The following is a 70,377-nucleotide window of genomic DNA, read 5'->3' on the forward strand; positions in this document are numbered from 1 at the left end:
TCCCCGTCTACCCTCTCCTGCGATCGATGGTACGCCGACGTCAACCGCTCATTCGGCCTCGACTCCACCCCCTTCTTCGCCGTCACCGCTGACAACCTCCTCCGCCTCTACGATTGCGAGGATTCCTCCATCTGCCGCGCCGGATGTGAGCGGATCGGCTCCTCACGGGGCTGCGATGCCAACCTTACCGACTTCGGCTGTTGCTACCCGCTGTCGGACGGGAGTGTGTGGAAGGTCGGGAGCGGTTTTTCGGTGTTCGGCGAGTTCGGGTGTCGGGGGTTCTCAAGTTGGGCGGTGGTGAGGTCCGCCTCCGGCAATGGAACGGCTATTGCTCAGAGGGGAATCGAAGTCGAGTGGGCGGTGCCGAAGGGGCACGCCAATGGGACTGAGTGCGCGGCTGGTGCGGTGGTGGTGAACGCCACTGCGGTGCGAGGTGGTTTTAGGTGCGCTTGCGCACCGGGATTCACTGGAGATGGTTTTGCTGGGGGCACTGGATGTCTTAAATGTGAGATTGCTGGACTTGAGGCATTATTCATAATCACTGCCCGTTTTTGTTTCTCTGAATAGGTTGTATTACGATGGTTTACTTGTTCGAATCGTTAGCTAACTAAGTATTCTATTACTATGTTTTGAGAACACACTGAAGGTTAAAGGTTGAGAATTGTTAGTTTGGTTGTTATTGTCTGAATGCCTTTAACATCATCCTTAGCGCATCACTTCCGACTATTCCTTTCCCTTCACCTCTTATTCATCACTGTTTATAGCTGTCAGATTTGTTCTAGCATGTCATGTTTTGCTGCAATAATTGGCAATATAGTTTGCTTTCTTTCATCTTCTGCTAACTACTTGGTAGAGTTAGTTTTTTCAGTGACTCGATTAAGTATGTGAAAGTCAAGATTTTGTAAACAAATTTTAATTTTATTTGCAGCCTGTAGCAGTGATCCTCAAGATGAGAATGACGTAGGGTGCTGCAAGGGGAGGTTTTGCAGAAAAGGAGTGGTTATTCTTGCTGGTACGTGCCCATCATCTATCTTGTTTCTATTGTATATTTGTGCATCTCCAGATCTTAATATTGATTTGTTAGTGCATTTCTGCTTTCTACCCAACTTTTAAACAACTTTTAAACATTCATATATATATATATATATATATATATATATATATATATATATATATATATATATAAATAAATGAACTAGTCTCAGATGCAAAGACTGAACACTTGTTAACTCTTGAAGCTCTGATTCTTAAAGGTAGAACACTATTTCCTAAAATGCAAGTGTAATGATATCTACATTATACATATCATCAATATTATTAATTTTCTGTTCATAACATGTGTAATTTAATTCTGTTTGTCTTCTTTTTTTATCTATTTTTTTACTTTGAATTGTCATGTTTCATGGTTATTTTTCCAACAGGTGTTCTTTCTGTACTTATTCTACTTGCCATCATCGTATTATGTTTTTTCTTAAGAAAACTTTTGAAGGAGAACATGCCCGATCTCGATCCATCCTTTCTTCCCAATATTATTGGAAAGGCATGTAACACCCGTCAGTTTACATACAAAGAGCTGAATGAAGCTACACGAGGGTTTGAAAACGATAAAAAGCTTGTTGATGTTATCGATGGCACAGTTCACTTGGGGAGACTGAGCGATGGCACAAATGTGGCTGTTCAAAAATTTAAATGCCAGGACCAAAAAAGCCTCAGAAAAGTTTTGCACAGAGCAGAGATTCTTTCTCATTGTTCACATAGAAACATTGCCCGGATCATTGGGTTTTGCTTTGATTCAGCTGAGACTCTACTTGTAGTACATGAGCATTTCTCTAATGGTACACTCGAAGAACACTTAAGACATGAAAGAGGCATTGGCCTCAGTTGGTACCTCAGAATGAATATTGCTTCCGAAATTGCAAGTGCCCTCTCATACCTGCAATACGAAATATCAATACCGAGCTATATTGAAGATCTCAAGACCAGTGACATACTTATAGACACTTATTATTCTGCCAAAGTTACTGGTTTCAAGTTCCTAAAATCTGGACTTGTCAATGGATCCTGCTCATACGTGGTCTCTCATGATACTTATGCCATCTACAGCCTTGGTCTTATATTACTTGAACTAATCATGGGCTCCAAACCTGGAAATCTTTCAGATACAATCTTGCCTAAGATTGAAAGTAACACATTACATGAGATTGTGGATCCATATCTCAGATTTCATGAGCAGCCGCCGCTTCACCGTGAGCAGATTGAAAAGGCAGTAGACCTTGCCGTTCAGTGCTTGTCCAGTAAGGAAAATGGCGGACTGTGCATGGTTGATGTGGTGAAGGACCTGATATTTATCATTCAAGACAACATGTGCAGCAGTAGCAGAATAGAGCCTAAACTGGAGGTGACATTTTCAAACTCTAGCCTTCTGCAGATGGTGTCGATGTCTCCCGATAACATGCATGTTTCCTTTGTCCAGAATGCAAATTAGAACATATCAGAGATGACCGTTCATCTGAAATGTGTATTCCTTTTGAGGTACTGTAAGCATGTATGGATGAACATCACCTTTCTAATGTGTATTAATTTTCTACTGTCATTGTTATTTAGATCGATCTTAGATCTTATGGTTTATGAACAATACTCGAGAACTTTAGGAAGTGCATGGCTTGCAGAGCACCAAAATATTTTTAGTTTTTTATTAAAAAAAAAGGTAATCAATTGTTTGCCTTGTCGCCACTAAACTAGCATGATCGGTAATCATAACTACAAAGCAATATGTCCCCTAATGTTTATGTTCTTGGTCAAATGCATAATCTTTAATGCTCCATTTTTAATGATCATTCTCAATCTTCCAATGCGGTTTGGCAGTTGAAATTTATTTCTTTTTCTGCCGAAAGTGTTAACCATTAGGCACTCGTTTACTGTATTTAATTGATGCGGTAGTTGCTTTGCTGTCTCTGGATTGAGTACATTATTCTTCTAATTAGGTAGTAAACCAAAGAATGGACGTGGAATGAACATTAAAAACATTAATAAGCAAGATTTCATATTCTCTCCTCATCTTCTGTTTCTTGCAACATACTTTTTGTTTTCTTTTTTCTTTCTAAGAGAAAGGTTTCCTATGGTGGGGACGCATCCCCGTGATTCAAGCAATTAATGTCTTCTGCTTCTAGTAATCCATGTCCCATTTCCCTTTAAATCTGCAAGTTAATGCCCCTTGCGAGCAATGGGAAGAGCTCTGGGCACTCTGCTCTCGAAATATTTTATCCCGGCAACCACCGCCGGAGTCGCAGCCGGAGCACTTATTACTACAACACCAGTAACAGAAGCCGCAGTATCATCTACTACTACATTGAAGACAGAATTGTAGGATTAAGTCTATATAAGTAGACTAGATCCAATTGAATCCATATGGATGAACTTAATCTCTATAAGATTGGGCTTATACTTTATTGACACACACCACTAAACTCAATTAAGTGATCTAATGCTTTAATGCATATAAAGAGAGTTTGTATTAAATGGATGTGGATTTAATGTGTATATCTTATAACCCAGTTCATTAACATTGATGGACTGTTAATAAGACATGGACTTTTATGGTGGATAATCCCCATAGGTTGGGCCAAGTATAAAAGGGAAGAGGTAAGGTTCATTAGGGCATGCTGAACCTAACTCTCCTCTTTTAGCTTCTTCTCCCCCATTGAGAAGGAACGTGTTCACCAACTCAATCTTGTGGAAGATATCTGTTACATTCGCGGGATACTTCAGTGGTCAGTAAGAGGCTAAACATTGCAATGGAATCATGTCAGCCATTCATGAGTTATTGTCTTATTTTTATTGTACTTTAGAGATTGATAGAAGCTATAATCCTATTGTAGATAAATCTTTTAGTCTATATATGATGTATTGCAAATCTTACAGTTGGTATCAGAGTATAGTATTGACTTATTATCAGTTTTTTAAGACATAAAGATTATTTTTCAACATTTTGATATAAATACATCAATTTTGCATTTGATTCCATATGGATGAGCGAAATTGATATATATTCGTTGAATGTAACTTGGATACATTAGAATTTAACTCATGAATCGAGTTTTTCACATTATCTGCGAAGAACGAGATTGGCGGTGCGATTTTAGGGTTAAAATCGCGTTCAAAAATGGACGTTTTCTAATATGAATCGATTGGAAAGCTTCCCAATCGATTGGGAGTTGCGTATTTATGAACATAAGCTTCCCAAATCGATCGGTTGATCGATTGGTGCTTACCAATCGATTGGCATAAAGTTTGATCGATTGGGATGCTCAAGTTCGTAAATAGAAGGGTCCATAATAGATTAGCTAATCAATTGGTGCTTACCAATTGATCAGCATGAGGAATCAATCGATTCAGGTTGTTCGATCGCGACAAGAATCCAACAGGAAGCTTAGCTTTTGGATCGATCAACTGATTGATTGGGGTCACCAATCAATCAGTCAATTGATTGAAGGTTGCGGGAATCAAACAGAATGCTTCTGGATCAATCGGTTGATCGATTGGGGTCACCAATCGATCAATCAATCGATTGAAAGTTGCAGGAATCAAACAGAATGCTTCTGGATCGATCGACTAATCGATCGGGATTCACCAATCGATCAGCCAATCGATCGGAGTTCCATAGGTTGTCTACAGAAGATTTCTGAATAGATTGGCAAATCAATTGGCATTAGTCAATCAATCAGTTGATCGATTGGAGTGGATGAACGAGAGAATAGAAGCTTTCTGGATCGATCAATGGATTGATTCATGTGTGTTCAATCGATTGATCAATCGATTGACACATGTGTGAATTGATTCACATCCATTCTTGATCGATTAAAAGGATGTCAATCGATTGATATCCAATGCCAATCAATTGATAATTAAATTTAGCTCAGTTTTCAGTAATTGCTTCCTGGATTCTTTTTCACTCTTGCTATTTAGTCAAACTTATACTATCGCCAAAGCGAGAACTATTGGGGAGAGTAAGAGTATTAGTGTAAAGGGATGTATGTCCATGCTAAGGGTGATTGGCCCAAAAAAATCATTCTTATGTCAGATATATGTTTAAGAAAGCTCACAAATTAAGTTAAACTTCTTGATCATGCACATGGTGTGTCGGTCCAAAGGAAGGGGCACTGTGTGGTCAATTAGAAGCATTGTGAGTGATGTTAGAAAACATAAGCTAACTAAGGAAGCACATTAATAAAGTATCATGCACATAATGCATCGACCCAAAGGAAGACGAGTTATATGGCAGATGAAGGTGATAATGAGTTATTTAGAGTGAACCAATATCAAGTTATAATTTAGTTCAAAGACGTAATGTAATGTTGCACTAGATATCTTTATTAATTCCCATGTAGTAACATGTTTTGTTTGTTGCATTTTGTTACTGCACAACTATAAAAATACATGACTTGTTTGTTAAATTGAGCTGTGTTCTTTGCTTTCGTTTATCTAATACTATCAATGTCTGCTAATTTGAACAACATTCCCATGCTTACTGACACAAACTTTAGACAATAGAAAGAGCATATTACAGTTTTATTATGCTGCATGGATCTGGACTATGCCTTTAGGTATGACCGTCCTGCACCTTTGACTGATGATTCGACTGCGGATCAAAAGGTGAACTTTAACAAGTGGGAGCGATCTAATCGCATGAGTCTGATGATCATGAGAATGTCAATTCCGGAATCACTACGGAGTTCTATAACTGAAAAGGAGGAAACTAAAACATTCCTTAAGAAATTAGCGGACTGATCCGCTTCAAACGAAAAGGTCGAGACTACTACACTTCTCACGAAGTTAGTGTCTATACGGTAGATAAGGAAGAATAACATTAGGGAGTACATCATGGAGATGTCTAACCTGGTTGCAAGGCTTAAGACACTAAAATTAGACATGTCAGAAAGTGTCATTGTGAACTTTATCTTAATCTCTCGGCCTACATAGTTCACTTCTTTTAAAATTAGCTATAATACTCAAAAGGAGAAATGGATACTGTTCCTGTCGGGAAGCTGAGAAGACGAACCTGCCGGTATGACGTGTCTAGAGGGTTGATCGCATCCTCTTGGCCCGGTGGTGAGCTGTCCTCTACGTTGACCAGATCGTCAGAAGTTCTCCTCCGGTCAACTGTACCTGTATCCAGCGACCGGGTTCCCCCGGTCTCTGGTACCTCGGTGCTCGAGGCGAATCCCACAGACATATAAGTAACCGTATAATAGTATAGCAATAAAATGAACAGATACCGAGTACGAGAACTTACCCTGGCCCAGGGGGGCGCCCTCGGAAGGATGGATGAGCTGGTCGTGTCGCTAATCGAGTCGTAGCGGCCCGAAACAATACAGCGGCTCACAGGCCGACAACGACACGATGGCCGGATCCACATCGGCTCACAAGCCGAACATAATCTTGGCGCGAAGGCCTGAATAAGCAAACCTGAGCCCGTCAGATGACGGCTGCTTGGAGGGTGATGGCGGCTGCCCGGAGGTGTCGGTGGCTGCGGCAAGGGCTGCCGGAGGTGACGGCGCTGGACGCCGGAGGCGCTGGCCGCCGGAGGTGCTGTGGCGCTGCTGGAAGAAGCGGCACCTGCCGCCGGAGACGCCGCCGGGATAGGAGGTGGCGCTGGACGGCGGGAGAAGCTGCGGTGGTTGCTACACATGACGGCGGTGGTCGCCGGACTCGGCGGCTGGACGCTGTGGCTGTGGGTGGCGCTGCGAAGAGGTGTAGCAGCGGAGATGTTGCTGCCAGCAGCAGGGTAGGCTGCATCTGGAGCCCTTCGCCGGTAGTAGTGGCGCCGGCACCCGCAACACCTCGGCGTAGGGAGGGACGAAGGCTAGGATCGGAGTGGCGACACCCGTGATGTGGGCAGTGGCAAGGAAAGGCCGCGTGTGGGGAGCTCCGACCGGTGGCAGCAGCGGCGGCGGCATCTGGAAGGAAATGATGGCGGCGGCGCGGTGCCTACGTCGCGAGGAGGAGGAGAGCAACGGAGGCAGTTGCCGGCGAAGGCCGGCGAAGGGCGGCGATGGCCCCGGCAAACAGCGCAATATGGGGAGGAAGAAGACCTCCTTTCCTTCATGCTGGCGGCGGCCTCCCGAAACGAGAAAAATTCCCCCCAACATAATCTGTGAACAGTGCTTAAAAGCACTCCAAACCCTCAATGCGCCCAAAAGACAAAAATGCCCTTATCCCTCCCTTGCCCCCACTATCTCCGGATCAGATACTAAATGAGCTCATAGCTCAGTGTGTACAAGAAGAATAGAGATTAAGAGGTGACACATCTCAGAGTGCTCACTATGCATCTTCATCTAGTATTCGAACAAGAAAAAGAAAAAGGGTAATGGTAAAAACAAGGGTAAACAATTTACAGAAACTAGAGCTTCAGGGCATAAGGTGCAAAAACAACAAGATCTAGACTCATCTTGTTTCTTTTGTAAAAAGAAAGGTCATCTGAAGAAGGATTGACCTAGATACGCCAACTGGCATGCCAAGAAAGGTATACTTCTCAACTTTGTTAGTTCAAAAGTCAACCTAGCTACTGTACCTAATAACACTTGGTGAATAGATACTGGTGCAACTACTCACATAAGTGTAACTATGCAGGGTTACCTCACGAGCCGAATGTCAATTGATGCCAAAATATTCATCTATATCGGAAGGAGCAAGAAGGCAAAAATAGAGGCAATAGGTGTCTTTAGAGTTTGTTTGGGGACAATGTACTTTTGAATTTGGAAAATACATTTGTAGTGTCATCTTTTAAACGGAACTTAATTTATATTTCATGTTTGGACAAATCCGGATATACTTGTTCATTTAGAAATGGAAAGTTTAGTATTTTTTAAAATTCTATCTTGTATGGTACTGGTTCCTTGATTGACAAATTATATCGATTGGATACTGAAACTCATAAGGATAATTTTGTGATGTATAGTATAGGTGTGAAGCGTGGTGTGACAAATGAGAATTCATCCATATTGTGGCATACGGGTTTAGGGCATATCTCTAAACAACGCCTAGAAAGGTTAATGTCACTAGAAATTCTCAATTCCCTTGATATATCAAATTTTGGAATATGCATTGAGTGTATCAAAGGGAAAACAACTAACAAAAGTAATATGGGTTCAAGGTGGAGTAATGAAGTCTTAGATTTTATTCATACGGATATATATGGACCATTCCCTAAGGCTTCTTGGAATAACCAGTCATACTTTATAAGCTTTATAGATGATTATTCTCGATATGGATACTTGTACCTTATTCATGAGAAGTCGTAATCCCTAGACATGTTCAAAACCTTCAAAGCCGAAGTTGAAAATCAACTTGGTAAGAAGGTTAAGGCCGTAAGATCAGACCGTGGTGGTGAATACTATGGTAGATCTGACGGATCAGGTGAACAACGTCCTGGGCCATTTGTGGATTACCTTGCTGAGTGCGGTATCGTGGGGCAATACACCATACCTGGGACACCTAAGCAAAATGGTGTAGTAGAGCGACGAAACAAAACCCTTAAGGATATGGTGAGAAATATGATTATATGTTCTTCTCTACTGGAGTCCTTGTGGAGTGAAGCACTCAAAACTACAGTTTATCTACTCAACAGAGTTCCTAATAAGGCAGTAACAAAAATCCCATACAAGTTGTGGACAAGTAGAGCACTTATTCTTAGGCATCTACATGCCTAGGGTTGTCTAGTTAGGTTCTATAGGCCTAACGAAAAAAAATTGGACTCAAGAATTGTTAGTTGTCATTTTATAGGATACTCTGAACACTCAAGAGGTTTCAAGTTCTATAACCCTTTGAGTAGATCCTTTTTCGAGACGAGTAATGCCAAATTCATTGAGGATAGTGAGAGTAATAAAGCTAGGGAAATATCATTTGAAGAGAACATTAGTAATCCTGATATGGTGACTACTAATGTAGCTGATAGTGAAATGGTTACCGTTCCACATATGGTTGAAGCTACACAATCGGAAGGAATAGTTGGCCATGATATTCCCATGTCACCTCCAATTCATTTGGAAGGTGCATCATCTCAAATAAGGATATTCCCTCCTATTTTTTAGAATGACTTCCAATTGTTAGGACCTTCGGATAGCGGCTAGAGATGGGGGGTGTGAATAGTCGACCCCAAATTCGCGTTTCTTCCTACAATTTTAGTTAGCGCAGCGGAAATACAATGTAGAAATGAAACAAAGAATAACAAACCTTAAACTCGACGATGTAACGAGGTTCGGAGATGAAACTCCTACTCCTCGGCGTGTCCGTAAGGTGGACGAAGTCTATCAATCCGTCGGTGGATGAGACCCCGGAAAAACCGGCTAATAGAAACTCCTTCTGGGTGGAGAAACCTCGCCACAAACTTCTTGCAACAGCAAGATAGGAGTACAAAGATACAGCACAATACAAAGGCAGTAAGAATGTAAAAACACAGCTTGCCTTCTCGTCGACTAGATGAAGCAGCAACTTCACGAAACACCTACAACAGCAGGAACCAGCCGACGGAAGCTTCCACGAAGCTTCAGGAAGATGAGAGCTCAGCAAAGCTCTGATTGCAATAAGATCAGAAAGAAAAGAGTAGTGAGAGCGCAGCTCCTGTAGCCCTCGACCTGTTATATAACCTGCGAAGAAGAAGACACATAAACTAGCCGTTGTGTCGCAACGGCTAGGGCCTGGACCGATCAGGCTCCACCCTGATCGGTCCAGACCTTCTCTGATCGGTCTTGGGACCGATCAGGACCTATGCTGATCGGTCCCCAGACCGATCAGCACGCTTCACAGAGAGTTGCCCAACTCTCTGATCGGTCTGTGGACCGATCAGGACTCAGGTGGATCGGTCCACAGACCGATCCCCCTCTTTCTTCTCCTGATCTTCTTCGCTTCTGTATGATTACTGATCGGTCACCAGACCGATCAGGTAATTCACAGAAACACACTGTTTGGTTATTGATCGGTCACCAGACCGATCAGTCAACCAGCGCATCACTGGATCGGTCATCAGACCGATCCAGGTTTAGAGCTCCCAGCCCTAAACCCTACCTGGTCCTGAGAACGAGCTACCGAGCCCTCTCTGACCTAGTCCGGAGAATGATCTGCCGAGCCCTATCCGACTTCGTCCGGTCCAGAGAACGAGCTACCGAGCCCTCTCTGACCTAGTCCGGAGAACGAGCTGCCGAGCCCTCTCTGACTTCGTCCGGTCCAGAGAACGAGCTACCGAGCCCTCTCCGACTTCATCCGGTCCAGAGAACGAGCTCCCGAGCCCTCTCTGACCTAGTCCGGAGAACGAGCTACCGAGCCCTCTCCGACTTCCACGTCTGGTCCAGAGAACGAGCTCCCGAGCCCTCTCTGACCTAGTCCGGAGAACGAGCTACCAAGCCCTCTCCGACTTCCCATGCCAAGTTTCCATACTTGGACTTTTCTGTGCCAAGCTCCCTGCTTGGACTTTTCACCAGATGTCTGGTCAACCTTGACCTATCTGGATTTCCCTTGCCTGGCTTCACTCACTAGAACTTTCCAACTGCCTGGCTTCACTCACCAGGACTTTCCCTTGCCTAGCTTCACTCACCAGAACTTTCCAACTGCCTGGCTTCACTCACCAAGACTTTCCCTTGCCTGACTTTACTCACCAGGACTTTCACATGACTTCACTCACCAGGATTTCCCGAATCAGGTCGACTCACCTTGGGTCAACTAGGTCAACCTTGACCAAAGATTGCACCCACAATCTCCCAAGTTTATATTTTGTCAAACATCAGAATACAACTTTTCTACTCTCGTCAAACATCAGAATAGAACTTTTCTATTCTCGTCAAACATCAAAATCCAACTCGAGTCAGGTCAACTCGAGTCAGGTCAACCAGGTCAACCTTGACCTAAGGTTGCACCAACACCAATCACCTCAAGATCAAGTGCCACTAAGAAGATCCATTAGAAAGAGGAGATTATGATGTCTTGTGATTATATTTATCTCCAAGAATATGAATTTGACATTGGGTTGGAAGATAATCCCACATCATTTCAAGAAGTCAAACAATGCCCTCATCCGAAAAAATAGATCAATACCATGAAGGAAGAGATGAAATCTATGATGGACAACGACGTTTAGGAACTTGTAGAATTACCTGAAGGTATGAAACTTGTTGGTTGTAAACGGATATTTAAAATCAAACAGAATTCACATGGAAATATTGAAAAGTATAAGATATGCCTAGTCACCAAGGTATTCACTCAAAATGAGGACATCGATTGCAATGAGACTTTTTTGCCAGTTTCGACAAAAAACTCTCTTAAGGTAATCATGACACTTGTAGCTCGTTTTGACCTAGAGCTACATCAAATGGATGTTAAGACTGTGTTTCTCAATGGAAACATTGAAGAAACTATATACATGGTGCAACCGAAAAACTTTGAGTCAGATGACTCAAAACATCTAGTATGTAAATTAAGGAAGTCCATTTATATTTTAATGCAGATATCTCATCAATGGTATCGAAAATTTGATCAAGTAGTTTCTTCGTATAGTTTCAAGGAGATTCCAATTGATCAGTGTTTGTATATCAAGTTCAGTGGAACATTACAAGAGAATTGGGATTTCATAACACTTAAAAAACAACGCTTTTTTAAAAATATTGTCTATTATTTTTACAACATTTTTCACTAAATACGTTATCTATATTTTATATTTTTTTATTAAAGATAATACTTTTTTTTCAAATAAGTATTGTCTATTAGTATTTTTTTTAATGAAAGATAACACTTTCTAAAAAAGCATTGTCTATGGATATATTTTTTAATATCTACAATAATGTTTTAACAAGTGTTGTCTATGTTACTTAATTTTCTCTGCCAAAACCTCCCTTCGCGAAAACTCAACAAAATTAAAATCTAGCCTCCCAAACTAATGTCTGCCTAAACTCCACAAAAACCATCTCCATCGAAACTCCACAGAAACCCATCTCCGCCGAAACCCTCCTCCCGCCGCCCGCACCTAGCCTCCTCCGCCACCCCTCCGCGGCACCAACGGCCTAGCTTCCTCCTCCATTCTGTCGTCGCTCTTCTTCTTCACCATTTTCTTTAACTCTTTTTCTTTGTCGTCGTCGTTCACTATTTTCCCCTGTTCTAGACGTCGATGAGGGCAGAGGAATCGAGAGGGATATTTTTCAAAGTTAGGTGACATTGACAACACTTGCTAAAGACCAACCACTTGAGGGCAGCGACATGGACAAATCGGAAGACGTTCTGAAGGCTGCAGATATAGGCAAGGAGGCGGAAGAGGTGGACAACCATATAGACGAGGAGGTAAAGCAGTTTATTAAAAGGTTCTACGAGCAGCTTCGCCTCTAGTAGAGGATTACTCAATGACTCCGGAGTATAAACGATTCGCTTGGTCTTCCTTTAGCATCTTCGGTCCTGAAACCCTTGTCTTTTCTTCTTCAAGTCTAATTGGTATTTTTGATGGAATTTTTTTAGTGGAAAATTATGCAAAGTAATAGATTTTTCCTTTTGGAATGCTCGCATGGCTTCTTCTTGAGCCTTTTCATCTTTTCTCATCCATTTTATTCTTCTTTTTGAATAGACATGGAATTTATTTATTTGATTGCTCTTTTGAATAAATAAATATGCTGAAACAAAACAACTCATATCTAGACAAACGGTTTGCTTTCTTCATTTGCAACTTTTGCTGTGGGTTTGCCTTGCGATAGTGATGGTTTGTTGTGTTATTTTTGGTATTGCAGCTACCACAGCAATGCTTTTATTGCTAGCCATGCAATTCACATTGCCAATAGGCTCAACTCATCAACATACCCATTGTTAGGAGCTTTTCTTTAAGTTTTAGGTCGTCTTTGTTACTGTATACAATTTATTTTCTTTTAAAAGACCTTTTTTCTCAACTACAAATTCAATCATCTAAACATTGCTTCACCTTTTCTCAGTTGGTGCATATATTTTTAATCTTCTAGCTATTTGTAAAGATAAATATTTGTGGCACATTGAGTTATAAAAAACCTCCATACCCAAGATAAGATGATCTTGCAGTGTGTATGCTTGTAGTTGCCTAAAATCGTGAAACATTTAGGACTTGATGGACCACTTAGATTGTTTTATATTAATTATGTGCAAGTTGCTTCTTGAATTTATGCACAAATGGTTACTTGTTTAGATAATATAATCATCTTCTTATTGGGTTTATGAAGTTATTACTCAAAAGCTCAATCATTTGATTCCCTAACATTATTATTTGTTTTCTCAATTGCTTTTGGTTTGCATGTGTAGGCTTATAGTAAGCTTTCACACTATTGAGCATATCTTGGGTGAAGCTATTGAATGCTGTTAATTGCTCACATTTTCATGCATGCAACTTTTTGTTTTACTGAATTTTTTTATGCATATGTATTTTCTATTAATATTAGATAGAAGTTGTGTCTTATTGATTATTTGAATGACATATTGTTTTTTATGATTGAATTGTTTGTTCACGTATTTCATGAATTCTACTTGTTATTATCTATACAAGTTTCAGTATTTGAACTTTTTTCACGATCTTATCTATTGGTTGTCAAATTGTTGGAAAAAATTTCTTGTAAACATTATGATTTACTATTACTAATGCCTCACTTTCACTCTGCAGTTTGTAGAAGTTATCCCTGGAATAAATTAACTAATCAGGTATATGAAACTAAGAGCATTTATGTTACAATTTTTACAAAGTTTCTTTTTAATTTGTGTGAATTATGAGATGTCTCAACTAGAGAATTCAATTTTTATCTTTTGATACTTCTATCTTTTTATTAGTAACATTAAATTTTTCATTATTAAAATCTGGTAAATCCATAGTGTATTGAACCTTAGAAGTTTGCAATATAATTTTCTTCTTGAGAGTGCATTCAACTCTAATCTAAAATTTTTTTCTACTAAAGAAATTTCATGAACGGTAGAATGATGAAGACATCATTCATGTTTAGCAAATGGTTTAGATCACTGGACACTCCTATCTTATAAATATATATTGATGTTTATTGATTTGACCAAGTATTCCATGATAAAAGCACATGATTCACAAGGTTTGTTACACAATTTATTTCTTTTATTATTTTAATATTGGTTTTTAAGAGAGACTAGTATACCTCTACCATATTAGTTTGTCAATACATATCATAGGTGTGTATTGAATCATCTCGTTGTTTTTAACATCTTGTAATCACTTCTCTCTTTCTTTTTTTTTAATTATTTTGATGCAGTATCCAAGCGTGCCACCTCAAATAAACATTATAGATGAGAAGGGACTTGATGAAAGTCGACAAACATATTTAATCATTGGCGTGCATAATAAAACAATAGAACTCCATTCTTGCTTAATGCTTGTGAGGTAAATGAGTTGTAACTTGATTGAAATGTATCTTATATTTTAAAATATCTAAAGCCTTTTCTGTTTGTAAATATTCATTGTTGTTCTTAATTTTATAATACATCAAGGTCTTAGTTCTTCATAAAATCATTAGCAAAATTTGACTTATAAAATCTACCCTGTGTGACTAGGAGTTTATGGTAAGTGATAATTCCTCATTACTTAAGCATTGATGCAAATCTATGCATGTAGTCATATATATATTTAAATTCCCTTGAGGGTATTTATTGTTCCAAGTAGACTCGTTGCAACACAAGCTGTAGCAACTTGTAATTAATCTACCAAGTCAATTTGCAGTCAAATTCTGACCTTAAAAAAAATCTAGAAATGCAGCAAATAACTATTAATGCGGCAAGGCCTCTTGCAACAGGCAAACAATATTAGTGTAAAAAGTAAAATTTAAAATGACTTGAAAATAGTTTCTTTAAAATATTCTTCAGTAAAGGTGATATTAGTATGTTGTATTACTCTTAGGTTAAAAATGCATAATTATAGCATCATAAAAAAAATCAAATTGATATAGTTGTCCTTTCAGTCATCCAAATGATAACTAATTGATTAGTAACATCAATCACACATACGAACATTCACAAAATTACATCTAGAAGTGTTGTTTATTGTGTTGGAATTTGAGAAAATAACATTTGGTCATAGTTATATTGTTGTAAACCAAATGATTCTTATTGTGAAACCAGTCGGTATAGGTCTATACGGTGCTTGCACATTTCTTTTGTTCAACTTTCAACTATTAAAGTTTTATCTTTAGTTGTGTTAATATGAATAAAATTTTAGTTTAAATTCCAAATATTTCCATGCAATATCTATTTATACTATTATAAGATAGTATCACACATTAACATATATTTTTGAGCTAATTGATTTCTTATTTCTAAGAAACAGTGGATCTTCTTTCTAACATGAATCATCCTGAAGGAAACTGTCCATTGTGCTTGTATCCTTTGGTTGCTGAAGATCAGTCAGATTCTACTATGCCATTTATGAAGTTGATGTCCAGCTATCACTGCTTCCATAAGTAACTATCCTCTTCTATTCATGCTGTTTATCTATTAAATTTTTTCGTATCAACTAAATGTTCTATAACTTTTGCTACGTCCTGAATGTATTGTCAGGTGGTAGAAATGGTAACAGATGGAAGATTTAGAAGCAATTGCAGAAATTTCATCTTCAAAAGAAAAAGAGATACTTTTCGTGAGCGTCTGTTGTAAAACAATAGCATAGAGGATCAGTGGAGATGTTTAGCTGTTAAAGGATGTTCAATATTTTAAGCATAGTTTGTAGAATCGCGATCCTACGCAGGATCGATTTAGGGTCAGGATCGGATCGGTCAGGATCAGATCGTAGAATCGTACGATCCTACCAAAAACCCTTAAAATTTTATCATACATGATTAATAATTAGAAGAAATACCTAAAAAACTCATTTACATATAAATAAATAACTAATTTTGTATATATATGCAATTATTTACACTCAACACATCAAATTACATTACTACATGTACAAATTTAAATTAACTTGTAATTCAACTATTATTCTCGCATAGTAATAATATTTATATTTTTATATCATAAAATGAAAGAATATAAAATATCTATTAACACAATAATAATAACACATATAATGTCAAAAATATTTCCTTGATTTATAAGATAATTTAATTTAAATGCCAACAAAGCATCTAACGTATATAACAGAAGCTATTGAATCCTTTGATTCAAATATGAATGTCGGAAATAATCTTCTAAACACTGGTTGATGCCACACAATACTAGACAATAGATATCCAAAAATTTATTATTTTGAGAAAAATAAATGACAGAATATTATTGATAAAAAACTAACTCAAAAATAATTAAACATATATTTAAATAATTTAAAACTCTAATAAGATGGAAAAAAGATAATGGTTAAGGATAAACTTTGAAATTTATTAAAGATCTCTGAACGAGCTTTAATTTGATATATTATAGGCCCCGTGGTTCAATCCGAGTCAAAAGTTATGACCTCTCAAAGCTTCCACCGATCCTACTCCGATTCTGCTCCGATCCTGCTCCGATTCTACCGATTCTGCTCCGATCCTACCGATCCTGCTACGATCCTACTGCAAAAATGATTCTGCACGATCCTGGATCGATTTTGGGTTTCCGGATCGTAGGATCGTACGATCCGGATCGCGATTTTGCAAACTATGATTTCAAGTACTTCCATTCTTATATAGATCATATTAGAGAGTTTAAGGATGACTAGCATCATCTCTTTCACCGTCAAGGAGGCATTATTACTAGAAGGATTCAATCTAAGGATGACAAGCATCATATGGAAGGGTAGTCATATATTTCCGAGAAGATGCAATATTACCATAAAAGATTCAATCCAAAAAACAAGATATATTAGAACTAATATGCATGTCTAGTATATAGGATTTTGCTTTTATATAGATTTAACATTGATCCAAAGTTTGTGGATCATGTCTATATATTTTTTGTTTGAATTGTATGACACATTTCTGATTCAATAGTAAGAAAATTGATCAGTTGTACTTTCATAGTATTTAATTGATGTTATTTATAAAGGTTTAATTACATAATTTGTGGTATAAATATAATAGACAGTAATTTTGTAAATAGAAAAAATAATGCTTTTTGTGTGTTGCAAAAGTGTTGTCATTGCAAAAAACGACAACTCTTTTTAAGTGTTGCAAAAATGTTGTTTTACGATAATATTTTTTAAGCGTTGTCTTTAAGCGGACTTTTAAAAATAGTATTTTTAACAATAGTATTTTTAATAATGTTTTTTTTTCAGCCATATAGACAACGCATAAAAAGCATTGTCTTTCAAATTTTTTCTTATAATGTGAGCAAGTTTATTATACTTGTTCTTTATGCGGATGATATATTACTTGCAAGCAATGATATAATCTACTGTTAAAAACTAAGTCATTTTTATCCAGTGAATTTAAAATGAAGGATCTTGGTGAAGTATCTTTTGTCTTAGGCAATACAGGTTGTTCGTGATCGTTCAAGGTATACACTTGGACTATCACAAAAGACCTATATAGAAAATGTGCTCATTCGGTATGACATGAAGAATTGTGCTCCCGACAACACTTTGATGATAAAGCGTGATAAACTTAGCTTGCAACAATGTCCATGTCATGAACTTGAGATTAAGGAAATACAACAATTCCCTTATGCATCAACAGTAGGGAGTTTGATGTATGCTTAGATATTTGAGTAACCCTGGACTAGCGCATTAGAAAGTCATGAAAAGGGTTATGCGATATCTACAAAGAACGAAGGATTACATGCTCACATATCGAAGATCAGGTCATCTAGAGATCGTTGGATACTCAGACTCTGATTTTCCTAGATGCTTAGATAGCAGGAGGTCCATTTCAAGTTATGTATTCATGTTGGAAGAAGGGACTATATTATGGAAAGCATCAACCAAACGCTAATAGTCACTTTTACCATGAATGCAGAGTTCATAGTCTATTATGAAGCTTCCATCCAGAGGATATGGATGCGGAACCTTATCACAGGTGATACGGATATATGAGGAGGGCTCGAAGTGTGATAATAGGGAAGACGAAGGACATTTTGGTCTTTGAGGAGGGGGGGTTTAGGTTTTAAGAGGGGAGAAAAGAGGAAGCCAGGGGACAGGTTTTTTTTCTTTCCGCCGCCAGCCATGGAAAGGCTGGCTCCTCACGCACTTCGCCAGCTAAATCGCCGGCACTACTGCCCTCCTCTTCTCTACCTCCCTTTCACTCCCACGCTGCCGCCAGAAGAGGGGAGAGAGCCGCCGCTAGCATGAAAACGGGGGAGAGGTTTTCTTCCTCCCTATATCGCACTGCTTGCCGGGACCATCGTCGGCCGTCGCCGCCTCGTTGTTTCCCGTTTCGCTTCTTCGCTGAGCACCCGGTAGCTACCGTGAGAGAAAAGGGGGCGGATTCGTGAGGAAAGGAAGGACGGCGGCCAACAACAGTAGAGAGGCCTTGCTTTCTACTCCCCTCATCGCAGTTTGCTCCACCGCGGCCACAGCTGCCGCCGGCAGCCACTGCTGCCTTTTCCCGCGGCCACAGCCGTCGCCAGCAGTCACCGTTGCCCTTCCCCAGCGGCCAGCGGCATCTTCCATCACCACTGCCGCCTTCGGCGAGTGTGAGTGACGCCGCTGCTTCTAGTAGCAGCCCGTCCCCCACGGGACAGCCGCCATTCGGCGGACTCAGGTTGCATCGGATTCCGTGCCGCCACCATTACATTCGGCTTCTTAGCGGGTTCACACCCATCCACTTGTCAGGGTCGTGACGACTCGGTCAGTATCCCGACCAGCTCATCCATCCATCCGAGGGTGCCCCCCCTGGGCCAGGGTAAGTTCTCGTACTCGGTATCTGTTAATTTTATTGCTATACTATTATGTGGTTACTTATATGTCTGTGGGATTCGCCTCGAGCACCGAGGTACCAGCGACCAGGGGAATCCGGTCGCTGGATACAGGTACAGTTGACCGGAGGAGGACTTCTGACGACTTGGTCAACGCAGCGGACAGATCATCAACCGGGTCATGGGGATGCGGTCAACCTTCCAAACACGTCATCCCGGCAGGTTCGTCTTCTCAGCTTCCAGACAGGATCAACAGGGTTACAGATCATTGGAGGCATTGATAGGTCATTGATGATCAACTGTGATAACAAAGCTGTAGAATTATATTCCAAGAACAACCGCAATTCGTCTATGTCTAAGCACATCGACATAAAATTTTTGACAGTTAAAGAAAAGTTTAAAATGGTCAAATAATGATAGAGCATATAAGGACAGATTCTATGTTAACGGATCCACTCACCAAGGATTTACCACCCAAAGTGTTTCATCAGCATGTGCCGAATATGAGGGTTATTTCTTTTGATGAAGTACCCATTGTATATGAATCTATATTTTGTGTGATACTCAATGTTCATAAATACATATTTTTGGCTCATTATATATATTGCAGTTTGTCTTATATGTATGCATAATTTTAACTTTCTTTGACATATGGATGCTATATTTACGGTTGCGGTTTTGCATTTCATTGTTGTAAATATGATGTGAATTTTATTTGGAGTCATAAAATTGAATCATGATTTACCACTTCAGTTTAATATAAGTTTTTGGTAGACATTTGGACTTATTAAGAATAGACATTTGTAGATCACTTTGTGTTATTCTTACATTATGTACACATTCATATTTGATCTATGTGGTTAATGATATTAGTACTGTAATTATTATTGAGTCTTGTTACAATTATAATAGTTATGATTTCTTTAAACTTGTACAATTATAGGAACTATAATTTTTTTAATTCTGTTATAGATATATCTTTTTAGTTTATATATATATGATGTATTGTAAATCTTACAAAGAATAACAATCGACCGGAAGATGTCCAGGGAAAATCTCCTCTCCAGGTCGGTTTTAGAGAAAAATTGTTGATTGCGCGCTATACAACTTTAGTTCTAATTATAATCTAATTGCCGGTGCGTGTCAAAAGACAGTGGAGCTTAAGGTGAGGATGTGCTGCACAGGTTGCGAGAGGGTCGTCAGACATGCTCTCGTGAAGCATAATTGTACAGCTTAGAGGTACTGTCACTCAACTCAAGTATTACAATATTAATTCACAATTTGTATCTCAAAGAAAGAAAACTGCTAATGGCAAGGGTTGACGCGGTGGAGGTGGAGATGGAGATGGAGATGGAGATGGAAAAGGTGACGGTGACGGGGTACGTGGAGCGGGGAAAGGTGCTGAAGCAGGTTCGCCGGAGTGGGAAGAAGGCAGAGTTCTGGCCGAACACGGACTTGCCGCTCTACTTCACGACGGCGAAGAACTACTTCGAAGATGAGTACTCGTATAGGGGCAGCTACAACTACCGGAAGCACAGATACAATGGGGACCGACACGGCCTGGTGCCGGAGATCCACCGCGGCGACGACCGCGTCAGCAACTTGTTCAACGATGACGACGTGAACGCGTGCAGCATCATGTGATTGTGTTTCAGATGTTTAATGGTTAGTTAATCAGTGTTTAATGGTCAGTTAATTAATTAATGTCGCTTTAACCCAAACTTTCTAACCCACGGCCGCACCATTCTGGAAAGTGAATAGGATTCCGTTAAGTGGGTTATCGTCAATTGGTAGAATTTATACGGAATAAATTAAAGAAAAAGTGAATTTTGTACATTATAATTTATTTTCTATAAAAAAAAATATGAAAAAGTGAATTTAACATGTGACTCACAAAGTGGTGGAGTCGATGCAGAATCCATTAAGTTCTTTAAAAAAATAATATTTTAATATGTTGTAAAAATATATATATATTGTTAGATACATGGAAAATTTTGTTTATAGGTAAATTCATTTTAAACTTTGTACGGTTGAAAGTAATTAATATTGAATAGGAAGTATAGTCAGAAATGATTATTAGTAGATGGACATCACTTAAATGCATGCGTGGCCATTCAATTATATTATTATTATCATATAATAATAATACTAACTGGGGTTGATCCGCGTAGTAAAGGCCGTGCCGTAGTACGCATAGACCATATAAAAGTGCACTTGTGACGTCAGATTTCCGCAGGTTCTGACTAAGTGCTATGTTTGTTCCATGATTTACCCCCGTTGTTATTTGAAGAACGGAACGGTCCCACATTCGAAGTCCCGATTACCGAGATAATACGTGGGTGTGTCAACGAGTAGGTGGATTAGGTATCATAACGGCATCGAGTACCGTTACGGAGGGGCACACAACACGTTGCTCCCGTCGCTTCATTTCCCTCTTTAAAGAAGTCGGCAGCGGTAGCAGAAGGCGGCTTCCCACCCCGTCGCGATTGTCGGCTCGCTGTGGAATTCCGGGCGGCGGTTCGAGAACTCTACTATCATCTGCCGCGGCGGCGGGCGAGCGGAACACCTGCGGTCCCGTTTTCAGCGGTCCGTTGATCTTTCAAGGGCGGATTAGGGTGTGGGTTCGCCGTGATCGAAGGGATTTCGAAAGGGGATCTTTTTGATTCAGTTTGTTGCTTTTTCTCATAGAAGATCAGTCTCTTCGCTTTAGGCGGTTGGTTGTTGATTGGATTGGGGAAATCTGCAAATTTTCTACAATGGTGTTCGCCGGTTGAGTTCTTACTTCCTGAGAATTCCCTGGCTTTAGATTGTTCCTGAATCTGCAGCCTTGGTTGTTGCTGGTGGTGTTGGGCTTCTTCTTTGGTTGTGGAAAATTTGTCGATTTGGAGCTTGAGGAGATCTTGATTGAATTAAATTCATTCTTTCGATTTGGATCTGTTACGTTGCTTTTGATTTGGATCTTCAAAGTGTGAAGATGGTGAACGGGAGCCTATTCCACTACAGGAAAAGTTCATGGCCTGCGGAGGAGTATGTCAGTAGAGCCACGTTGCAGTTGGTAAGCCTTCTTCTTCGCTTTTATGAATTGCGAAAGCCCACTTTGAATTAGTATTTCGGGATCAGATCAATTTGAGTTGTTGCTTTCATGTATGATCGACTTCTTCTCTGCTCTACAACATCCGGTTTCCTTTCAAAACATAGATTATGATTGCGCATGAGACAATCTTGTTTCTCTTTCTACCGCGATCACTATCACAGGCTTGCTTGTATTGCAAAGAGGAAAAAAAAGAAGGAAAAAATTTGGAGGCTTTCAAGTGACTTTTTCATCTACTTATTTCATGGTTAATCCCAAATTTTGATTTGATATTCCCCTTTACTTCATGCTCATCTGGTTCTTGATCACGAACTATAGTAATCAGTTATTTATTTGACGAACTTCATAATGGATGCCTTTGCTGAATTTCTAATGTCCATTTCTGGATGTACTTATAGCTGGATTTTGATGGAGGCGCTCCACCAAAACATGCATGGAGGAGAAGGCTAAATAGCCATGCTAATAGACTGAAGGAATTCAGCGTGACATTCATTGAGGCAGTTCAAATGGTATTTGGCTTATAACTGTCACTGTTTACATAGTGAGTGATTTGATCTTGATTGCATATTCTATCAAATTCAATTCAGCTAAGACTTGGTGTTCGCCTTTGGTCATATGTCAGAGAAGAAGCTTCTCAAGGAAGGGTAAGTGATTGACTTGTTCATATTTTCTTTCATGTTCACATTTTCATGGATCACATCCTGATTCCTCATCTTTGTAATACAGAAAGCACCGATTGATCCTTTCACAAGAGAGCAATGTAAACCTTCAGCTTCTCAAGGTGTGCCACTTGGAGGAATGGGGTATGCAGTATATTAATTATTGAATGTTCTTTATCAATCTGCCCTTCTGATTCTTGTTTCTGTTTGCAGAAGCGGCAGCATTTCAAGAGGTTTTAGAGGGGAGTTCAAGCATTGGCAAATTGTTCCTGGTTCATGTGAAACATCTCCGGTTATGGCAAATCAGTTCTCAGTAATTCATTTCTCTTCTTCGTGTTGTTTCACACCATCTTGCTCTTTAACTTTCCTAATCTAAAAGCATTATGCACTTCGTTAATTTTTTTGGTTGATTTTGGTTTTGCCTTGTCTTTCCCCACTTATTTTTCTCAGTACTATTTTGTTTTAGCAAATTCAAGTTTGTGTTCATAGAAGCACCTACAAGAACTGTCAAAAGATATAGGGATCACAAAAACCAAGTTGAGATGGTCGCTTGTCATTGCTTTCCTTTTCTTCTTTTTATTTAAAATTTTAATAATTATATAATTGAGAATCTTTTAATTGCCAATTTCCCATTAGAATATTTGTCACAATGGTGCTAGAGCCTTTCGATTGCTTTAAGATAAGGCAACTGCATGACCTTCCATTACTCAAACATGTAGATTTTTGTATCACGAGAAGGCGGAAACAAGAAGTACTCGTCAGTTTTAGCCCCTGGACATCATGAAGGATTAAAGTAAGAAATTTTTGTTACTTTACTTTTTGTGTAATCTTGACCTGGAGAATTTGCTAACCTAGATAATCACCCTTCAACCTATAAAAAAGATAAGCATGATATCATTATTCTAGACCATTTTTTGCAACTTGACAATTATTACCAATGGAAATCAATTGGCAATCTTTTTGGCTGTCGATTGCAATTTCTACCTTTTACATGTTTTTTAGTTAATCATATTCTTTTGACAGTTGCAAAATTTTACTGTGGTCTGTCAACTTCTTGTACGATTTCTCAGGAAAAATGGTGATCTTGGTATATCCTCATGGGACTGGAACTTGACTGGTCAACACTCAACATATCATGCTTTGTTCCCTAGGGCATGGACTGTTTATGATGGTACTCTTTTATTCATCTTCAATGCAATCGGTGACATATTAGGCATTATAGATGAAAGCAACAATGTATTTCCATAAGATGTGATATGCTAGAATGTGTTTTCTTAGTTCATGGAGATTGCTTTAATAAAATTTCTCATTTTTTTGCAGGTGAACCAGATCCTGACCTCAAAATCTCATGTCGCCAAATATCCCCATTTATACCACATAATTATCGCGAAAGCAGCCTTCCCACAGCTGTTTTTGTTTATACAGTGAGTGCTTTCTATATTAATTGTCATTGTATTTCATAATGCAGAAAGTACCAACTTTGCATGCTTTCTTTGAAAATGTTCATGTGATTTGTTCAATTTTTTATTTACAATGGAAAAACATAATTAGAGCTTGTACTTCTTAATTATTTTTGTTCTGTTTTTCCTCTTCTTGTGTAGCTAGTTAACACTGGACGAGAAAGAGCAAAAGTTAGCCTTCTGATGACCTGGGCGGTAATTGAATATTCTGAGTGCAGTTATTTTTCATTTGGGATCTACAAACAACTGAACAATACTTCAACCATGCAATTGTTATATGGTGCAGAATTCCATTGGAGGAGTATCTCATCATAGTGGCGGCCACATCAATGAGCCATTCATGCAAGTCTTATACACATTTTTTTATCTCTGTTTCACAAGTTTATATATATTTTGTTCCTTAACACGTTCTGTTATATATGCAGAGGAGAGGATGGAGTGTCTGGGGTTCTTCTACATCACAAGCAAGTTTCTAACCTTATTTTTATTTTTTATGCATATTCTGTTCTGACCTTAATCTCTTTGTTATTCCTATTATTCTGATGTATGCACTAAGTTCTCTATCTCGGGCACCATCCAGGTCTGCAAAAGACAACCCTCCTGTGACATTTGCTATAGCTGCTTGCCAGACTCAGAATGTCACTGTGACGGTTTTGCCGAATTTTGGACTTGCCGGAGAAAATTATGGCACAGCCAAGGACATGTGGGACACAATGGTGCAAGTAAGCATTCATTTGCCCCCTTTTTGGTGCACTAATTGGCTGAGGAATGTGAATGCATATGAGTTGTTAATGAATGATCTGATCAGTTATGTATTGGTTTTTGTTAAAGGATGGAGAATTCAAAATGGAGAATTTTAATGCTGGTCCAAGTATTCCATCTTCTATGGGTGATACACTTTGCGCGGCGGTTTCAGCTTCTACATGGGTCGAACCACAGGGCAGGCGCACCGTCGTATTCGCTTTAGCTTGGTCATCGCCTAAAGTGAAGTTTCAGAAAGGAAGCACATATCATAGGTAGTCTTTGTGCTGCTCTTCTTCTTCTTTTTCGTCTCTTGTGTTTCCATATTGAAGTTCTAAATATCATGTCTACAATCTTCTCCTTCTTGCACTATGGTTAAACACCATATGTGGATATTACATCTTTTAAGATCCTTGCATCATTTTAATTTATGCATTACTCATTACTATTCTCTCACAGGAGATACACGAAATTTTATGGTACCTCTGAGAGGTCAGCTGTTAATTTGGTACATGATGCATTGAAGAGTATGTACACATTAAAACCTATTAGATATGCGATTATGTTACATCAGTGTTCATCGATTATCTTACAATTCTGGTATTTAATTGCAATTCAATCGTTATCAGACTATGAGTGGTGGGAAGAAGAGATTGAAAAATGGCAAAATCCAATACTGCAGGATGAAAAGCTTCCTGAATGGTAAGTTTCATACACTATGGTTTTAAAACTTCTTCGTCCTAGTTTTCTTCAGTATGCACGTATCAAATCAACCAGGTTGTTTGTTGCAGGTATAAGTTCACCCTTTTTAATGAGCTCTATTTTCTTGTTGCGGGTGGCACTGTCTGGACAGGTACATTTTAATCATAATTGTTGGTTTCTTCATACTTTCTCGCTTCATTGTCACATTTGTTTTACAACTAAACCTCTTTTCCTTTGTACTCCTCTGTGATGATCATGTCTGGTCATCATAGTTGCTTACTGAGAAGAATCCCAAATTCTGTTTTGTTTTATAACTGTAACTTGGAATCTGAACATAATTGATCATCGACTTAATGCAGACGGTGAACCCCCAAGGATCGAGGAGAGAGCAAATTCCGGCTCCCGTCACAACAAATCTGTGAAAAGCAGAGATCAGAAATATGTGAAGCAGACTTTTACGGAAAACGAGTCGATGAATGAGAGAATTCCATCTCCAACTTCAGTATTACCAAATACGGCATCTGGAGACAATAGTGAGGCTGCTGAATCCTACTATGTCCTGCAAGAACAGCAAAACCCAGAAAATGTTGGGAGATTTCTCTACTTGGAAGGAGTAGAGTACATCATGTGGTGCACGTACGACGTGCACTTTTATGCATCATTCGCTCTTCTTGATCTCTTCCCGAAGATAGAGTTGGCAATTCAACGTGATTTTGCTAGGGCTGTGTTGCATGAGGACAGAGGGAAAGTCAAGTTTCTGGCTGATGGTACCTGGGGACTTCGCAAGGTCAGAGGCGCCGTTCCTCATGATCTAGGAACGCACGATCCGTGGAATGAGATGAATGCCTACAATATCCACGACACCAGTAAATGGAAGGATCTCAATTCAAAGTTTGTGCTCCAGGTGTACAGGGATTTTGCTGCGACAGGCGACATGTCTTTTGGAAGGGACGTGTGGCCGGCAGTTTGTGCCGCCATCGATTACATGGAACAGTTTGATCGCGACGGCGACGGCCTGATCGAGAACGATGGGTTCCCAGATCAGACGTATGATGCGTGGACTGTACTCGGTGTCAGTGCTTATTGCGGTTGTCTCTGGCTCGCTGCTCTTCAAGCTGGAGCAGCAATGGCGCAACGGCTAGGAGACCATGCTTTTGCTGAAAAATGTAAGATCAAATTTCTGAAAGCCAAATTGGTGTTCGAAGCAAAGTTGTGGAATGGTTCCTACTTCAACTATGACAGTGGAAGCAGCGGCAACAGCCGTTCGATACAGGCCGATCAACTGGCCGGTCAGTGGTATGCTGCTTCTTCAGGGCTGCCCTCGCTATTCGACGAAGTTAATGTCAGGCGCACTCTGCAGAAGATATTCGAGTTTAACGTGATGAAGGTGGGGGGCGGTCGCATGGGAGCAGTCAATGGAATGAAACCGAACGGAAAGGTCGACGACTCCTGCATGCAATCGCGTGAAATATGGACCGGCGTGACGTATAGCTTGGCAGCCACCATGCTTCTTCACGGAATGGAGCATCAAGCTTTTGCAACTGCTGAAGGAATTTTCACGGCGGGCTGGTCGGAAGAAGGATTTGGGTAAGGCCTTGTAGCATTCATTCATCTTCTGACAAAATTTTGATTCAGGTGATCATGCAGGTACTGGTTTCAAACTCCTGAAGGATGGACGACAGACGGTCACTACCGTTCGCTGATCTACATGCGGCCACTTGCTATTTGGTCAATGCAGTGGGCCTTGTCGCCGCCCAAGGCAATCCTTGAAGCTCCTCGAATAAATATGATGGATAGGGTGCTCATAGCGTCCCTCAACACGAGGTCAATTCACGACACCGGTGTACGAAAAACTGAGCCTAAAACTGGATGTTTCAGCAATTCCGTTTCTCACTGCAACTGTTGATTGCTTAGAGTTGTGGCTCAAGTATAACTTATTCTTTAAACCCTTGTAGAAAGCAAAACATCATGGGTCGGGAGTTCTTAGATGGAAATAATATCTGTAATAGAGAAATGCAATGCGATCAGTAGCCGTAAAGAAATGTGTTATTTCAAATTTATCAAATGTACACTAACGAGTTTAATAAATTTACACCAAATCATATTCATGTCTAGCAAAAGCTTGTTCTTTTTTTCTTTTGGCTCAAGAACTCTGGTGGGTCTCCGCACAGTGCCCGAGACCCATCTTCACCTGTTTGAGGACTTCTTTCATGGTCGGGTGAATCTCAAATTCCTTCAACACATCTTAATTACCTAACAATAACTTATAATGCTTCTTTGTACACTCACTGACTGCTAGAAAGAGTGAACACCCCCCTTTGATCCCTCGAAATCGTCACTTAGTCTAATAAACATCCGCGCGCATCCACACAAACTGGACTAGTGGCATCACGCAGTCTGATTGATACGTCGAATGGTTACAAAAACCAAATGCCCACAGAAAATAGAAATACCCAAAAGAAATCAGGAAATTGAAATTAGAAAAACTGTATCATACTGGCTATACTTGCTAGTAGTTAGGAACAGATAGTAAGATAAATAGGCAATTATAGTTAAGTTCTAAAGTAGTGAATCAAGCATATTAAATCTCTTAACAGATACCAGCTGAGACATGAAAGAGTGGCAATCAAATTACATGGCTGCTTCCAAAGAATGGTATGAGTTAATTGTAATTAAACCTTATCCTTGCTGAACTGAGGCATTTAAACGCCCATGTCGTTCCATAACCCTTTTGGTTGCAAGGGCAGCAGCCTCACTTGCACGAAGTGTACCGGTTGCCATAATTGCAGCAAATTCCTTGGTGATCTCATCCTGGGCTCTGCTGCGAGCCTCACCAAGAGGATCACCCACCTCGGGCTGTTTGACAGATTTTGCCGCAGCTGATTCTGCACTACCTTTCTCAGATGTCTTGGTTGATGTTTTTGAATCGACGCTCATGATGGTCGTTTGTTCATTCACGGCCACCTTGGTCAGGGTTGAAGTAGCAACACTCGTGACATGTCTGGCGGGAGCAGAGGCAGGATGGAAATGAGGATTTTGAGGTGCAGCACCGGACTGGGCAGCAGAGAGAGGATAGAACTGAGGAGTTTGAGGCACAGCACCGGACTTAAGAGTAGTCTCCAGTCGCTGGAGCATTGGAACTGAAACATGATGATCATTGTATGAGCTTTCTATTGAAGATATGAATGAAAATAAAAAAGAAAACAGGTCCAGAATCAGTATGACTAGTCAACTGATGTTGATCTATCTATTTGTTCATAGTCAACCAAATTTTTTGGATGCAATTTTCCAGAGTAAAACTTTGGTCTAAAACTTCCATCCTAGGTATTTGTCAACATGACTAGTAAAAGTTGGCTTCAGACACATTCATCAGCAAATTATAGGACATAGGTAATAATACAATAGGAGGGACCTCCATTCTAATGTTTCTATGGTAAGCCTTAAAGGACAAATCTTGGGTATTATATTATAACACAGCGAATCTAAAAGGAAAAATAAAATAAGATTAAGAGCTTACATAATAGTGCACCCATTGGGCTGTTCATCACCTCATTAGGTAATTGAAGAATGTAGTCTGGAATAGTGGCACCAACAAGAAACTGTGCTACCTCATTGCTGAAATTGTTGCAGTTGTGGGTCAGAAGGTTATAAGTTTCAGCTGTGAAACGTGGACTAATCTCCTGCAAGTACAACACAAATACGTCCTCAGGAACATGTGTCACGCCTAACTCCACAACCCTCATCGGAGTTCCATAAGGAGTCCTTCCAGCTGTATCTTGTTGAATGCCTCCTGAGAAGTAATACTCTTTTCCATATACTACAAGACCAGTATGCCTGTTAAGCACACCCCAAAAAATGTGACCAAGGTGGTAAAAAAACAATACCTTATACTAGCATGGTAGCTTACACACTTTTCCCACCACTATAAAAGATTGAGTTCAAACAGACTTTCAGATTCCAGAAGTTTAGTGTGTATTAGGAGTATCTGTTTCCTTAAGTTCACTTGAGCAATTACCAATTAGTGAATTCATTCAAGAAATTGTTTCTGTATTTTATATTGGCCAACTCAACTTCATAAACAGGTTGACGTGCACAATTAAGAAGATGTTGGCACATCCTAAAATCTGCAGTCTCAAAACTCATTAGGATGTTTCTGTAGATTGCAAGATCCCAAGACATTCAAAAAACATCAAGAATTGAACTGACTATAGCTAACAGATTCATTGAGATTGTCCAGATCTTTTGCAATATAAATCATGGTTAGTTTGATTTTGGCATCCAAAACTAAATATTTTCTGTTTGTTCAATAAGTAGCACAAAGCATTTATTGTCTTCCAGCCTACCATTTTACCAATTTCACCTTTGTGGAGAAAAACAAAGAAAGGAAAAAAGCAAGGAAATAATGAAGATATGCTGTCCTCTTCATCTATTTCAAAAAATGTGCAATCGCCTCAAGCATGATAAATCTATTTGCTTCTGCCAGTCCCTCATCCTTTTCTCCCATTCTTCCTCCAGACCTCCATCTTTTTTACTGGATAATCTTAAGTCCTAATTTCTTATAGGGAACTATGGAAAGAAAAGATGCAGGGAAATATCTCAAGCTTGAATATCGATATGTTATATGCGAATAGAATATCGAGTTTGAGTATCAGCAGGCACACACGATATCTCATGAAGTTTATGTATGCCAAAACTTTAACCCCGTGACGCAACATGCAAACCTGCTTCGCCACAAGTGTAAACAAAATGATCAAAGGCAAGATGAATCAATGAGAGCGAATTGCTTACGGAAATTATTTCTAATTTTCTTTTTCCCCCTAAAGCCCCAAATTGAATTTCCAAGACGAGTAAACTATGAAAATGGGAGCGAAATGCTTACCAAACAGCCTCGATGGCCTTTCCCAGAAATGTCGTTGAAAGTTGCCTAGCAAGTCCTTGGCTTAGATCATAGATGTGTAACTTGACCTTGAACCCATCCTGCAGTACAAAAACAAAAAATTAAATGAAACACAAAAACAAAATGGTTACTGAAAAACCTAGACTAGCCTCGATTAAATTTCTACCTCTGCCATAATACTAGACGACTGGCAAATTTGCTTGATTTTTCAGGACGAGAAAACCTGAGGACAAAAAATAATTAAGTCGGCATTGTTACGGATTCACATAGAGAGAAAAACATGACCAAATACTATGATTCTAAACAGCACGGAAAAAAATCCGATTTCTAACATCGTCTAATCCACGAAGTTGATCAAAATAAGAATACTTCTACGAATATCAACAACAAACCCTAAGATTTCGAACAGATTCAGCAAGAAAAAGTCACATCAGTAGCCCATATCTTCCAGGCAAAAAAAAAAAAAAAAAAACAAATCCACGAAAAAACTTGACTACTAATAACTGAAATACTCCTCTTTCTTGGGCGTTCATGAAGCAACCCTAGAAAAATGGGCAGATTGAAGGAGAAAAAATTGAATAAAGCTAGTTAGCAAAAACTTGTGCAAAACGATCAAATTCAAACTAGAAACAAAAATTAAAAAGAAATAAATGCATATACGTACGAAGATCTACCCTACCCTCTCGGAATCAAATTAGCCTCGAACAAGATCACGCAAAAAAAATAAAGATCGCCGATCCAAAAGAAGAAAAAACACCTCGACAAATAAGAAAAGGAAAATGAAACAGAGGAAGCAAAGAGGAAGGAATGCCTGTGGGAAAGGCCAGCCAGCCAACAGCGGCGTTACACAAACAACAACCAAGACAACGACGAGGGCGAGGGATGATTAGATTTAGGGGTTCCGCACCTCGCAAATAGGTTGCAAAGAAAAATATATATATAGAAGGCCGCTGAACGACTGCCACGTCAGCGAAAGAAATTGCGGGATCAAAACAATGGACGACGTGGCGGGCTCTCCTCCGTTTAGAACGGGAACGCTGTTCCAGATCCTGCAACGATATCGGTAAAGACCGCGGGAATTCGAGAAGCCCATCGACCCGAAGCGGAAATGTCGCAGCCAGCGACGGGAAGCTTCTGGAGACGCATTGGATCGGTGGACCGGGCCGCTAATCACGAGAAATTTCAACTATCGCACTAAATAAAAATAGAGAAATAATATTCTTAAGAAAAATTTAAAAAAATATTGAATGATAGATACATAAATAATAGGATTAAAAAATAAAATGATGAATTCATCATTTATATGTTTATCTTTAATAATTTTCCTTGAAAATTTTCCTTAAAAAACAATATGATCCACGTTTGCTAAATTTATTTTATTCTCAATAAAGAACAATACCAGAACCCTTTCCCACCGTTGCAAAAAGTTTGTATGGATATCGTTCGGAGTTTCAACAAGATTTCACGTCATAAACCTTGCCCGATTAATGGATCTTCCACCAATCGCCGAACGTCAAGTCCTGCTAATGACCATTAATTTGCGGCTAATTTTGCTGTTCTGTCAATCGCAAAGCGAACCTAGACATGGCTTTTGGTTCCATATCCATATCCATCCATGACAGCGCAGCGCATTAAACCATCTCAATCACTTGCCTTTTCTGGTTCATCTCGTTGTTTAATGTGCCTTTTCTGGTTCTTCAGCTCCTTCTCTGTTGCAGAAACGCTTTGTCGTCGTCGTCGAGGTTGGTGATAAAATCAGATCGATATCCAAAATTTACTCATCCAAAACCAGAGAAGAGACCAGGCTCGGCGAGGGAAAGGGGACTTACTGGGTTAGTCTAATCGCATTGGTTTTGTCATGTTTGTAGAGATCTTTTTCGATCATTCGTTGTCGGCTCTATCGATTCTGTAGCTTCTTGATAGTTGTCAAATGAGTTTTTTTTTTCTCCCGGGCATTGAAGGTTTGGCGGCCGCCGTCGTTATTCTTTTCGGAGAAAACATCCTTTTCGCCATTATGCTGTGCTCTGTCTAGGGTTAGGTCAACCCACTTTTCACAAAAAAAAGGACTTTTAGTTTTTACCTGTGTATTAGTTTGTGGTCTATCAAGCACTACGGATACAAGTAATAAAGGGTTTTTCGTTTGTCTTCTTAAGTAGTCTCATTAGTACATGATGGATGTCTTCATCAAAGTTGAGTTTCTAGGTCATAATGAATGCAGGACATTTCAATATGACTCCTGAATTTTAAAAGGCCATAATTTTTAACTCAGAATTCAGATCCAAAAAGCACCATTTATGTCTTTTTCGGAGCCTTAAGATATTTTTGCGATTTTTAATCATTTTTATCTTTATGGCATTTAAAATATTTTTAATATTTCTGGTATTTATGGGTTAGAGTTTGTTTATATGGTCTGATTTCTTTCCTTCCTTTGAGTTGAGAGTCTAAAATTTATATAAATACATGTTAGTTGTTTAAGGATTAATCCTCTATTGTTAACAAAGTTTCTCTTTTGGGCAAACAGCAGAATTTTTCTTTGTTTCCTCAGTTTCTTTTTTACCTTCTCCTCAATTCTCCTCATCTTTAGCATGCAGGATAATCGCTATATTGTCCGTCGTTACCTTAACATGTGGAAAATTTCTTTTATTTTTTTTGTAGATCGTACCATCTTAAATTGTATGATTTTTGATGGGTAGTTAGACTTACTTGGTCAATAACTATTAATTAGCAATATATTTTTTATTTCTGAAAAATTAATACTACATTTGTTTCGTGGAATGCATTTTGACCAAGAGTAGATTGATTATTTTAGAAATTTAATACAATTACGTGAATATGATTACTTAGTTTGATTCAAGGAAGGGAATTATATACTCCATTTTCATTTGTATGCTTGATTCGAAAAATTAAGTAATAAATAAGAGAAAAGAGTTCTTCTGAAAAATAAAAAATCTGATAGGTCATAATAACCATAACTGGGTTTGATGAGAAAAATGGATACTAAAGTAATAGGAATTATGAATTTTAATTCTGATCCTATTCTTTGAACCATGTATAAGCACAACCATTCCGTCACCATGAATGGAATAATAGTTATTTCTATGAAGAAAACATTCCATAAGTGTCAGATTGATTCTGACATACTTTGTTTTCAAGGTGTAAGATAACCACAGCCACTATTTTTACTTGGGCTAGGTTTGTATCGACTGTCTAGTTCTACGTTCTGGACAATATTGTTCTTTTCCCTTTTCTGACATGCTTCATGCCATGCTTTTGTTTTTTCTCATGCAGTTTAATATTTTTTTCAGATGCAATGGAGGGTGGAATTCACAAAGCGGAGAAAACTGAGTTTAAGGAATGCTTAAATTTGACATGGAAGCAACCATATATACTTCGCCTTGCATTTTCCGCTGGCATGGGTGGCTTGCTTTTTGGCTATGATACAGGTAACATATTGCGAGTCTGTTCATTTCCAGTCAAATTGTTTCTGATAAACCTGACATAACCCTCCACACTTGTTTCCTTAATTTCCTTATGTTTTAATTTCTTCATACCATAAGCAATGGCAAATTTGTTATGAATCTTTTAGTTAACGACCCGGTTATAATTGCTAATTGTAGGTGTTATATCTGGAGCTCTTCTTTACATTAGGGATGACTTTAACTCTGTTGATAGAAGCACTGTATTGCAGGTAAACTTCCCTATATTGTCAGCAACTAATATTGGTTTCTTACATACAATTTCACATAACTATGATATGTTCCTTTGTCGTGTAGGAAACCATTGTGAGCATGGCCGTGGCTGGAGCTATTATCGGTGCTGGATTTGGTGGATGGTTGAATGATCGAATCGGAAGAAGACCTTCAATTATATTTGCTGATTTGTTATTCTTCATCGGTGCTCTAGTAATGGCTGTTGCACCTACTCCTGGAATCATAATACTGGGGAGGATCTTTGTGGGATTTGGGGTTGGGATGGCTTCTATGACATCTCCACTTTACATTTCTGAAGCTTCGCCGGCAAAAATCAGAGGCGCGCTCGTGAGCATGAATGGACTACTTATAACAGGAGGACAATTTGTATCTTACCTTATAAATTTAGCATTCACCAAGGTTCTATAGGATTCTGAATTTCTGATATGACTGAGATTAACTCTTACACGTAAAGATCTCTTACAGCATGAGGTAAAATTTCACTTCTGTTTTTCAGGCACCAGGTACTTGGCGCTGGATGCTTGGGGTTGCAGGAATTCCAGCCGTACTTCAATTTTTCTTAATGTGGTCACTTCCTGAATCGCCTAGATGGTTATATAGAAAGGTTGTGTATTACTTTTTTACTACAATTTTCCTTTTTTGCTGTTAATGTTCTTCGATTCGCAAGCTTTACCTTCTTGTTATCTAACAGGATAGGAAAGAGGAAGCTGCTGTTATCTTGAGAAAGATATACCCTGCCAATGAAGTTGACAGAGAAATTGAGGCTCTGCGTCAATCCGTCGAAGCTGAAATCGCCGAGGAAGGTTCAATCGGGGGAAATAGCTTCTTCGGTAGGTTAAGGAAAGCTTTGAGTAGCGTAGTTGTCAGAAGAGGGCTTGTTGCAGGCATCATTTGCCAGGTCGCTCAGCAGTTTGTGGGAATCAATACTGTCATGTATTACAGTCCCACCATCGTTCAGTTGGCTGGGTTTGCTTCCAACAGTACTGCTCTGGCACTTTCTTTGATTACCTCCGGACTCAACGCCATTGGATCCATCGTCAGCATGTACTTCGTCGACAGAGCTGGGAGGAGAAGGCTACTACTTGTGAGCTTGATCGGAATCATGGTCTGTCTCGCCTGCCTTAGCGGTGTGTTCTTCGCAGCAGCCACACACTCCCCAGCTGTCGGCGAAGAAGAAGCTCGGCCTTTTGGCAATTTCACATGTCCTGATCTTAAGCCAGATTCAGGCGTGAGATGGAAGTGTATGGATTGCGTGAAAGCGACTGCCGAGTGTGGTTTCTGTGCTCATGCAGGGAACAAAGTAAGCATTCAGAACTCTCTCTCATCCTGCTAGAAATCATTCTGATGTAATACCTACGTTGAATTAATCTCTTTGCAGCTTCTTCCCGGAGCATGCCTCGTCTCCGATCCCACAGTTCGAGATGCCTGTCATGCGGACGGTCGCGAATGGTACACTCGAGGCTGCCCGAGCAACTTCGGATGGCTAGCTCTCATTGCCCTCGGAGCATACATCATCTCTTACTCCCCCGGCATGGGCACTGTGCCATGGATCATCAACTCGGAAATTTACCCTCTACGATTCCGAGGCATCTGCGGCGGGTTGGCAGCGGTTGCCAATTGGGTCTCTAACCTGATCGTCTCGCAGACATTTCTAAGCTTGACGGAGGCATTGGGCACGGCTCCAACATTCCTTTTGTACTGTGGAGTGTCTGTCGTCGCCTTCGTCTTCATCTTCTTGCTTGTTCCCGAAACCAAAGGCTTGCAATTTGAACAGGTGGAGAAGATGCTGGAGAGTAAGAATTACAGGGCATGGAAGAAGAGCTCTGCAAAACCTCAGACACTATGAATCTTCCATTCTTGTGTTAGAGTGCTTCTGTTGAAGCTGGTGGCGGAGTCAAGTCTATATTGATTTTGTATTACGTAAATTAGTATCATAATACATACAAAATCAAGATTTTGAAACTCGATGCGACAAATTGACTAAAGAATTTTTGCAATTTGGGTTTAAATCACAATATGTTCAAATCGAATTTGAACTTATCTATGTTTGCATGTGAATCATATAATTTTTTAAATGAGCTATAAACTAGTTACACAATTTATTTAATAGACTTAAATAAAATTTACAAAATTAAAATTTATAAAATAATGGTTGAACAGTGTCATATATGATATACCTGTCAATTTTTACCGATTTAAAATTTTTTTCCTCATAAATTTCCCATTAGATATCGATTTTAAAACGAATATTATATTGGACGGCTACGATGCGAGGTTCCTTAAGAATCATTTGCGATCGAGGGCTGCACTTGGTATTTAAGTCGGAGACCGTTTTCTAGGGTTTTTTTATCGTCTCTTTTCTTTCTCGCCATCGCCGCAACGCTGCGAGAAGGGCCATGGTCAGTGGCTTTCTCGAATTTATCAGTTCTTAATACATATCGGCTAGCTTTTCATTTCCTTTGAAGGACCCTCTCGTTGATCCCTTACTCGCTTTGCGGTGGCATTTCCTTGTCGCAGGGGAAGGGCACGGGGAGCTTCGGAAAGCGGAGGAACAAGACTCACACTCTGTGCGTGAGGTGCGGGCGCCGGAGCTTCCACCTCCAGAAGAGTCGGTGCGGCTCCTGCGGCTACCCAGCTGCTCGGATTCGGAAGTGTAAGAAGTCAACTTTATTGTATTTTCATTCTTTTGTTGCGCATGAAAACCCATGGAGGACGTGGGTTTTGAAATGCACTTGTTCTAGCTATATTGTTCGGCAAGATGCGATTTTTATTGGAACACGCGATTTCGGAGATTGGTCTACTTAATCGATGCCATCTTGTTTATCGGGACATTATTTTCTTTCCAATTGAGCTGTGGTGTTTAACTTGAATTTGCCGACGTTGCTTCTCGGAATGTGTATCGAGATATTAACTAATAGACGTGTAAACTGCTAGTTTTCTTCCTATGTGATCATCTAATGTTTTTTTTCTTGATAGAGATGCTTGGTGCGTTCTTAACCATTTCTCTTCATTTGTGATAACAGTGAAATGTTAATTCTCCTATTAATGTTTAATATTGTCTAGATATATGTGGAAAAGGTAGTTTTTTTTCTTCTTTTATATAGTCCATGCAATCAGTTCTGATCTGTAACCTTCTAAAGGAATTTTTATTGTCATTATTTTAGGTTTTTGCAGTGCAGCATCTGGATTTTACCAACAGACTACATAGAAAATTTTACTTTTAATATATAGATATCATAAACATGTTAACACCAAATCAAATGATAGATGTCTTTTAAATCTTTCAGTGATTCTTACTGTGCTATCTCCTTTGTTATGGTGCATTTTCTCGTTGTAATGATAATTATCTTCTTGAAACAGACAACTGGAGTGTGAAGGCGATAAGGAGAAAGACAACTGGTACAGGAAGAATGAGGTATCTTCGCCATGTACCTAGAAGGTTCAAGAACAATTTCAGAGAAGGTACGCCTTTCACATACTTTGCATAACAGGCTCAATTCACTGGGAGCATTGATTAGAATCAAGAAAGGATCTAAGCATTGAACTAGTTCCTTGATGCATATTTACGAGATGCTTGTAGGTTTTACGTGATTTGCTCAGTGTTAGTACGTAGTCCATGTGTTCAGAGTTGCCTGTCCAAACACCTATGGATTAAGAGAAAATGAACTGAACTTCTGAAGCATATTGGCAAATCATTTTTAGTAATGAATAGTTCATTGTTTTGGTTTAATCTTGAACAAGCTTCTCTGAAAATTAAACTGTTCTCAGTTTTGTAATAAATTCGCTGCAATTAAATACAATTTTATTCCCCTTTAAGTTCATTCATCAGTGCTCTTTTAGATTTTAGTTAGATCATGATTCTGTTGTTGCCATTGCCAATTTGATCCTCATCAACTTAATTGTCCATATCTACTTTCAGGGACAGAAGCAGCTCCTAGGAAGAAGGCTACTGCAGCTGCAGTTTAATATGGGTAGACCATTACATGCATTCTCTTGAATCAAAAGGAAATGGGTTTTCTTTACTATTCGCAATTCTTAGATCATTTTTGTTTAAGACTGAGTTTAGACTTCACTTTTGGCTTGCTTTGATTGGAAGAATACAGTGTCATATTGTTTTGAAATTGAGGTATTTCCTTTATCACCACCTGCTTTTTTGGTGCTGTTTTTCATATTTTCATTAGCTCAAGTTTCTGTTTGCATATCTGTTCCGGACTATATTCTATCCCCTGTGCTTTCTGTAAATAGGCAATAATTTCTAGTATCTTTTAAATTCTTTATTAGCTTATCATAAGGTTTGTATCTTTCAGTTGCATTGACTAATATTTTCTATTTTATTTTATTCGTGCATCATTTGATTTTTTTTTATTATGTAACGTAATTTAATATTATGGCCAATTGCCAAAGATTGTATTTCCTTGAATAAAAATCTTAAAATAACCTTTAACTCAATCCTTTGCTCATTTCACCTTTTATAATAATATACCTTATAAATACTAGAACAAATATTTTTTTTATAATTATATGATATATTTTAGCATTCAATTATAATTTTCTAAAAATTAATGAAAAGATAAAAGATTTGGCTGCCTTTCGGGATAATTGCTAAATATGGTAAACACTTGGTTTCCAAAAGAAAATAAAATGAAATAAAATAATGAAATGCTACTAGTATAAATAATGACGTGTGTGTTTTCTTGAGTGAGAGCGTGACACCATCAAAATATTGTTAGTTCAAACTCCATTTTCAAGTTCGCTACAATAATCAATTAATTGGTTGTTGTATGATAATACTTAAGTTAGTTAGTGTCATTGATTAGTGAGTGATTGGTTGGATTCATAAAATTTTTCTATCGATGAGGATAAATTAGAAAGTGTTTGTGACGAGCGGTTATAAAGCTCAGTATCTTTGGTTGTGCATTTTAATTAGGAAAAAAATTCTTATAAATTCATATAATTATGAATTAAATCGTGGGTGTCTGGATGATAACTTTTATATCCTGTCACTATATTATAGTCTTGGGGGTTGATTGTTATATGATAATGATAATTTTAGTTGACCTTATTAATTTTATCTGAAGTGATCGGTTCAATCCCATAAAAATTTTTCATCGATTATTATAATTATATAATAATGATATCGTATTGAATAGTGAGTAAACAAATGAAATAATGATGAAAGAAATCCACGTTGAGTGATAAAAGTTGATGTTTACTCGAGACATGGAGTGGATGGATTTTATGCATAACAAGAAGGTTAATTTGTTCAACACATAATTAAGCATATTTTATTGGGTCGGCTTCACAATCCAGTTGGCTGTAATTTTTTATCCCAATTTTATGGGCTAACAGTCCACTATTGAGTTGGCCTAAAGTCAAAAAGAAAATTGGAGAAAGGGTTCTTGTGCGCACCTATCCTGGTCCGCTACTTGAGGAGGATATGCAAATAGGTGGAAGGTAATGACCTCATATGTTAAGAGGATATGCAAATAGGTGGGAGGTAATGGCCTCATATGTAAGTAGGTGGAGGTTATTATTTTCCACCAATGAAAATACTAGACCAATTATGCTCTAGAGGATCTCTTTTCCGCTGCGTAGCTCATTCACTCCTCAAAGTCAAAAGCAAACGTTTTGGAGACATAGAGGGAAGAGCCCGAATCCTCTGGTCTGCATTTTGCGGATCAGGGGATGGTCTGTTTATATGCATTAGTGGGAATTGATGGTCCCCACCTATTTTACAAGTGGGGGTCATCAATCCTTACCAATACGTGCAAAGGAATCATCCTCTGATATACAAAAACGATCCAGAGGATCTCAGCTGCAGAGAGGCTGAATCCTTTGGTTCGCATTTTGCGGACCAGAAGATGATCTGCATAAATGCATTAGTGGCAATTGATGGTCCTCATCTGAAAATGTGTGGGGGCCATCAATTCCCACCAATACATGCAAAGGGATTATTCTCTGGTCTGCAAAAGCGGACCAGAGGATCTCAGCTGCAGAGAGGTCGAATCCTTTGGTTCGCATTTTGCATACCAGGGATGGTCTGCTTACATGCATTAGTAGAAATTGATAGTCCCCACCTATTTTACAGGTGGGGGCTATCAATCCCCACCAATATATGCAAAGGGATTATCCTCTGGTTTACAAAAGCGGACCAGAGGATCTCAGTTGCAGAGAGGCCGGATCCTTTGATCCGTATTTTGTGGATCAGAGGATGGTCTGCTTATATACATTGGTGGGAATTGATGGTCCCCTCCTATTTTACAGGTGGGGGCTATCAATCCCCACCAATACATATAAAGGGATTATACTCTAATTTGCAAAAGCAGACTAGAGGATCTCAGCTACAGAGATGCCGGATCCTTTGGTCCGCATTTTGCAGATCAGAAGATGGTCTACTTACATGCATTGGTGGGAATTGATGATCCCCACCTATTTTACAGGTGGGAGCCATCAATCCCCACCAATACATATAAAGGAATTATCCTCTGGTCTACAAAACCTGACCAAAGGATCTCAGCTGTAGAGATGTCAGATCCTTTGGTCCGCATTTTACTGACCAGGGGATGGTTTGCTTACATGCATTGATGAGAATTAATGGTCCCCACCTATTTTACAGGATCAATTGCCACCAATACATACAAAGGGATCATCCTCTGATTTGCAAAAGCGGACCAGAAAATTTCAACTGTAGAGAGGCTAGATCCTTTGGTATGCATTTTATGGACCAAGAGATGATTTGCTTACATGCATTGGTGGGAATTGACGGTCCTCGCCTATTTTACATGTGGGGGTCATCAATCCCCACCAATACATGCAAAAGGATCATCTTCTAGTCTACAAAAGCAGACCAGAGGATCTTAGTTGCAGAGAGGTCGGATCCTCTGGTCCGAATTTTGCGGACTAGGGGATGACCTGCTTACATGCATTGGTGGGAATTGATGATCTCCACCTATTTTACAAGTGGGGACCATCAATCCCCACCAATACATGCAAAGGGATCATCCTTTGGTTTGCTTTGAGGATCTCAACTGTAGAGAGGTAGGATCCTCTAGTCCGTATTTTGTGAACTAGGGGATGATCTGCTTATATGTATTGGTGGGGAATTGATGGCCCTTACCTGTAAAACAGGTAGGGGCCATCAATTCCCAAGAATACATGCAAAGATGGTCTACTTATATGCATTGGTGATAATTGATGGTCCTCACGACCAGAGGATCTCAGCTGCAGAGAGGTCGAATCCTCTGGTCCACATTTTGTAGACCAAGGGATGATCTACTTACACGCATTGGCGGGAATTGATGGTCTCAATCTATTTTTTATGTGGGGGGCATCAATCCCTACCAATACATCCAAAAGGATCATCCTCTGGTTTGTAAAAGCGAACCAGAGGATCTCAGCTACTTAGAGGTCGGATCCTCTGGTCTGCATTTTGCGAATCAGGGAATGGTCTGCTAACATGCATTGATGAGAATTGATGGCCCCCACCTATTTTACAGGTGGGAGTCATCAATTCCCACCAATACATATAAAGAGATCATACTCTGGTCTGCAAAAACAGACCAAAGGATCTCAGCTGCAGAGAGGTCGGATTCTCTTGTCTATACTTTGCGGACCAGGAAAATACGGACCAAGGGATGGTCTGCTTACATGCATTAGTGGAAATTGATGGTCCCCACTTATTTTATAGGTGGGGGGTCATGAATTTCTACCAATACATGCAAAGGGATCATCCTCTGATCTGCAAAAGCAGACCAGAGGATCTCAGCTGCAGAGACGTTGAATCCTCGGTCTGTAAATGTGGACCAGGGGAAGGCCAGCGAGGGAAGAAGGTTGCTGAGGATGGAGGAGGAGCTGAGGGAAAACAGCTTAGCCCAATGGCGGATCAAGGTGCACTTGAATAGATCACCCTTCTTAACCCACAAACTTAGAACAAGGGGAAGAGATGCAAACTCAGACACAATGTCAAACTGATGCACAACCACTAAATCGCAAGACAATCCCAAGTCATGGGCGGGGCTATTCCGTGACAAAGAAATAGACTGAATATTGAGTATGGAGACATTGATACACTGGAGGAGTTCTTGGGATTCTGCCTTGTGGATTGTTTCATGGCTTGTAACCCAGGTAAAGACGGAATCATAGTGGTGATGAGGAGATGGAGGAACAATGTCAATTTCACATGCATAAAAGTGGGTGGTCGATTTTTCGTTTTGATTCGGCATGGAAACGTTATTATGTGTTAGAAAAGGTTTCGTATTTTACTTATGACAGTCTTTTGTTCCTAAAGGAGATGCCGAGTTGCTTTCTATTTGAAGAGGATGAGAGGTTTATGCATGCATGGGTATAAATACATGGTTTGTCGACAAATTGTTGGACTGAACAGGTATTAGCCTCATCGGATATGAGATTGGGAGGCCGATATACATAGACAAGCTGATCAAGACTAGAGAAAGAGTTACGTACGCACGACTACTCATTAAGATGGATATGCACGAGGAGGGAATTGACATGGTGCCAATTGCTCTCCCTACCGGTGCACAAGTTAACCTGGAGATCAAATACGAGCCGATGCCAGAGTTTTGTGAAGTATGTTGGAGAACAGGGCACCCAAAGGTAAATTATTGGAGCGTAACGCAGCTCACAAATGGTGGTCGAAGATCAAGGTCGCGTGGAAGGAGAAGTCCAGCAAAGGCGGGAAAAAAGGCAAGCACAACAGGGAGAGGTGGACATGGGAAGTGGTTCAAAGGGTGCGAAAAATGGAGGTGAAACGGCGACAAATTGTGGGCAAGCGAAGGGTGACGACATACAAGATATCGACAGGGACACACAGGGCGAAGGTGACAAAGGTAATAATAACATGCTTATGCTGGAAACAAAAGAAGACAGAGTGGAGATACGTGAAGTGGAGACAAGTGGGCCAAGAGGGGAGAATGGGGATATCACGTGTGGTGGGGAGTAAGCAAACAAGGCATTGGAGACACACAGGATGGAGCCGATGGCTTGGAAAGTGGAAATAGTAGTGGAAATTACCGCTTGGGGCAGAGGAATGATAGCAAAAAGATTAGAGTAGAGCGGAGCACAATAAAGCGCGGGGACACAATCTGGTGCCAACATTGACCCGGCACAACATGGTGCAGAATCGAACTCTCCCTCCCCAACATGAGGAGATTACGAAAGGATTGCATACATCATAGAGGGAGGTAACAGGAAGATGGAGGCAGGCACATAGTGCCCGCTACAATCCATGAGAATCATCAGCTGGAACATTAGGGACTTTCACAAGCCCCTAAAACAGAAGGGGGTTCATTCATAAAAGACTATTTCGGTTAGGGCTCATGAGACTAAATTATTTGAAAACAATGCAAATAACATCCTCCCACAATGTTTTTCAGGTATGGAAATTGGACATAATTTTTAATTCTCTAATCAGGGACAAATTTTGCTACTTTGGAGGACAGATCTAGTGGAGTTGAACAACTTATAGATTGGAGAATAGCTTATCCGTTGCCGTATCACATGGAAAATCATGAGGCGAAGTGTTTTGGTCACGTTTGTGTATGAGCTACATGGTATTTTGGCACGACAGTCGCTTTGGAATGCACTCGTTAATCTCGGGGTTAGCAATTGTAGATCCTTAGATGCTACTTGGAGATTTCAATACATTGATGACGGCTCGAAGAGGGATACTGAGCACCTACTAAGGGTATCCTCAATCGTTAAAGCTTTGAATGAGTTTTTTTTAGAATTTTAACATGCCACATCAACATTATAAAAACTCATTGAAATATTCCCAATTGTTAAAGCTTTGAGTGAGTTTTTTAAATTATCTCCACATGTAGTTGCATGGCTCCATGTATATTACATTAATTTCAATACAAATCTACTATTCTCTCCACAATTAAAAAAAAAAAACTTTGCATACAATTTTTTTCATTTAATATCTTTATATAGTTTTCATTTGATATTTTAATTAATTATAATTTTTAATTTAATTTATTTATAATTAACAATTAATAAATTAATTATTTTATAATTTTTAATTTAATATAATTTAGCATTTTATTTAATATTTAATTATTTTATAAATTTAATTTAATTATAATTATTTGTATATTTTTTGAACTTATCTCAAATATATTTATTTTTAAAAGAAAAAAAATATAATTTTAATTACTACTAATTATTTATAAACTGAAATATTATAATTAACTCATCAAATAATTTATTTTTAAATTATTTAAAAAGGATCAATCATGTATATTAATTATTGGCTCCACCTTTAAAAGAAAAAACATGTTTGAAAACTCAAACATGCTCTTAAATTAAAAACTCCAAACCTTACTTGCACCATCATAAAATCTTTTTTAATGAGATTTTTAAATTTTACAAACTTTTGACAAATTTTATATTGGAGATGCTCTAAGACACAAATGATTTGACGATGATGACATAGTTTCATGCGACTTGGTGGATCTAAGATTTTTGGGCTGTTGTTTGACATGGACGAATGGCACGGTTTTAGAGAACACAGGTGAACACCTTTTGGTTACTTGTGGACTTCCATAGTTAATGCAGAATTTCTTCCGTCGAGCTGCCTTTCTGATCATTCATGCTACATCTATGACATGTTGCGAGGAGAACACTTCAGGAATTGCCCTTTCAAGTTTCATAATATGTGGATGGCACATGAGGATTTCCATAAACTGGTTGAACACTGTTGGGGACAGCAGGTGCTTGGGACGACACAATTTAGATTGCACAAAAGCTCACAAGGCTCAAACTACACTTCGGAACTCTGTTTACAGGCTGCATTTCCAATACATCTCGGAGAGGGCACGGTAAGCAAAGAGCTGGGGGATGTACAACAGAAAATCCTTAGAGGAGAAGCCCCTTCGGACGATTATTCACAACTGCGGAAAGCTGCAAACAGATTGGCAAAAGTGAAAAGGATGTTCTACCAATAAAAAGTTAAGTGTGTACCTGAAGCAGAGTGATAGATGCATCAGATTTTTTTACACAGGCAGAATAACAAGAGAAATTCACTTGTAGCTATCACCAAAACATCAGGGAACATATCACAGGTTATCAAGAAGTTGCGGAGGAGTTTGTTTATCATTTTGAGGGGATTCTGGGCTTAGATGTGGCCTGCATGCCACTGGGCAGCACCGCCATTACAGGGGCGGTACTCACAGTTTCTCAACAGAAAATGTTGGTGGCTGCCATTTCCTCCAAGGAGATACAAGTAGCTCTATTTGACATAGGGAGTGATCGTGCACCAGGGCCAGACGGATATGGATCAATTTTCTTTTCAAATCAGCTTGGACAACGGTACACAGATTTAGGATGTCATCTAAGAATTTTTTCTTAGCTGGCCGCCTACTGAAAAAACTCAATCACACATTGATTGTGTTGATTTCAAAACTAACCATGCTCCAAATGTCTCTGATTACCGGCCAATTTCTTGCTGCACGATGGTGTACAAGATCATATCAAAAGTGTTGGTGAATCATTTGAAGAAATTCATGAGCAGCTTGATAGATCCGCCGGCACCGCCCTCCTACGATCGGAGCTCAGTTCCAGACCCTAATGATGCGTACTCCATGTTTTTCAGCAGCCTTGCCGCCGACGCGCAGAACATGGAGTCTATGATGGTCCAAATCGCGCCGCCGAACGCGGTCATTGGCACTGTAATGCTCACCGTCGACGACCTCCGGAAGCTAAAGGAGATGGTTTCCTCCAAAGTGAACGACTCCGCTTTCCGCTGCTCCAACATCGTGGCGACCTACGCTTACGCGTGGGTTTCCCTCGTCAAAGCACGAGGGCACAACGAGGACACCACTGCTCACATGGCGTTCCCCGGAAACTGCAGGGAGTGGATTCAGCCCCCGCTACCAGCGGAGTACTTCAGCAACTGCATTGGCGGCAACTTCGTCCATGCGAAGGCCGTCGACCTCGCGGGAGAAGATGGGGTGGTGGCGGCGGCTCGACTCATCGGGGAAGCCATCGAACAGTTTAAGGAAGACCCTCTGAAGGACGCAGCCAAGTGGCCGGAGAGGTACCAGGCGATCGCGCTGCAGAGGCCTCTGAGCGTTGCGGGGTCGACGGGTTTCAAGGTTTACGATGTGGATTTCGGGTGAGGAAGGCCGGTGAAGGTGGACATGCCGTTGATAACGTGGGGAGGAGCCATTTCGGTGTTGGAGAGCAGAGATGAGATCGGAGGAGTGGAGATCGGTTTGGTGGTGCCCAAGACTGAGATGGATGAGTTTGAGGCTCACTTCTCAAATGCTCTAAAACTGCTGCAGTGATTCGACAGTCGCCATGGCTTGGATTTAAGATCTCACGAGCTTCAGAAGAATTAATGGTCGCAGTTTCTTTTTACTTCTCCACCTACGAAATATGCCTTATCACTTCTGCCGTGTTCTATCGAAAAAGAGGATTCCTTCCTATATATTTTCGATTATATCTCAGTGATCGTATTGGAAAACATGGTTTTCAATGCCTAACTATCATTTCATCGATTTGATATTATGCAGCAGCAGTTTGAACGATGCTAAAAGTAAACGTCAGCTGTTCATTCTAATTTCAGTCGTCCGTCTTTGAATTTTGTTGAAAAGAAAGCATAGTTGACTTTTGTGATTGACTCTTTCATAATAAAAAAAAAACAAAAAAAAAAAAATTAAGGAACCAACTATACAGAAACTATAATTTCTTTACTAAGATCCAACTACTGAAATGATGGATTTAGCTTATACATTTCTACAAACTGAAAGGAGAAAAGAAGTAGATTTGGTGAGGGTGAATTAATTATTGACCTAGCAGCAATGCACATGTTCAGTAAAAAAGATTATAATCTGCTTCTTCATAAAATGTCAATGCTGTTTTGTAAGCCAAAAACAAAGGTTGGCATGTTCACATCGTCAGATTATTGACCTACCTTTCTGATTTCATTTTGGAACGCATCCCCCATTCCATTCTTCAGTATCTTCCTTTCCACGACCTCGCTTTAAAACCTCCACAATCTACTCTTGCTAATGTTGAATGTAGTAATATATGTTTAATCCCACGTTGAAAAGAATGATGATATAGACTTATTAAAGGATGTGCATCAAATATGTTTTATTTGATTGATGACCTTGATACCAAATGGAACATATTTATATATATATCAAAGATGGATACTTGAGGCAAGTGATAAAATTAATTAAAATTTGGAATTAATGCCTCTTAATTATACATCTTCTCCAGGGAGCCCAAATGGTCCTGACCACTTGGGAGAGATACACCAGGAATGAGCTCTGTGCGACAATGGAGACATGCAGTCCATGTCGTCCCTGGACTAAGCAGGAACTGCATATGGTGCATGTATCAGCAGACCAACGTGTAGCTGTAGTTGGCATCATGTACACAATTGGACGACCAGACACTTTCCTCTCGGAGGTTTGGGCCTTGGAGCTTGTTAAGCACCAGGAACATATTTATAAACAGACTAGTCACCCATTTTTTTCATTTTTCTTACTGCTAATTAATGAAAGATATCGAAGAAATAGCAGATAGAAATCAGGAAGCAGAAAGTATTACAGATACATGGGCTCTCTGACCACCACCCCACCTTGTGATCAAGGTTTTGTTGGGACCATCAGTGGGAAGGTATTTACTCGCCATGAACCAAAATATTTCATGTTTCTGGTTGCCGATCGTGTATTTTGATAATTTTCAGATAAATCTTCAGAGCCGCTCGGGAGCCCTCTAGTTCATCCTTAGCAGTGGCCAGCTCCTTGCCTTTATTGATGAGTTAGCCCCGAAAAGCAGCTTCTTCAGTAGATCGACTGCTTCGCTCGACCACTAAGAAGTCTTCAGCCTCCTTCAGTTTCTAGACGAGAGCTCAAGCCTCTTTATTCTTCTCGTCGAGGTCGATGATGGCTTGATTCTTTCGTGTGTTCACCGACTCGATCTTATTATCGAAGATGGTAACTTGTTTATTGAGTCGCTCCAGTATGGTAGCCTGCCCGACGCTCTTGGCCCGTTCGGCCTCAAGCAATTTGTCGCTCTTCTCCATAGCGGTTTGAAGTTTGGCCATCTCGGTGGTTGTTTGTTCCTGAGTGGCGAAGGGTTGGCCGCTCGACGCCTTTAGTTGCTTCACCTCCTCTTCCAAAAATGTGAGCCTGTGGCATATGGTCAAACTCTCCACCCAGTACTACGGACAACAAACAAACATAAGTGCCTATCGGGAATGAAGTATGCAGATGTAGATGAAGCTTACTCCAATGGACATCTGGGTGTGGCTGTTCGCGAGAGTGCCCGGAGGCATCATCGCTACGTGGGCTCGGGCGTCCTCCCAGATTTTGGCGAGCGACCCTTGTATGATAATCTGGTGCTCGGGGCCTCGAGATCCAGCGCCTAGCTCGCTGTACTCTTCGGTGGGAAGGTGGAGGATCGCCGTGATATGGCATTCGCCACTCAGGGCCGACTGCGCAGAAGTTGCCCGACCGGATAGTCGGGAGGCATATGCCGGACGGATGTCGGACTTATTTTACCTTAGATGGCTTTGAAGGCGGTGGCATAAAAGCCACTGGCGGTGCGGCGAATGTCCCTTGCGGTAGCTCGGCGCCTCTTGCACCTGTTCAGTGGCACGTCGGAGGAGGCCAAACCCGATGGCTCCTCAATCGGGATGATCGGGCGTCGCTCGGACGGAGGTTGAGATCTCGACGCCGCTTCACCTCTCGGCGCACGGCTGGCCTCGCCTCCACTCACCAAGATGGGAGTCATGTCATTCTCAACCTGGGGATCTTCATGTGGGTCGACCGGCTGCAAGACGCGGCTCGCTAGTTCTTCAACAGCTAACGCATTGATCACGACGTCCTTGAGCTTCGCCTTGCTGGCCATACGTGCTCGCATCATGACTTCGGCTGCAAAAGAGAAGGAAAAATCAGTTAGAATAAAAGGAGGAATTAAAGAAACTTCATACCTAGGCTGGTCGGCAGTCGAGTGTGGATCAGACTCAGGCTGAAGATATACAGAACACCCTCCAGTTGTAACTTATGGATATCATATTTCTAACCGGCTAGCATGGATGTTGTGTTTAGGTAGTCTGATTGGCTCTTGTAGCTTTATAGAGGAGGTTGAGGCACCACTTCGAGCTGCCAGCTGGTCAGGAAATCCAGCCGCTCGAGAAGATGGATAAAGAAAAAAAAATTCTAGTACTTGTTGGAGGTCGGCATCTTGTCGAAGAATACCAAACTGACTCGCGACTGGAAGAGGAAGGTTCCTGGATCGGACAATTTAGGGTAATAAAAATAATGAAAGATCTGGGGAGTAAGAGGAATGTCATGCAGACGGAATAGGATGATGACTCCGCACAGCAGTCAAAAGGAGTTCGGCACAAGTTAAGGAAGGGAAATACGAAAATATTTACAAACTGCTGGAATAAAAGGAAGAAGGGGAAACCATAGACCAACGATAAATTGATCTCGGAAGAAAGAAAGGTAGCGGGTCGGTGGGGAGTTGGGTCGATCGGACGAAGAAGGTAGAATGATCTAATGATCGGAAGGAATTTCAAAAGCATCGCGCAGGCTCTCAGCGTCGCCCCATCACACCTAGACTCCATGGATGTGTACCAGAGTCCAGGGACAGGAGCAAGCGACCGAGAAGATCTTGCCATCGCAAAAATAAACGAAAAGGGGAAGAAATACGATCGAAGGAAGAAAAAGGTCGTTGGAATGTCACCGGAACAAAAAGAATTGTCGAAAAGGATCAAAGGCAGACGCGAGGGGGAGAAGGCTTACGGGAGAAAGGTCACCAGGATGGCAGAAGTTGCTGGAGAAGAGGCGCGGAGGATCACCGGAGAGTGGATCGCACAGGAGCACAAAAAGACGGCTGTCGGAGAACTCGAACGCAAAGAGTGCGAAGGAAGCGAAGCAGTGAGCTTATAAGGCTTGGGCTCAGCTGACTGGAGTCGTCCGATATAGGTCGCGAAAACCCAGGCCTAGATCTCACCGTTGAATTCAAATCGCCAAATGCCACATCATGCCTGTCACGTCAAGCGTGCAGCGCCAGCGGGCGTGACACGTGGTGCACCACCACGAGTAGGCATTTAATGACGACATGGAAGCACGTTCAGCCTTAATGCGCAGGGATTTGCATGATTTCCAAGAAATCTGTGTGACGTTAGTTGAATCGCCCTCTCTTAGCGAAGTCTCAGAAAATAAGATCAAGTGGAAAGGTCTGTCATGTCGATCGGCTTAAGGGAGCTCACCTACAGCCGAACGACAAACTGCAACAGGTTGATCGGTGAGGATCGGTCTTATCCCGATCGGAGACCACACAGTGACGAAGGTCGATCGGGAGGGAATCCGCTCACACAATTGTTAGTCAGTCAGACTTACAGCCTCCTTCGACTAGACTTGAGGGAGAATCTTGTGATGCGGTGATGATGAGGGGCCCCACCCCGCTGCCACGGTGGAGATCAAAGGAGGTCAAAGTCAAGGAGGTCAACGCTTATAGGGCATCGACCGGTCGGGCGAAGCATGCCCTGACCGAGAAGTCGAGCCGAGCGGCTACCCTGCTCGGCTAGACAGCAAGACCTGACACCGACAGAGCTAGACTTTGGCCAAGCGGCTACCCCGCTCAGCCCAACAACAGACTCGACATCAGCCGAGTACGCAGACAATGAACTTCTCGCCGAGCGGCTATCCCGCTCGACCCAGCAATAGAGCATGTGGACAGTCGGTTTCCTGTCGAACGGCTACCTCGCTCGGCCCGGCAACGGACGACCCTTGGACAGTGGACTTTCTGCCGAGCGGCTATCCTGCTCGGTGCGACAGTAGACAGCACATGGATAGCAAAATTCCGGCTGAGCGGTTATTCCGCTCGGCTAAGCAACAGACATAGCAAGGTATCTTTTGACATCCTTTTGGGAGTTAGTGCTGCTGACAGGTGGCATGGTCAGACAGAAGATCGTACGGCGGAAGCTTCCACTGTCACTTCAGAGATATACTCGGCCCGTTAAGGTACTATGTCAGGGACACTTTACTGACATATCTTTTCAAGGAAAGCTTTGAGATGCGTGCTCACCTTGGGAAGCATGCATGCGCGCTTCCGGAGATCTATATAAAGGGGGTCCAAGCATCGGCGGAGGTATGCATTACATGCAATATTTACTGTTGCGCTATAGTTCTCGTTGATTCTTCTTCTTCTTGCTTCGTCGGAGACTGACTTAAGCGTCGGAGGGCCATCGCCAGAGACCCCTTCCTTGACTCAGCACTGACGCTGCTTGCGTTGCAGGACCGGAGCGAAGTCCACAGGAGGTCAGCAGGAGCGCCACATCCCTAGAACCCATCTCATCGACTTTTGGAGAGGATCAATAATAAAAACGATAATTTACCAAAAGACATACTTATGTTTTTGAATTTACCAAAAGGTGCATAATACTTTAGTATTTACCAAAGGGCGCACCTTATTATAGTGGCCTTCCTATTCTACCCTCCTGACAAATTTAACTTATTTCCTTTTTCTTTTCTTTGTCATTTTTCTCTCTTCTCTTTCCTACTATGCATGTAACGTATCTTCTCTTTCCTGTCCTTTTTTTATCTTCTCTCTTTTTTTTTCAATTTGTTTCTCAAACCTATTATAAGATATCATACTCACGTTGGGCTTGATATCTCTCCATATCAAGCCCAATGTGGGCTTGATATGAGGAGATATCAGGCCTAACAACAGAAAAAAAAAAAGAAAAAAAAAAGAAAGAAAGAAAGAGAGATTTAGGTTTTTCAAAATCTTTGGTCCACCACTAGGAATGTCGAAAATAACAATGGAGAGCATATTTAGACTCCTTGCAATTTTAGAAATCCACAGGAACCAAAATGGGTGCAATCAGAGCTCTTTAGGTCCATCATTGGGTTTGACCGAAATCCACTAATCGACCTAGAGACCTAAGATTGCAGTCATTTAAGGTCTTGTGGATTTCTAAAATTGCAAGGAGTCTAAATATGCTCTCCATTGTTATTTTAGATATTCCTAGAGGTGGACCAGAGGTTTTGAAAAATCTAAATCTCTCCTCTTTTTTTTCTTTTTTTTTCTTTTTTTTTCCTTTTTTTTTTTTTGTTATTGGGCCTAATGCGAAGAGATATTAGGCCCAACGTGGGCTTGATATCTCTTCATATCAGGCCTAACAATATATAATGATGTGGTAATGATGAGGGGGTCCTACCTTACTGTCATGGTAGAGGTCAAAGAAGGTCAAAGTCAAGGTGGTCAATGCGTATAGGGCATCGGCCGGTCGAGTGAATCATGCCCCGACCGGGGAGAAGGATCCGATCCACCATCACCCTCGACACGGGGATCATTCAAACAACCGATGCTCAAGGGAGAACGACGCGCAGAAGTCGAGCCGAGCGGCTCCTCCGCTCGACCGAGCAGTAGACTCAACATTAGCCGAGTATGCGGACAGTGGACTTTCGGTTGAGCGGTCATCCTGCTCGCCCCAGCAACATATCACGACAGTAGACTTCTAGCCGAGCGGTGACCTCGCTCGACCCGGCAACATACAACACTTGGACAGTGGACTTCCAGCTGAGCGGCTATCTCGCTCGGCGCGACAGTAGACAACATGTGGACAGCAGAATTCTAGCCGAGCGATTATTCCGCTCGGCCAAGTAACAGACACAGTGGACTATCTTTTGATATCCTTTTAGGAGCTAATGTCGTTGACAGGCGGCATAGTCAGACAGAAGATCGTATGGCGGAAGCTTCCACTGTTACTTTAGAGATATGCTTGGCCTGTTAAGGTACTGTATCAATGACACTTTACTAATAAGTTTTTTCAGGGAAAGCTTTGAGAGACGTACTCACCTTGGGAAGCATGCACGCGCGCTTCCGGAGCTCTATATAAAGGGGGGGTTTAGGCTTCAACGGAGGTATGAGATATTTTATTGTTGCGCTACAATTGTTGTTGCTCTGTTTACTGCTTCTTCTTCTTCGTCGGAGACTGACTTGAGCATCAGAGGGTCATCGCTGGGACCCTTTCCCTGGCTCGACATTGACGGTGCTTGTGTTGCAAGACCGGAGCAAAGTCTACAGGAAGTCAACAGGAGCGTTACATCCCCAGTATTCATCTCATCGACTTTCAGACAGGATCATACAATTTATATAATAATAAAATTATATATATATATATGATTAATCAAAACATATATATAATTTGAGAGGTAATATTTTTTGTTTTAATGCCCTTTTACTTTTATTATTTTTTGTGTGTATTTACTGATTTTTATTTTTATTTTTTAAAAATAAAATATAAATAATAATCATAAAGTAAATCATGAATTAAATAATAATTACTATTTTTTCAGAAGTGATTAATTTATCGGAATAAATTTGAAAATACTGATATATTAATTAAACATCCCATATTTATCATTCTATTATAAAAAAATAGACTATAGTGTACCATAATTAGGAATGGAATAATGAATACTTAAAAAATTGTAGTAGCGCCCTATCGTGAATTGTAATCATCGATAATTGTGAATCGTCAAATTATCAATTTTTAATTGCTGTCGGGCTTAAATTAACCAATCCATTTAGCGTCATTTGGTATCTAGTCAACTTTGAAGGCTTCCAATTATTTGCAAAGCACGTTCCATGCCTTCTGGAATATAATTATTAAATAATATTGTTCTTTTTTATTTAGAGTTAGGTTAAATGTTAATAAAAATATTCTTGACAGAAGAGTTTATTTAATGTTTGAAGATTATAAATATGTTATATATTCCTTCGAGTAATCATATTTTCGAATGCGTACATGCTATTATAGTGTCCTATTGCTATGGTAACTACAATGCTATTATAGTGTCATGTTGCTACCTTAACTACAGTACTACTGAAATCAACTTATTCTTCCGAGCATTATATTCTCAATTGTTACAGTACTTCATTGCTACATTAGCTACAGGGCTAAGGAAATCAACTTCTTTTCTTAGCAATTATATTAGATACTACAGCAATATTATAATAACAACACTGCTACAGTAGTTAGAAAACTATTCTAATCTCCCGAATAATCAAAATTCTCAAGTGCTACAATACCTCCACAAGCAAGATTGTTATTTCGAGCAATCACATTCTCTACGCTATAGTAACATCATTGCTGTCGTACTGCAAAATTATAGTACATGGAACCCCATCTACCCTCTCGAGCGATGAAAGCTATAGAAAACTACAGTGCTACGAAGCTAAGTAGTCTAGAAAATCGATCTATTCCCCTAGCATTGGAATATACTTCCTCGGAGCATCCAAATAGAGTTCTACCAAGCAAAATGTGTTAAAGATACGATCAAAGTCCTATGAAGAAAAGATATGGAAAAGATTATGCGTATAAAAAAAGATAAAAAAATATCGTCATTGATATGAGACTTTTTGAGTAGAGTCCAAAAATAAAATCATGAGGGCATAGACCCAAAGTGGACAATATCATGTAATTGTGGAGATATGAATTCTTTTTGGACCTAACAAATGGTATCAGAGTCATGATCCAGATCAAATCCTATGTGAGGTGACTTTGAACAAAGTTGAGGGGAGGTCTGGAGCAGATCAGAATGACTGGATGCTTATGGCGAGGTTCGGAGCAGGTCAAGAGTAACCGGATACTAACGGGAAGACCCAAAACAAGTCAGGATGACCGGATGCATGCAGAGAGGTCTGAAGTAGCTCAAGAGCGACTGAATACTGGGGGGGGGGGGGGGGGCCAAAACAGGTTAAAAGTGACTGGATGATTGAAGGCCCGGACTATGAAAGTAATGGTAGTCATTCGTTTAAGGAGAGAATTATTGGGTATATAATCAAAATCCTATATTGAAAAAATATGAAAAAGATCATGAGTTTGAGAAGAGAATTATTAGGTATAAGCCTTTTTAGGTAAAGCCTAAAAATAAAATCATGAGGACTTAGGTCCAAAGTGCACAATATCATATTATTGTGAAGATATGTAAATTTCTTTTGGACCTAACAATATATGCTGAACAATCTAACTAAGATTCGTCGAGCAATATGCAGATCTAACCATCTAACCAAGATTCCTTTTGGACCTAAATTTTAAATTACAATTTTTTTTATCAAAAATTCATAATAAATCAGATAATTGTCAAAAAAAAATTCTAATTTTTTTTACACTAATAGAAAACATAACTCACGATCACAAAAAAAAAAAAAATTTTAAAAAAAAAAATTTCAAAATATTTTTAATTCTCAAAACACATTTTGTAAAAGAAGAATTTTAAAAATAAATATTATGAATAGAAAATTTAGAAAATATTTTTGTGAGCAATAATATCTTTATTTTGCACAGAAAAAATGTTTAACACAAAACATTAATAGAAGGCATGAGAAATAATTAATTTGATAAACAAAGTTAAAAACTAAAGTAAATTAAATTTAAATCATGCATAAAAAATTAATCTAATTAGATTAAGCATGATTTAGGAAAGTTACTTCCTATTGGATTTACCAAAATTTTCATGGAATAAATTTTCTACCTACCTTTATAATTTGGCCCCTATAGTTTCTAATATACTAGTTAAGCCCTTTATAATTTCTTAAATTTGGAATAGAACATGTAAAATTTTTAAAAATTTCTATTTGTTCTTTCAATTTTACATTTTCATTTTTAATTTTATCAAATTCTTCTAGTGGACATGTTTTAACTAAATTTATCTTTAACTCCTTGTTTTCTATTTTTAAATCTATACATTTATTTCACAGTTTATATAAATTTCTAGATAGTATTTGAATAGCATTGTAAAGCGGGTCATGAGGTAAGAGTTGCACCTCACTTACCGTGTCAGACTCATTGTTCGAAGCTCTCCCTTCATCAATGCTCTCGATGTTCATCTTAGATGAAGTCTCGTCATCTTCTTTATCTTAGTGATTTGCCATTAGCACAAGTCCAGCTTATTGCTCCAACTCAGATTCAAATGGCGTCTCTGTAGGACCATTAGATTCGATAGAGGAGGGGGGGGTGAATATCGATTCAAAAAAGACGAGTATAAACGCAGCGGAAAAATATGATAGACACAGATGTTTTTACTTCGTTCGGAGCCTGTGACGACTCCTACTCGAAGGCCCGTGGTCCTTGACCACTTTCGTTGTGCAATCACTAACAAGTCGAAGTATAATTACAGAATAAGTACAGGAAATGCTAGTGACAATAAAGCAATACCGACAAAGAAAATTAAATAAAAACCGGAGGAGCACTTTTGTCGGAGCGTTGTTGACGTCGCACTTGAACGTCGAGCAGCAAGACCAGCAGTATAAGAGTTCTCATTAAAAATTGATTGTTCTGAAGCTCCTGTCTGGGGCTTCTTTTATATGCTGTTCCAGGCGCCTGGATCCCTTCCAGGCGCCTGGAATGTGACGTAGCTGCACAAACCATGATGCTCCACGTGGCGACGACTCGGCTGGATAGAATTCGCCTTGTTTCAGAAAACTCCCTTTTCCTGCAAAACAAAGTTAGTCCGAGGCAAATATGTATCCTGTAAAACAGATTGTTAGCACAGTTAAGGTTTAACAGATGGATAAAAAAGAGTATGACTTAGATTCCGTCTTTTCGAGACCGGAATCTAGTCACGATCTCGACTTAGACATCAGAAATGGATCTAAGCCGGATCGATGCCTAATGTCCCCTTCCCGGGAACGCGTCTTCACAGTCACTCCCCTCCAGTGACTTACCTCACTTACCTGCCAGACGTCCGGTCAGCCCGTCGACCCGTCTGGACTTCTCGCCAAGCGTCCGGTCAGCCCGTCGACCCGCTTGGACTTCTCGCCAGCTATCCGGTCAGCCTGTCGACCTAGCTGGACTTCTCGCCAAGCGTCCGGTCAGCCCGTCCACCCGCTTGGACTTCTTGCCAGACATCCGGTCAGCCCGTCGACCTGTCTGGACTTCTCCTGCACACTCGATCAAAGTGTCAGACAACAACAAGACTAACTTAACCTATTTGTCATTCATCAAAACCCGGGTTAAATCGTTAGTGCTAACCGCACCAACAATCTCCCCCTTTTTGATGGAATGACAACCTGGTTAAGTTAGTGAAAACATATTAAAGAAATAACATGCATTTATGTGTTTTTAAAGTTAGTTTGTGTTTTAAAATTGGAATTGGTTTAGCTAACTTAACCACCTAACCCTCCTCCCCCTTTGGCATTCATCAAAAATAAGCAAAGATAAACAATCATAGTGTTGAGTTACTGCAAAAAGTAATCAGATTTTTGCAATATACTTTGATTTAATTTTTAACACCAAAAAATAGTCATATTGACTTGGGGGAGACAAGTTAAATTTTGAAAAGTATAAAGTTAATCAAGTTTCATAAGTGTGTAAAGATTTTCAAATAAGGTTTTCAACTTTACTTTGCATGTTTAAATAACATTTACTTTTCAACAAGGTAAATTTTTAACTTCAATTTTTCAAAATAAAAAAAAATTAGCAAGTAAGAATAATTTTTTTTAAAATTTTTTTTTGCCAAAATAAAGTTTTAAGGCTAATTTGATAAAAGCTAAGTTTGGAAAGTTGAATTTTCAAGCATATGTTACAAAACTGAATAAATTTAACTTTGCAATATTCAACTTTTAAAATCAGGTTTAAAAATTAGGTGGGATTTAAACTTAGTTAAATTTAACTTTTTGAAAACTGGTGTTTTAAAAATAAGTTAGTTTTAACATAGATGTAAAAAAAACTTTTTCAAACACACATTAATTTCTCCCCCTGAACTTGACACTTATCTTTAACCAACTGTCTAACCAATTAGGTACTAACTAATTATCAGAAGATAGTAGCTTTCACTTGGTTAGTCAGATTAAGTTAATTATAACCAGTCAGTGTTTGACTTGACTGATGAACTTTAATCTGATTAATATCTGAATTGTATTTAACGTCCAGACTTATGCTGATGCACTGAAATAAGCATCTTAAGTCCAGACAGTTGGCCTATGCATCTCACCCCTTTCTATGTTTGTCAAACACAAGCAAGGTAAACCTAAGGTGTTGGTGAGATGCTCAAAAACTAGTCCTATGGGTACATGCTTTCTAAGGATTCAACACTAGTCTAAGGCCAAAACTTGTTTTTGAAAATCTAAAAATGGAAAGTTTTGAAAACAAATAAGTTTGACTTATAATTTGAAAGAGTGATTTTTGAAAACAATTTTGAAATTGAAAATTCCTAGCCTATCAAGATAGAACATTTTCAATGTAAGTCTGAAATACCACTAGATAGATCCAAAATAATTTACAGGTAGTGTAGAAGTGAGTCATAACTAGATCTACTGAGAAGATGAAGGGGGTGGTCCAGACCCCAAGGATCGGAGAAGCGCCATCAGCTCAGTGTGTCGGGTATCCCCGGCAGCTCGTAACTCGGCTACCTCTCGCCGAATGTCCCAATGAAAGTCAGAGTTCTCCTGCTGGAGACTCGCCATAGCTCTCTCTAGTCCGGTCATATGGTCGACTAGAGAGCGATGAGCGTGACGTGGTGCTCGAGCTGGGGGCGGTGGTGGAGCCGGAGCGGCTTCCTCTGGGAATAGTGCGAGCATGAACTCGTCCACCTGTGCGTCTGGATCGGGCTGGTGCTGTGCCCCCCTCCGCCAAGACATAGTCCCATCATCTCTATCTATCTGGATACCGGCTAGGGAAAAGTTCCGAGCGGCTATAACATCGAACTCGGTCATATGGGCAATGTCTCCTCTAGTGACATCAATGTGCAACGAGGACATATAGGCTGTCAGAATGTGACCAAATGGCATATGGACTCGACTATCGGTCACGAATCCAGCTGAGTAGATAATGGTGGAGAAGATATGTAGGCTGATGTCAATGTCTAACCTATGAATTAGGGCATAAAGTAAGAACGAATGGAATGGGCGCATCACAGCGATGTCCTGAGTAGTCAGTGGTAAAATGCAAAGGACTACAACCCTATAAAGAGCGTAGTCTTGGACCCGAAGTTCTACTGACCTAAACTGTGTCACAGTGGGATCTCTCTCTCCCCCGAAAAAATACGAATAAATCGTATCGAGAGTAATATGTGAGTAGGGATCTTCGAATGGTAGATCCCTCGGACGATAGCACAAAAAGGAGCAAGTAGATGGACGCAACTCTAAAAACTCTCGGATAGTCGTAGGGGAAAATACAATATCAGTGCCTGCTGCCCTAGTGGTATAGGTGAAATCGTCTATTTTTACTAGGTTATTGTAAAATTCGGCACACAGACTTATGTTTATTGGACTGGTACATTCGACAAGGTTCCTTAAGTTATAGTGGCCTATAACCTCTAAAGCGGAGGGACATGACATTAAAAAGAACGATCTATCTATGCAGGTAGTCCTAATTGCCTTATAAATGGTTGACTCAAACTTAATCCTAAGTTCGTCTGTGGGAAACCTAGGGTCTGTACTAGCATTGGAGGGTCCAGCACCAGTATTTGTTCGTTTCCTACTGTATATAAAAGAATATTCTAAGAAAAGATTGAGAAGACAAATTCTAATAAAATTTTCAGAGAGGGGAAGAATTTTTACCGAGGAGCCATCGAAAAATATAGATTTGACGACCTCGGTTGAATCGCAACAGCGTCTTCACCGCAAGAAAATTTTGATTTAGAGTACTTTCGCACTGAGGTTCGGAGTGAACCTTGGCAAAAGTGAGAATTAGTAGTGCAAAGATTGGGGGCGCCTGCTGCCCCTTATTTATAGGGGACTCCGGGCGCCTGGGGTTGCTAGGGCGGGGCGCCCGGATCCCCCTCCGGGCGCCCCGGAGGGGAATACCAGGGGCGCCCGCCCCTGGTTTTTGACCTTTTTTTTTTTTTTTTTTTTTTTGAAATTAGGTTTCAAGTTAAGTTTTAAGTTTAAAATAATTCTTTTTAAGTTTAGAATTTTGAAATTAATTTTTTAAGTTTAAAATTAGAATTTTGAAATTAGTTTAAAATTTTGAAAATAATTTTTAAGTTTAAAATTGAAATTAATTTTTAAGTTTAAAATTAAAATTTTGAAATTAATTTTTAAGTTTAAAATTAAAATTTTGAAAATAATAAAGTTTTAAGTTTAAAATTAGAATTTAAAATTAAAAATTTTGAAATTAATTTTTAAGTTTAAAATTAAAATTTTGAAATTAATTTTTAAGTTTAAAATTAAAATTTTGAAATTAATTTTTAAGTTTAAAATTAAAATTTTGAAATTAATTTTTTAAGTTTAAAATTAAAATTTTGAAATTAATTTTTAAGTTTTAAAATTAAAAATTTGAAATTAATTTTTAAGTTTAAAATTAAAATTTTGAAATTAATTTTTAAGTTTAAAATTAAAATTTTGAAAATAATTTTTAAGTTTGAAATTAAAATTTTGAAATTAATTTTTAAGTTTAAAATTAAAATTTTGAAATTAATTTTTTAAGTTTAAAATTAAAATTTTGAAAATAATTTTTTAAGTTTAAAATTAAAATTTTGAAATTAATTTTTTTTTAAGTTTGAAATTAAAAATTTGAAATTAATTTTTAAGTCTTAAAATTAAATTTTTTTTTTAAGTTTAAAATTAAAATTTTGAAATTAATTTTTAAGTCTTAAAATTAAAATTTTGAAATTAATTTTTAAGTTTAAAATTAAAATTTTGAAATTAATTTTTAAGTCTTAAAATTAAAAATTTTGAAATTAATTTTTAAGTTTTAAAATTAAAATTTTGAAATTAATTTTTAAGTCTTAAAATTAAAATTTTGAAATTAATTTTTAAGTTTAAAATTAAAATTTTGAAATTAATTTTTAAGTCTTAAAATTAAAAATTTTGAAATTAATTTTTAAGTTTTAAAATTAAAATTTTGAAATTAATTTTTAAGTCTTAAAATTAAAATTTTGAAATTAATTTTTAAGTTTAAAATTAAAATTTGAAATTAATTTTTAAGTTTAAAATTAAAATTTTGAAATTAATTTTTAAGTTTTAAAATTAAAATTTTGAAATTAATTTTTAAGTCTTAAAATTAAAATTTTGAAATTAATTTTTAAGTTTAAAATTAAAATTTGAAATTAATTTTTAAGTTTAAAATTAAAATTTTGAAATTAATTTTTAAGTTTAAAATTAAAATTTTTTTAAATTTAAAATTAAAATTAAAATTAAAATTTTGAAATTAATTTTTAAGTCTTAAAATTAAAATTTTGAAATTAATTTTTAAGTTTAAAATTAAAATTTTGAAATTAATTTTTAAGTCTTAAAATTAAAATTTTGAAATTAATTTTTAAGTTTAAAATTAAAATTTTGAAATTAATTTTTAAGTTTAAAATGAAAATTTTGAAATTAATTTTTAAGTTTAAAATTAAAATTTTGAAATTAATTTTTAAGTTTAAAATTAAAATTTTGAAATTAATTTTTAAGTTTAAAATTAAAATTTTGAAATTAATTTTTAAGTTTTTAAGTTAAAAATTTGAAATTAATTTTTAAGTTTAAAATTAAAATTTTGAAATTAATTTTTAAGTTTTAAAATTAAAATTTTGAAATTAATTTTTAAGTTTAAAATTAAAATTTTGAACTTAATTTTTAAGTTTAAAATTAGAATTTTGAAAATAATAATTTTTTTTTAAGTTTAAAATTAAAATTTTGAAATTAATTTTTAAGTTTAAAATTAGAATTTTGAAATTAATTTTTAAGTTTAAAATTAGAATTTTGAAATTAAATTTTAAGTTTAAAATTAAAACCTTATTCATCTCACCCGATCTATATTTTCAATCAGGGAATCCTATGATTTCGTGAGATGAAATTGGATTTTTAATTATGGAGTTTTGGTTTAACGTGTGTTAGATTCAGATTTAGTTTTGGTTTCCACAAATAGGCATTCTTCGGATAAACTTCTAAGCTTGGTGAGTCACATGGACATCATTAGAAGTAACCAACCTTTCGAGGTTTTCCGAATAGTCCTATCCACGGAACTTAGAACTAAATCTTGGTCTAACTGGTTAGGATTCATTTAAGGGTAGCTTCGGTCAGTTCCACTTGGCCAAATGCACCAGATCGAAGCCATATCTTTCTAGACATGCGATGCCCAAGCTTCCCTAACGTACTATCATCCAAAAATTTCACCAGTACCATGATTCAAGTTAAACTTGGTCTCTTTTTAACTAATCCTAATTACCCTGCCGGGTTAATTTGTTTTGGGTTACCCTGTCGGGTAGGTTAGTTTTGGAGGTGCCAGCTATTCTGGAGCCTCCCCTGAATTATTGGCCATTAATTTAGATTTTGGTTTTAGGCTTGTGTCGATTCTTTTTATAGTTATAGTTAACTTGGTGATAATTTTGTTGATTTTTAAACTGTTTAGATTTTGAATTTGATTTAGGTTTGTATTTTGGATTTTGGTTTGGTTTATACACTTTTATATAATGTATTTTTTCTTTAGGTATATAATATTGATTAAGTCCTACTTGCGTGGTCAGACACGCTTTCGGAACCCAAGCTAAATTGGTTGACTTGTATTGGGTTATTAATGATTTGAAGGTTTTATTTGAATTTGACTTATATCCTAGTCCGGTTTTATTATAACATGCTTTTTGATTATTTAGGATTAGGTCTAAATTTTTTGATCTTGTTGTGAATTTTTCTAATATCTCCTTTAAATTGTTTATTTCATTTTTTTAATGATAAATTCTCCTCCTCAAGTGTTAGATCTTGAGTTGGATTCGAATTTTTTAATTGTTCCTTGAGGTTCTGATTTTCCTCAAGAAGTAATTTGTTCTCATTTTCTACTTTGGTTAATTTACTATTTAAACAAGAAATGATTCTAAAAAATTTTTTGTTTAAATTAAAATATACCTCATTCGAGCCTTCGGAAACGAGTACGGACTCGTGGCTTGTTTCGGGTTCGGACCCATCTTCATCTTCCGACTCATTTTCAGTTTCGGCAGTGCGAGGTGGCTCTGATGTTTCTGCTCTTCTTCCTCCGATTCGTCCGAGGAATCGTCCCACGTTGCTTTAAGTGCTTTCTTTTTGGTTGGCTTTGGTTTGTCGAACTTCAGTTTTGGACATTCGTTCTTGTAATGTCCCTTTTTGTTGCAGTCGTAGCAAGTCACGTTCTTTTGTTCTGAGGGAGAGCTGATCTTTTGAAGGTCCTTTTTGCTGAAGCTCCTCTTTCTCCTGGTGAACATTTTTCTTACCAAGTTCACCAGGTGTTCTTCGTCTTCGGAGTCTTGGTCAGATTCTTCTTCAAATTCAGGCTTGCTTTTCTTTTCTTTGGAGGAACCTGCAAATAGAGCTATACCTTTCTCGAATCCAGCATTAGTTTGTTCGTGTAATTCTAATTCACAGAAAAGCTCATCTAATTTTAATTTAGAAAGATTCTTAGAAATTTTGTAGGCATCCACTATTGATGCCCACAAACTATTACGTGGAAAGGCGTTTAATGCGTACCTTATCAAGTCTCTATTCTCCATCTGGTGGCCTATCGCATGAAGCCCGTTGAGGATGTCCTTGATCCTCGCGTGGAGTTGATTCGCTGTTTCTCCTTCCTGCATTTTTATATTAAAAATTTTATTTAAAAGCATGTCTCGTTTTGTTACCTTAGCGTCGCTTGTTCCCTCGTGCAGCTCGATCAGTTTATCCCACAGTTCTTTAGCGTTTGTGTGTGGACCGACTCTGTTTAGCTCTTCTCTTGTTAGTCCGCACTGTAGAGTGTTGATCGCTTTGTTTTCTGTTGACGCCTTCTTCTTCAAGTCAGCTGTCCATTCTTCAGGATCCAGTATATTTCCGGAGGTGTCTGCCGGAATTTTGTAAGGTCTCGTAATGCTCATCCACTGGTCAAAGTCGGTTTTGAGGTAGACCTCCATGCGCTTCTTCCAGTATGGAAAGTCGTCCCCGTTGAAGAGTGGAGGTCGTACTGTGCTGAATCCTTCTTGTTGAGACATTCTGTGCACAGGTAAATAACCAAAAAAAATATCCCAAGACTTGGTCTTGGATTAGTAATGCGGGAAGAGAAAAATAGGAAAAATAAATCTAGATTCGTGTTGCACTAATATAAATTGATTAAGTTAACGAAACACCAGTTTTAAAATTAAAAAAAAAAAACAAAAGAAAATTCACCCCTTGTCTGATTGGTGGTTGCACCAAATCAGAGCGGTACCTGCTCTGATACCACTTGTAGGACCGTTAGATTCGATAGAGGGGGGGTGAATATCGATTCGAAAAAGACGAGTATAAACGCAGCGGAAAAATATGATAGACACAGATGTTTTTACTTCGTTCGGAGCCTGTGACGACTCCTACTCGAAGGCCCGTGGTCCTTGACCACTTTCGTTGGGCAATCACTAACAAGTCGAAGTATAATTACAGAATAAGTACAGGAAATGCTAGTGACAATAAAGTAATACCGACAAAGAAAATTAAATAAAAATCGGAGGAGCACTTTTGTCGGAGCGTTGTTGACGTCGCACTTGAACGTCGAGCAGCAAGACCTGCAGTAGAAGAGTTCTCAGTAAAAATTGATTGTTCTGAAGCTCCTGTCTGGGGCTTCTTTTATATGCTGTTCCAGGCGCCTGGATCCCTTCCGGGCGCCTGGAATGTGACGTAGCTGCACAAACCATGATGCTCCATGTGGCGATGACTCGGCTGGATAGAATTCGCCTTCCGGGCGCCCGGATCCCTTCCAGGCGCCCGGACCACCTTGTTTCAGAAAACTCCCTTTTCCTGCAAAACAAAGTTAGTCCGAGGCAAATATGTATCCTGTAAAACAGATTGTTAGCACAGTTAAGGTTTAACAGATGGATAAAAAAGAGTATGACTTAGATTCCGTCTTTTCGAGACCGGAATCTAGTCACGATCTCGACTTAGACATCAGAAATGGATCTAAGCCGGATCGACGCCTAATCTCCCCTTCCCGGGAACGCGTCCTCACAGTCACTCCCCTCCAGTGACTTACCTCACTTACCTGCCAGACGTCCGGTCAGCCCGTCGACCCGTCTGGACTTCTCGCCAAGCGTCCGGTCAGCCCGTCGACCCGCTTGGACTTCTCGCTAGCTATCCGGTCAGCCCGTCGACCTAGCTGGACTTCTCGCCAAGCGTCCGGTCAGCCCGTCGACCCGCTTGGACTTCTTGCCAGACATCCGGTCAGCCCGTCGACCTGTCTGGACTTCTCCTGCACACTCAATCAAAGTGTCAGACAACAACAAGACTAACTTAACCTATTTGTCATTCATCAAAACCTGGGTTAAATCGTTAGTGCTAACCGCACCAACAGTCTCATCCCAAGTCATTCCGATTTTTATGCTTCATCCGTCTTGACCCTTTGTTTTTGTCATTTTCCTTGGTTTTCGATTTAAGACAATTATCTTTAATGTGTCATTCTCCTTGACAGTTAAAGCATTGAACCTTTCATTTGCTTCGTAGAAGCTTCTTAGCCTGCAACTTGTTAAACTTGTTAGACTAAAAGAAATTACTAACCTTTCTTATCATAAATGTTGTTTCGTCTTCATCGAGTGATGTGTTAGAATATGGTTTTTCTTTTTGGTTAGCTTTTAGTGCTACATTTTGACTTGGCTCCTTTTTTTCTTTTTAGACTTGCACATATCGACTTGTGTAATTCAAAAGTGAAAAATATTTTTTTAATGTACTTATCTCGAGATCTTTGGAGATGTAGAAAGAGTCTACTATAGACATCCACTTGAGTTTTCTTGGAAAAATATTTAAAGCATACCTTAGTAAATCTTGGTTTGCTACCATTTCTCCGAGATTTGTGAGTCCGGTGATCAACTCTTTGATTCTTGTATGTAGATGAGCGACTTGCTAAGACACAAGGATTAGACATAACAGGATCTAACTTAACTCAGTTGACCACATCAAAACTAACCCGGGGTAATTATACACTTGCGGAGCAAGAAAGAGCAAGCCGACTTCGTAATAAATGACAAAGTAGAGTTCCATCTGCTGAGCATTCTACCACCACTATCAAGGCAGTTGAACGCACAGTATCAAGCTCATTCTTTGATAGAGTCGAAGACGGAGTAGCCGCTTACAACGTTTAAGAACAAGTAGAATTAAAACATGAATTCGAAAATGTAAGTATGGCGTGTTGTCTAAACTTCGAGAACCAGAGCTCTATTTATAGCTCATTGGTCGAACTAGCCATTTGCTGACGTGCATGGTAGCTCCCGAGCGCCTGGACCCAATCCAGGCACCCGAATGTAGTCGCCTCGATCCACTCTGCAACATCTCTTAGTTAATGAAGTTATCACTATCTGGGCTCCTTGACCGATCCGGACGTGTAGAGTCTTGTTGACGTAGACTCAAAATCTGATCCTAGCTACAATGGATCGATGAGACTCCCAAGCTTGTCCTAGCGCTCAGACTTGGTCCGGGCGCTTGGAGTTCGGGCGCCTGGAGTCTAAGCGCCTATACAAGTCAACTTCATGTTGACTTATCCGATAGCTTCTCCAATCACTTGGGTGATTCTCTGGTCATTTAGAGTTGGGCTCATCCGAACACAACTCCAGCCTTCTCCTCGAGCAACCTTCCTCCCAGACTTCTCATCCCTCGAAAGTGCTGCACATGTCCTTCTCGTCTGTCAGTGTATTCTTCCTTAGCTTCTTGTCTCTCGAATGCACCGAGTTTGTTGACTCGCTTCCCATGTCATCATTCTCGTCCACTGCGTCTTCCGCTCGACTTCCTGTGTTTCTAAGTCCTTGCACACTTAGACATAAGATATCAAAAAATACAGAGTCTAACTTAACCTGGTTGATCACAACAAAACTCACCTAGGATACTTACACAATATTGTCACTTTCTACTGAGCAATTGAACCCGGTTTCACTAACCTATATAATCAACTTCTATGTAGCATCAAGAGCATCTCATACTGGGAGTCATAATCCATTCTCACTTAATATCAGAATGATCTTCCTAAAGTGATCAGTTCCAAAACTTTTAATTAAAATACACATGGCGACTCACGAATGGTAAAACAACTCCCTTGATTTCTTCTTATGAATACATGACAATTAATAAATAAAGGAGGGTCAGAAAGGCTCATCTTCACCAACTCGCAAAAAAAGTAGAGGGGCACATCACATCTGATGTAGAGATACTTTTCTGATAACTATATAAATAATATAAGAGGTAAGTTAAATGTAAGTTGATCTTCTTATTCTCGCAAGCGTTCATTAAGCTTTCTCCTTTATCTCCATCATCATCTTCTTCTTTTTTTCATTTCTTACTGGTGACTGACTTCAAACATTGGAGGACCTGTACCAATAGGTCGGCCAAAACCCCAACTTATATTATCTAACAAGCCAACAAATATCAAATCTAGTTTTTTTAGAGAGGAGCTTGAGTGAGCGGAAAAAAGGGTCTATTTAATTAAGAATATAAACTCTTTAATAATTAATTTTTAATTTTGATGAAGTCCAAAATTAAATTATATTAGTGTCCGTTTTTATTTACATTAGAAATAATTTTAAGATTTATTAATAATTTTCTCTGATTTTTTTTTATATAAAAAATATGCATTGCTATCGTTCTTTTTAGTCTCACATTTTAAGATTGATAGTCCCGTAAGCGGAGAAATTTTTATAAACACCTTAGGCCTACGATATTATAGCATATAAATTTTTAACTTTTTTAACTAGATCAATTATAGTATATATTTTTATTAATTTAATTTCTGATATAAAAATTAAATTTATTTTTTAAGGAGTAAAAGTATATTATAATAATGTACTGTTAGTTCTTGAGCGTGAACATCCTGATACAATCTTATCGAGTTTAATTTATAGGACATATTATATTATACATGTAATACGTATCTACGATAACATACGTGATGACTAGTCTTAATTAAACTTATGAATTTTTGTTATAATATATTATCAAGCATTCATTGGCTGTTTAGTTTGACTAAATATATTAATTATGAATTTTTGTTATAATATATTATCAAGCATTCATTGGCTGTTTAGTTTGACTAAAAATATTCTCGACAGATCATGGAAGGCTTTTTTTAATGTTTGAAGATCGTAAATATCTTATTTATATTAATTAAATTTATAAAAAAATTATAATATTATCTGGAGGTCACTTGCTTCTACCTGTTCTGGCAAAAACTTGACAGGACGCCCACATATTTTTAATTATTATTTAAACAAAATCTATTATACGTTTTTTAAATAACTGTATTTTCGATGATATTATAATAATATTATAATTCCATAACTATAAATTAATATCATAAATATAAGTTGATGCGATGGTAAGGAGAGGATTCATCTTGCGAAAGATAATTATTACGGTAGAGGTTAAGGTCAAGGCGGTCAATGCTTAGATATCATCGGTCGGTCGGGCGATCAGGTCAACACTTAGATGTAATCGGTCGGTCGAGCGATCATGCATCGACTGGGAGGAGAAGATTCCGGTCTGATTCCGCATTTGATACGGGGAGGTGTCGAATGACCGACTCTCAACGGAGTATTGGACGCTGGACGGAGTAGGAGACAATATGCAGAAGCCGGATCGAGCAACTACCTTTCTCGGTCACGCAGCAGGACTCGACATTGACAGAGCGGAATTTCGGTCGAGCGAATGTGGCACAAGCACAGGGAGTGCTAGCCGAGCGGACATGGCACAAGCATAGGGAGTGTTAGCCGAATGGACGCGACACATGCAAGGAAGTCCCGGCCGAGCGGCTGGTACACAGGAGCAGCAAAGTCCCGGACGAGTGGCTAACCCGCTCGGCCTAGCAACAGACTCATTATGCTATCTCTTGATATTCTTTTGGGAGTTAGTGCCGTTGACATCCGGCATGGGCAATAGGAAGATCGTATGGCGGAAGCTTCCACGGTCACGTTAGAGATATGCTCGGCTTATTAAGGTATTATGTCAGGGACATTTTACTGACAAGTCTTTTCAAGAAAAATTTCGAGAAGCGTGCCCGCCTAGGGAAACGTGCACGCGCGCTACAAGAGCTCTATATAAAGGGGGTCCAAGTATCGGCGGAGGTACGTAATAGACACTACTTGTGCTACTGTTCATTCTTGTTGTTGCTCCGCCTTCTACATCATTGCCGGTGACTGACTTGAGTATCGGAGGGCCAACGCTGGGACCCCTTCCCTGGCTTAGCACTGACGTAATCTGTGTTGCAGGACGGAGCGGAATCTACAGGCAATCAACGGGAGCTCCACATCCCCAGCTTTCCATCTCATCGATTTTCGGACAGAATCATATTTGACGTCGTCTGTAGGAACTTAACCTGCATCCGAGTTGAGAAGATGGAGGACGCTGGACAACTTATCACCGTGAGGCTCGCCAAAGAGGAGCTTGACATGCTCGTGCAAGCCCGATCGGTAAAGATGTTCGAGCTGTAGCAACAGCAGGCACTAGTCGATCGGCTAGTACAACAGTCGGCGACGTTTGCAACAAGAGGGCGAGCGGGATTGGAAGACCGACCGGAACCAGTTTCCATATGGGGCAAAATAGAAGTCCAACTAGCACGCATAGGGAAGCGTCGCCCGTGCCCACCCCATTTCATTGTGCCTTGTTCCAAACCCTCTCGGAAATAGCTCAAGCGAACTAGGAACGGGAGTCATCTTCGGATGACGCTCCCGTTTGGAATGTGCGAAAAGGAAAGGCGCCTAGAAGTCACGCTTCGCCTGAGCGGATTAATCTGCAATTCTCTCAGCCGATCTTGTGTGACCCCTCTACCCAGGTACTATACCCCACTGGCGATCGAGGAATACATTGGAACAATTGATCCAGATGATCATCTGGATAGGTTTGATAACGCGGCCACACTGCACTAGTACATGGATGGGGTGAAGTACCGAGTCTTTCTCACTACCCTCTCCGGCTCGGCGCAGCCTAGTTCCGAAGATTGCCGGCCGGATTCATATGCAACTTCAAGGACTTCTAAGCTTCATTCCAGCACCATTTTGCCAGCAGTCGACGCTATCAGAAGACGAACGTCAGTCTCTTTGCCATAAAGTAGGGGCCCAAGGAAGCGCTCCAAGCCTACATCAGGCGTTTCAATCAAGTGGGCATGGATATCCCCTCGGTCTCATCTGAGATGATGATGAACACATTCACTCAAGGGCTGATTGAAGGAGAGTTTTTCTGGTCGCTCATCAGGAAGTCGCCCAGGGACTTCGACCACTTGCTCAAGAAGGCCAATGAATACATAAATGTGGAAGAAGATCAGGCAGTGAGGAAGAAGGAAACGTCGACCGAGCCCGTGCCGGCACCTGAGTGGCGACCGTCGAATAGCCACCAACCACCTAAAGGGTCAAGAGCAGAGGGAGCGCGACCGCAC

General features: G+C 39.4%; 6 protein-coding genes and 1 long non-coding RNA gene across 10 annotated transcripts in view; 6 read left to right on the top strand and 1 right to left on the bottom strand.

Annotated features, from left to right (window-relative positions):
- The window catches only part of LOC121989089 (probably inactive receptor-like protein kinase At2g46850), a 3,025-nt gene extending 432 nt beyond the window's left edge, over window positions 1-2,593 (top strand). Inside the window, exons 1-3 of the mRNA XM_042542913.1 lie at window positions 1-505; window positions 929-1,012; window positions 1,422-2,593. The exon at window positions 1-505 is cut by the window's left edge and continues 432 nt beyond it. Coding sequence (XP_042398847.1) covers window positions 1-505; window positions 929-1,012; window positions 1,422-2,485 — 1,653 coding nt within the window. The 3' untranslated portion in view covers window positions 2,486-2,593. The remainder of the gene's footprint in view (window positions 506-928; window positions 1,013-1,421) is intronic.
- A 9,301-nt stretch (window positions 2,594-11,894) lies between these two features.
- LOC121990556 lies at window positions 11,895-15,792 on the top strand. Of its 2 annotated transcripts, none has more exons than XR_006114623.1 (5): window positions 11,895-12,321; window positions 13,652-13,689; window positions 14,262-14,389; window positions 15,329-15,461; window positions 15,559-15,792. It is a non-coding gene; the product is annotated as an uncharacterized LOC121990556 (long non-coding RNA). The 2 variants fall into 2 exon arrangements; XR_006114624.1 differs by having other exon boundaries at window positions 15,362-15,461.
- Window positions 15,793-19,883: 4,091 nt separating this feature from the next.
- Window positions 19,884-20,472, top strand: LOC121990557 (heavy metal-associated isoprenylated plant protein 30-like). The gene is made up of 2 exons (XM_042544673.1): window positions 19,884-20,046; window positions 20,145-20,472. The coding sequence occupies exons 1-2, from the start codon at window positions 20,000-20,002 to the stop codon at window positions 20,470-20,472; spliced, it is 375 nt and encodes a 124-aa protein (XP_042400607.1). The 5' UTR covers window positions 19,884-19,999.
- An 806-nt stretch (window positions 20,473-21,278) lies between these two features.
- LOC121989090 (non-lysosomal glucosylceramidase-like) lies at window positions 21,279-27,595 on the top strand. Its single transcript, XM_042542914.1, has 18 exons — window positions 21,279-21,883; window positions 22,318-22,428; window positions 22,507-22,563; window positions 22,646-22,722; window positions 22,792-22,891; window positions 23,298-23,371; window positions 23,649-23,749; window positions 23,899-24,002; window positions 24,180-24,233; window positions 24,325-24,380; window positions 24,464-24,502; window positions 24,619-24,760; window positions 24,870-25,054; window positions 25,239-25,306; window positions 25,409-25,481; window positions 25,571-25,632; window positions 25,841-27,068; window positions 27,129-27,595. The coding sequence occupies exons 1-18, from the start codon at window positions 21,803-21,805 to the stop codon at window positions 27,385-27,387; spliced, it is 2,871 nt and encodes a 956-aa protein (XP_042398848.1). The 5' UTR covers window positions 21,279-21,802; the 3' UTR covers window positions 27,388-27,595.
- Window positions 27,596-28,011: 416 nt separating this feature from the next.
- Window positions 28,012-31,284, bottom strand: LOC121989091 (desumoylating isopeptidase 1-like). Of its 3 annotated transcripts, none has more exons than XM_042542915.1 (5): window positions 31,190-31,284; window positions 30,545-30,601; window positions 30,361-30,458; window positions 28,999-29,315; window positions 28,012-28,621 (listed from the first exon to the last, which is right to left on the bottom strand). In XM_042542915.1, the coding sequence occupies exons 2-5, from the start codon at window positions 30,551-30,553 to the stop codon at window positions 28,161-28,163; spliced, it is 885 nt and encodes a 294-aa protein (XP_042398849.1). In that variant the 5' UTR covers window positions 30,554-30,601; window positions 31,190-31,284; the 3' UTR covers window positions 28,012-28,160. The 3 variants fall into 3 exon arrangements, with proteins under 3 accessions (XP_042398849.1, XP_042398850.1, XP_042398851.1); XM_042542916.1 differs by lacking the exon at window positions 31,190-31,284 and adding an exon at window positions 31,058-31,184; XM_042542917.1 differs by lacking the exon at window positions 31,190-31,284 and adding an exon at window positions 31,043-31,128.
- Window positions 31,285-31,800: 516 nt separating this feature from the next.
- Window positions 31,801-35,982, top strand: LOC121990558 (probable inositol transporter 2). The gene is made up of 7 exons (XM_042544674.1): window positions 31,801-32,210; window positions 33,684-33,821; window positions 33,996-34,066; window positions 34,152-34,487; window positions 34,585-34,692; window positions 34,780-35,388; window positions 35,467-35,982. Exons 2-7 carry the CDS (start codon window positions 33,689-33,691, stop codon window positions 35,932-35,934), a joined length of 1,725 nt encoding a protein of 574 aa, XP_042400608.1. The 5' UTR covers window positions 31,801-32,210; window positions 33,684-33,688; the 3' UTR covers window positions 35,935-35,982.
- A 417-nt stretch (window positions 35,983-36,399) lies between these two features.
- LOC121990559 (60S ribosomal protein L37-3-like) lies at window positions 36,400-38,229 on the top strand. Its single transcript, XM_042544675.1, has 4 exons — window positions 36,400-36,487; window positions 36,606-36,741; window positions 37,449-37,550; window positions 38,008-38,229. Exons 1-4 carry the CDS (start codon window positions 36,485-36,487, stop codon window positions 38,052-38,054), a joined length of 288 nt encoding a protein of 95 aa, XP_042400609.1. The 5' UTR covers window positions 36,400-36,484; the 3' UTR covers window positions 38,055-38,229.
- The last annotated feature ends 32,148 nt before the right edge of the window (window positions 38,230-70,377 follow it).

Source organism: Zingiber officinale, chromosome 6B (assembly GCF_018446385.1).
Source record: "Zingiber officinale cultivar Zhangliang chromosome 6B, Zo_v1.1, whole genome shotgun sequence".
NCBI lineage: Eukaryota > Viridiplantae > Streptophyta > Magnoliopsida > Zingiberales > Zingiberaceae > Zingiber > Zingiber officinale.

Excerpts from the sequence above, each read along its gene's own strand:
- LOC121990557 (XM_042544673.1), top strand. The coding sequence starts at position 20,000 with ATGTGCTGCACAGGTTGCGAGAGGGTCGTCAGACATGCTCTCGTGAA. Across the intron at positions 20,047-20,144 it reads GTCAGACATGCTCTCGTGAA|GGTTGACGCGGTGGAGGTGG; the intron begins GCATAATTGTAC and ends GCTAATGGCAAG.
- LOC121990559 (XM_042544675.1), top strand. Across the intron at positions 36,742-37,448 it reads AGCTGCTCGGATTCGGAAGT|ACAACTGGAGTGTGAAGGCG; the intron begins GTAAGAAGTCAA and ends TTCTTGAAACAG. Across the intron at positions 37,551-38,007 it reads CAAGAACAATTTCAGAGAAG|GGACAGAAGCAGCTCCTAGG; the intron begins GTACGCCTTTCA and ends ATCTACTTTCAG.
- LOC121990558 (XM_042544674.1), top strand. The coding sequence starts at position 33,689 with ATGGAGGGTGGAATTCACAAAGCGGAGAAAACTGAGTTTAAGGAATGC. Across the intron at positions 34,693-34,779 it reads CTAGATGGTTATATAGAAAG|GATAGGAAAGAGGAAGCTGC; the intron begins GTTGTGTATTAC and ends GTTATCTAACAG. Across the intron at positions 35,389-35,466 it reads GTGCTCATGCAGGGAACAAA|CTTCTTCCCGGAGCATGCCT; the intron begins GTAAGCATTCAG and ends ATCTCTTTGCAG.
- LOC121989091 (XM_042542915.1), bottom strand. Across the intron at positions 29,316-30,360 it reads AAGGCCATCGAGGCTGTTTG|GCATACTGGTCTTGTAGTAT; the intron begins GTAAGCATTTCG and ends TGTGCTTAACAG. Across the intron at positions 28,622-28,998 it reads CCCAATGGGTGCACTATTAT|TTCCAATGCTCCAGCGACTG; the intron begins GTAAGCTCTTAA and ends ATCATGTTTCAG.
- LOC121989090 (XM_042542914.1), top strand. The coding sequence starts at position 21,803 with ATGGTGAACGGGAGCCTATTCCACTACAGGAAAAGTTCATGGCCTGCG. Across the intron at positions 23,372-23,648 it reads GGACATCATGAAGGATTAAA|GAAAAATGGTGATCTTGGTA; the intron begins GTAAGAAATTTT and ends ACGATTTCTCAG. Across the intron at positions 23,750-23,898 it reads GGCATGGACTGTTTATGATG|GTGAACCAGATCCTGACCTC; the intron begins GTACTCTTTTAT and ends ATTTTTTTGCAG.